Genomic DNA, 64,280 nt, shown 5'->3' on the forward strand with positions numbered 1-64,280 from the left:
CATTCCAGGGAAGTTGATATCATACAGTGAACTTTGGCTACTACAGTGGGACATGATGTCAGTTCTAGTTTATAATTGTGTTTCTTCAAATTGATGTTACAATTGATTTAAATCAGTTAAATATTTCCCATTCTTTACACAGTTGTTGGAGGTGAAAGATGGTGTGGAGGTGTTAGCTGTTTTGTAAGTTGACTTTGGGACCAGTTAGTACCAGTCATGCCCCAACATTTGACTGAAGATTTGTTTGTATTGAATGAATGAAATTCAAGAAGAGTTGAAAATGATTAATTTTACTACTTCATAGGGATTAAGGTTTTACAGACATGTCTGTAAATTAGTCGCTACTTTATGAACACATTTGCGCTTGTTACCATTAATATTGATATTTGGGTGCCAATCATTTGCCACATTTAAAAGTGTGTCCCCATGTAGAATGTTTGGGAAATAATGCATTAGGTAAGCTCTGAAACAAGCTTTGTCGGGGAGCCTGAGAGGGGGGGAGGATGAGAACCTCAATCTGATGGACAAACGGCAATGTCAAATGGGAATGGATCAAAGACTATGACCACAATATGCAGATGCGGGAAATTCTGCGAAAATACCCCAGGCCTCAAGATCCACCAGGCCAGGATGAAGTGTTTGGAGAGGGGTGACGCACCACAGCGCATGGGTACCACACCTGATGAGAAACAGGAGGAGCTGGGCCAGGAAGAACCCCATAGATCCCAGAGCCTCCGTGTGGTGCAATCAGCTCTCCTAAATCCCCCACTGGGGAAGGTTCGAATCAAGTGGCCACAGGCCTGCAAGACGACAGCATGGGAGCAGTTTGATGAGGACGTCGACAAGGTGCACACCTACAGCGACCCCAACAGGCAGAGACAGCTTGGCCAGTGTGACATCCTTGTAGATCCACCACCTCCCACTAAGGTCTTCAAACTATCTGACTTCCTCTCCAGCAACAACTACATAGACATGTTGGTGCAGAAGGGAGGAATCTCAGGAGTTCCGGGGTGTCTAGAGCACACTGGAGTGGTGACACAGCTCATCAGGGAAGCTCGCGAGAACAAGGGTGACCTTACAGTCCTGTGGTTAGACCTAGCCAATGCATATGGCTCCATCCCCCACAAACTGGTTGAGACCACCATGACCAAACACCATGTGCCACATCATGTTGCAGACTTGATCCTGGACTACTACGATCAGTTCAGGTTGAGAGTCTCAGCAGGAGCTGTGACATCAGAGTGGCATAAGCTTGGGATAATCACAGGCTGCACCATCTCGATAACCTTGTTTGCCCTGGCGATGAACATGATAGTGAAGCTTTATGGATCCACAGATTCTGTACCAGGATGCAGACTGATCCTGCAAGGGCTGGAAAAGCTCATCCAGTGGGCACGTATGAGTTTCAAACCAGCCAAGTCCAGAGAACTAATGGTGAAGAAGGGCAAGTTTACCAACAGGTTTCGATTCAACATCGAAGGGAAGCAAATTCCAACCATTTCCAAGAATCCAGTGAAGAGCTTGGGCAAGGTGTTTGACAGCAGCCTCAAGGACTCCTCATCGGTGCAGTCCACCAGCCAGGCACTAGACATTTGGCTAAGAGCAGTTGACAGATCTGGCCTCCCAGGCAAGTTTAAAGCGTGGATTTACCAGCATGGTATTCTGACAAGGATACTTTGGCCACTAATTGTCTATGAGGTCCCCATTTCCACGGTGGAGACCTTGGATAGGAGGGTGAGCAGCTGGAGTGGAGGTGAAGACGGGAAGGAAGTGGAGGGCTGTGGCTGCTGTGCTGGATGCAGAATCCCAGCTGCGGCAAAAACATTTGGTGGGCATGGTGACTCATGGCAGAGCAGGCTTGGCGAACCTTTTCACCTGGGGAAAGGTGGAGACACTGAATTGCCCTCTGTGCTCAGCGGGGGAACATTGGAGCACATCCTGAGCTCCTGCCCAAAAGCTCTCGGCAAGGTCCAGTACACCTGCTGCCATAACCAGGTGCTGAAACCGATTGCGGATGCCATCAGCAAGGGTATTAGCAGCTGTAGCCGAGTGCGGAACACCACCAGTGCAATAGCGTTTGTCAAGGCAGGAGTGCATAAGACTGTGGCAGCAGGAATCCTGTCAACAGCCCGGGACTGGCAGCTCTTAGTGGACCTGGTGAAACAGCTGAGATTCCCACAGCACATCGTCAGCACTACTTTGAGGCCAGATATACTTCTGGTCTCAGAGGCTACCGAAAACATCCTCATCATGAGGCTGACGGTGCCATGGGAAGACCGCTTGGGGATGCTCATCAAAGGAAGAGGACAAAATATGAACATCTGGTCATCGGCTGTCGAGAGCAGGGCTGGAAGGCAAAGTGAGTGCCCATCGAAGTAGGCTGTAGAAGATTTGTGGGGCAATCACTCCACATACCCTCAGTGTATCACAGGAGGAGCAAGGACCAGAGCCATCAAGAACACCACCGAGGCAGCCGAGAAAGAGCCGAGATGGCTCTGGATCCAGAGAGAAGATGTTGTGAGACCCGAAAGACACGAGGATACCAGGTTACATCACTGATGATGTGTTCAGGTGCATCAGAAGATGTATTAATGAACTGTAAAGTAGAAAGACTGGCACAGTAAAATACAATCTGAAACAAGAGGAGATGTGTGGCAACATGGATATTTATTAAAATCACATTAATTCTGTCACATTGTAAGTGATACAATTCTCTGATATGTAAACAGACATAGAACAGTTTGGATGGACTACATGCCCACTCTCCTGTAGAAGGAGGAACTGTTCCAAAATATATTAAAATCAGTAGTCAGTAAAAGTCAGTAAAACCAAGGTTTAACTATGCAGGTGGACTCTAACCAGGTGTTGAGAGACAGGAATTTTCATTGCGGGAGAGGAAAGAGTGGAAAGAGGACTGCTGATAAAAAACTGAATAAGTCATTGAAACCCTTTTCAGGAGGTCAGACAGTCGACTAGCAGTGCCGTTACAGACTACAAATACTAAACACGGTTTATGGAGGATGAGAGTGAGTAAACCAGCTCAAGGAGTTTATCCAAGATGACTGTGGTTCCAGGGCAGCAGTGAATGGCGTACTGAAGAAACAGATTCCTGAATCCCCCTCTATCAGAGTCGTTGGGGAGACTAAAGAACAAGGCCTTTACACTGTGTTCATGCACAAACACTTATGCAACTGTCTCACTGTCTTTTTATTGTACCGCGTTTGAAAGTGAAAGTGTATCTGCAGTGGAGCAGCAACGGAGAATTATCACATGGTCAGAGGATTTGTTTTTAGATTTGTACACACACTAGTGCATTTAACCATAAAAAACATGAAAAATAAAAAGTGTATAAGTGAGAGGAAGAGAGAGGTATCCAGGCTTACAGCAGCTATATGAGTTTGGTTTAGATTTATCTTAAAATGTAGTGGGATGTGTGTGTGTGGGCGCGCATATCAGTGTATATGTGCAGGGATTGTCATTAGATGCAGTTGGAATCTGAATGGGGGACTGAGCCAATGCCCGGCCAACCCCCAGCAGTGTGCTGATAACGATCCAGGCACCTAGGGTGCCCAGCAGCTGCACAGCCAGGGCATCCCCACGTCCAGCCGTCCCCACACAGACCGGCAGCCCCAACACGGCCGAGGAGCAAGCAGGAGTTGGGGAAGCAGCATGTGTGTGTGATGTGTGATATAGGGTATTAGTATCTTGTGTGCAGTTAAAATGGAGGGGGAATATGTGGCATGGATGCCCCACTGTTAGCAGACAGTGGAGCTGTCAATGTGCCCCCCACCCACCAGACCCTAATGTCTAACACGCGATAAAATTAGGGGGAGAGCGGCAGATTGTCAAGGGATACGGAGAGTGACCTCATCGTGTAATAATAATTATTCATGACATAATTTTGGAGCACATTGACATCCTCTGTTTGCGAGAGACTTGGCAGAAGAGCTTGACCTTTTTGCATTAAATCAAGCCACTCCTCCAGGCTATGTTTACCTACAGAAGCCTCGCACTGATGGTGGTGGTGGGGGACTGGCTTTTAACCACCATGCCAACATCCTGATTAAAGGGGTCTCCATGCCTATTACCACCACATTTGAGAGTATGGGGTTCACACTGGCTGGCAGTTCTCAGCTTCAGACAGTCTTCATATACTGCCCACCCAAAGCTCCTGGCACATTTTTGTCTGAACTATCTGAGCTCCTTACACCTGTCATTTAAACAGCCAGAAAACAGAGTTGATTGTGGTCGTGTCATGATCTGTCACTTTTAAGTATCTTGTTTTGTTTCTCCCTTCATGTTTCATGTCTTGTCTTCCTGTTTTATTTTGAATCACTCACCCTTCCTGTCTACCTGCACCTGATCCCTGATTGTGTCTTCCACACCTGCATCCTATCACTCCCTAATCAAGCACTGCTTATATTCCCTTCTGTGTCTTGTCTTGTCGCCAGTTTGTTGTAGTTCATAGCTCACGTTCCAGCACACTTGTTTCACAGCCATAGTTTAGTCTTCTCGTGTTTTTGAACCTTGCCTGCCTTTTTTGACCTTGCACTTTTGCCTGACGTTTTTGTACCTCTGCCTGATCTCTTTGACCTTCCGTGTACCGAACCTCTGCCTAGAATAAAACTCTGTTACTGACTGATTTGTGTCCAGAATCTTGCATTTGAGTCCCTTGTTCTGCTTTGTCATAGTTCATGACAGGGCGGTCCAAAGTCTCTCCTCAACAAGGTGGGAGATTTGGTCCTCTCTGTCAACGACATCACCACTTCACTTTCCACAGAGGTTCGCAACCTGGGTGCCATTATGGACTCAACTCTATCATCAAATCTGTCACAAAATCTGCATCTTTCCACCTCAAAAATACTGATTCTGTCACTGAGACCCTCATCCATGCCTTCATTACATCACGCCTGGACTACTGCAATGCCGTCCTGTTTTGGGTCCAGAAGAAACCCTGGATAGGCTCCAACACGTCCAGAACTCTGCTGCTAGAGTTCTCACTCGGACCAAACCATGGCAACGTATCACCCCCGCGGTGAAACAATTGCACTCCTTTGCTACAAGTCTCTCCATTCACTTGCTCCACATTTTCTGTCCGATCTCCTCTATCTGCACCGTCCCACCCGGAACCTGGAGTCTGCTGACATCAGTCTTCTCTCCATTTTCCGCACCTGCAGGCAAAGCTTTGGCAACAGGGCTTTCAGTATCAGGAACCCCTGTTCCTGCAAGTTTTTGCCACCTGATTGTTTGTTAGTGTTTGTCTTTTCTGTTTTCAATTGTACATTGACCTTGGGTTTCGTTATTATTATTATTGTTATTATTGTTGTTGTTATTACACCATTTTGGGAGAAATTGTTTGATCATTGACGGTAGGTCTAGGTCCAATTTACTAGTTTTAAACCTCGCCTGATTACAGATTTGATTTGTAGATATTCAAAAGACAATGGCTGTTAATGCTTTATTGTTCCACTAAGTTCAGAAATGGGATGAATTTGTTCCAGGTGCATTATACCTTTTTCTTGCCATGATTTTAGTTTTAACGTTGTTTTATTTCAAAGTATGTCTGGATTATTCCAGATTGGGGTAAAATTACACGGGATATGTGAGGACATGGTGAGTTTAATGAATTCCCACCAGGGACAGTATTTATATTTATGCTTTTAAAGCACTGATGCAGTCTGATTGTTTTGCCTGTAAATGGCAGATCAGGGATTTTAATGGATTTTGTTTCTTCAATGTCTAGCCACAGGCTGTTCAGTGGGTTGGGTTTAATCCTTTTTTGGACATACTGAAGCTTATTTGCAAGAAATGGACTGTGGAGGTTTGAGACAAGTTCCAGACCACCATAGAGTCTAATGATTTAAACCAAATTGGTGAAGGTTGAGTGGGGATCACTGAAAAAAGGTCATTTATTTTTGGTAAGGTGGCAACTCTTTTCCATTGTAATCCTCCTACAATTATATTGTAGGAGGTCATTCTCTATTGATTTAAGTAATGGAGTATAATTTAAATGTGCTAGATCTGACAGCCTGGAGGAGAAATGTATACCCAAATATCTGATGTTTCATGATTTCAAGACTGGATGATTTGGAGTCGTAGTTGATTGGCAGGATAATCGCTTTTGTCCAGTTTGTTGAGTAATCTGATATTTCTGAAAAATTAATAATAAGTGTAATAGTTTCAGAGAAAGAGTTTTGTGAGCTTTGGAGGAAAATACTTCATCAGCATAGAGGCTTATTTTGTGATGGAGTTTTGTTTGCGCGAACTGCAGCTGCAAGCGGTTCAGTAAAGATGGCAAAGAGTGACCGGGAGAGTGGACAACCTTGTCTGGTGCCTCTCTGGAGGGTGAAGCCTGGATAAATTTGTCCTGACAGAGGCACTGGGTAAAATGTATAAAATTTTGATCCAAGAAATGAAGTTGTTTTTGCATTGTAACAAGAAGAAGTTTAGTCTATCAAATGCTTTTTCTGCATCTAGTGAAACCACTGCTGCTTTAAGTTCATTGATTGTGCAGTAGTCTATTATATTTACTAATCTGCGTGTATTAGTTGAATGTCTATCCTTAATGAATACTGTCTGGTCTGGGTGGATTATAAATGGGGTTTTTTAAGTTTTTTTGACTCCTTGCTAAGGCTTTGGAGATGATTTTGAGATCTGTGTTTATGAGTGAGATTGGGTGATAGCTGGATGGGAGTGAGGGGTCTTTCTCTGGAGGTGGAGACAGATATGTGCTGTGTTTATGTGTGTGGGAAGAATGCTGCTTTCCTTAACTTCTATTACCATTTTATAGAATGATTCTATTGAATTTGTTCTATAACTTTTTCCATGCACATTCACTGAAGGTATTTTCCCAAAAATGTCAACAGGGGCTGTAGGGTATGTAAGAATGGAAGTGACCCATGTGAATACAGCAGGTACAGCTCCACTTCTTGTCTGTATGTTCTGGATATAGTTACTGCTACTGTGAACATGTCTGACTCAGTCTCCTGCTGCATTCTTCATAGGCGAACAGCAAACTGCAAATAATACGAAGATCCAATTTCCTAGTTCATGTCTAAATACACTTTTGATTTTCACATTTTGTTTTTATTGAACATGGTTCACAAACAAGTACACAGAAATGTAACAAAATATGACTAATCTTTTTCTTTGTGATTCTGGAAAGGTTTTCCGTCTTAATCCACACAAAACCCACCAAAATGACTCTAAAAGCTGTAGCACATAAACCAGGTGTGAACTTGTTACTGTAGTGCTGCTACAGTACACCAAGACTGGAGAAGAAGACACTGAGCATGCACTGTGAACAAACATTTTTGTGCAACAAGTTTTATTCGAATAAGTATACATTTCAATGTATACAATCACAGAAACAGCATGAACAGACCAAACAATTTCAAAAAACTTATTTTCATGTGGACAGTCCATTACAAAGTAGAACTAAAGCACAACAAACCAACATTCAGTTGACTCTGCTACTCTTAATATGTGTAACCCTGCCCCATCCCTCACCCCAGTAGGTGACAAGTTTATCATGAAAAGCAACTTTACTCAGTTACAATGTAATTAAAATGCAATTATTTGCTGCATAATGATGTGCTAATGCCTGTTTGAAGCTCCACTTCCATCAGTGCATTAGTTCATGCACTTGTGGCCCAACTGAGTGGGCTAATGGCATTACAGTAAATGTCTTTGACCCCCCACCAGTGTTTGCTTTCAACTCAAACAAACAAGATCAAACACTGTTATCAGAGTCCCTCTGATAGGGGTCACTTGACCACTACTCAAGAAGTGAGAGCCAACCTCCTGACAGCTCTAATGTCACCCTGTTATAGCCAGAAGCCACAGCTTTTCATTTCTGGTTGAGTGTTGCATTTCACCTTTTGATATTACCCTGCAACACAATATACATGTATCGTTCATTGGAGTACATTCCCTGCAGTAGTGATTATCTTTACATTCTATTACTATTTTCTATTCTATTTTTTATCCATACAGCAACTGCAGAGTGGTTTTCTTTGTGTTTTACATAATGTTGTGGTGCTTGCATGTCCACCATAACCATTACATGTTCCAATCCACATTCTATAGTAAGTTAGCTTCATGTTGGGTCTTAACATCCAGACCCAGCTGTGTCAGACATTACTAATGAGTATCATTTGTGTGTGTGTGTGTATCTTTGAGGACCGAAAAATCATTTTGGAAAAGTGAGGACAACTTTAAAGGGCTTTTTGAGGGGTCAACCCTGGTTTTAGGATTAGGGTAAAACTCAGACTTTGACATTTATTTGAGATAAGGATTTATGGTAAGTGTTTAAGCAACATGTCAGTGACTGTCCTCACAACAGAGACAGATGGACACGAATGTGTGAAAACTACTGCAAGGGATTGAAGTTAGCCATCTTGCTATTTCAGTCACCCAGAAAGGAAGTAGCGAGAGACTACACATGTCTACGCATGAGGGGGCTTGTTGTAACATTGGTAAAACACAACTGAGAATAATTGAGATTGAGTTTGCCTTGTCCAATATAATAGCCACTGTTGCCTGGTGGTGTCACTATACATCAGAAAAATCAGGCCTTACTTGACTCATCACCCAACACTTGGAACAAGCCTGATCTCCTGTATAAATACCACAATACAATTCTGGTAGGTCTTCCTTCATTTACAGTGAAACTGTTGTAAATGATCCAGAACACAGCTGCCCAGCTGGTCTTAAACCAACCTAAAAGGGCACTTGTCATTCCACTACTCATTCACCTTCACTGGCTTCCAGTGGCAGCCCAAATCAAATCGAAGTCACTCACCTTTGCTTACAGAGTGACTTGTGGGTCTGTACCCACATGTTTAAACTCTACAATTCAGACTTATGCTCTTTCTTGAGCACTGTGTTCCCTCACTCTATTGGAACATCAATAACGTTCATCATGTTATGTTCCAAAAGTCTTAAAGTCTATTGGGCTTGCAGAATAATATTTTTACACATACATATGTATACATATATAAATATGTATATATTTATCTATATCTATATATGTAGATATATATATATATATATATATATATATATATATATATATATATACATACATATGTAGTCTGCCATCTGTAGGCTACATTAACCAGAAACACAAACCCAGATTAATGGAGCCCCTTCTTTGCTGGCAGCCGCCGTATAAGATCCTGTAGTGACTTGCTTGGGGCTCGGTGCTCGGGCTTCACAGGTGAGCAGGAACGAGAGATGCACTTGTGGGTGTTTTAAGTGTTTAAGTGCTGTCTTTGAAAGTTTCCTGTTACCTGCCCCCAGCCCCATCCTCCTCCTCCTCCTGCACAGTAAATAGATTTATTTACTTTAATGTGGACAAAACTGCCACTTTGGCTTTGCAGCTTTTCATAAACAGTTAATCGAAAGGGTTGTTTTAGATGATTTTAACAGAATAATTATACTATTATGTTTAATAAGACACTATCTTGTCTTGATTCCCTTGTCACCAGCACCATCAAGTCAAGGCAGTTTTCCCTCCTCTTTGTTGAGGTATGACCAGGCATTGTTTGTGTATGTCAGTATGTGTGTGGAACATGAGAGTGATGATGTGAGTTGACTGCCTTCTTACCTGCCTATGACCCTTGTTAACTTTCTCATCTCAACTCGTTTATAGCCAGTGAATGCCCAAGCTCAGAGGCTCAGTGGCCCTGCTAACACTGCTGCTTTTGACAAAGACACATTCTCAACACTTGATGCAGCCACTAAGAGATGACTGTGTTGCCTTGCAAGAATGTTCTTCATGCCATACAATACATTTTAAAAAGTGTAGCGCAAGCTTTAGAACAAGAATAACAAATATACGATTATTATAGGTAACAACAATGATGTGACTATTTGTCTGTGGTTTGAGATGATGTTTGGAGAGACATTTGCACTGCATAATATAACACTGATGAGCTTCTTATATTTCAATAAAATCAAAATAATCGAATATTTTCATATGAAAAAATCTCTACTATTTTTTTGAAATGTATTGCTAACATCGCTTTAAAAACACACTAACATGCAGCAAAGTCAGGCGTTTTTGGTCTCAACAATCACAAAAACAGCCCACACAATCCTGAAAGGACTGACTGGAGTTCTAAGTGAGCTTGCAAGAATGCATTTGTTGGCTTTGATGGTATTGTCAAGTTGCAGTATTTTGACCTTCCAAAGAAACCTAACCATGAACTGAGCCAAAGCTAATGAGATAAACCCAATTCAAACCTGACAGTAACTTCTGTTCTGAGAGATCGGATCACAAATGGACAGCACTTTGTATGACGATTCATTGCTGGTATTAAAATGCATCCTGGATATCTCATGTTACCTGTATTTAAATCAAGTTCACACAAACAAAAATAATGTTTTTAATGAGTCTGACTGTACAGCAAGACTGTGTGTTAGTATCAGTGTGAGTGACAGGTAGAGAGAGAAAAAAGAGGTGTGAGGAGATAAGTGAATCATAGCCTGACTCACAATGTTATAACATTAAATAGGATTTGAAATCATGTGACGATCAGTGTGTTAAAACTGTAGTGGTGTCTACAAAAAAACCCAATATATGGGCAGTGATTAGTGTAAAGATATCTTACAGTTCACGATGAAACTGCAGTGGGCCAGTGGACATCAGCTAATTCATCTTGAAGGTGGATTGTGTTCATGCCTGCTCATGCCACAACACAAAAACATGCAGAGGTCAATTGGACACTAAATTGGTGTGGATGTTAGAGTGAATGATTGTTTGTCTGTATATGTTGGTCCTGCGATGGACTGGTGACCTGTCCGGGGTTTACCCTGCCTTTCACCCTTTGACAGCTGGGATTGGCTTCAGTGCCACCTGCATGTGGAAGATGATGCGTTACACAATGAATGAAAGACAATCCATTTTCATTGAAGACTGGTCTGCACATGCCCTGTGGAAGTGAATCTATGGTTTCAGATGAGAATCTGATGGTGTCCATGTAGATAGGAATTGTTTTCAATTAAATTAAATTAAATTTATGTCAATGGTGATGTCATGTGGTGCCTTTAATAGTGCTCTTCAGCTCTTATTTCTGGTCATATAATTTGCACTGTCATTCTTAACATGGGTGGACTAGAATATATCCATTCCCTCCACAGCAAGAGTTGTGGAGGCAGGCCTGACATACCAGGCATGCTGTAATTGTAGGGCAACACTTGTCTTGCCATGGGTCTGGGGCCTGTTGGGCAGTGGGGCCGGGCTGTGGATGGTGACAGAAAATAGAAAACGGAAAATTCCTGTGTGAAGTGCAGTCGTTGTTGATCAGGTGTGAATTGCAGAGCAGAGATCAGAGCAGAGCGGGGGAGGAGGGAGCAGACAGCTGCTGCAGATCCGCTAACAGCACAAAGCCTTATAGGAATGACCACCAGAGGCCATGGCTCTGACCAAGACAAACAACAGGGCCATATATACTGTAGGTGAAGAGGAATTCAAAACAGGAGAACAACAACAAGAACAGGCTCATTGACTTATCTGGTATAGAGGTGATCAATAAGAATTAGACATTTCAAAATGAGTTGGTCAATAAACAGGCAAGACTCAAAATACACAAGTAAAGATTATCTGTCACAGACCGAAAGGGAAACACAGCTTATACTGTACATTAATAAGGGGCAATGAGTCATTGGGACACGGAAAACAATCACCCAAGAGGGAAACTTGACAGGTAGAGGGGAATGACGTCAGACTACCAAAAGAAAATGTGAACTAACACAAAAATGGCCCCCTTTACACCTGGCATTAAAATGTGTTTTCTGTGATCTGATTGCAATCGGATTGCGCCTGACCACTTGTAAGTACAGGTGTAAATACACCCAAAGACAGACAGGCTGTGATCGGATAGCAATTTTTCTTTTGGTAGTCTGACGTCTTTCCCCTCTACCTGTCAAGTTTCCCTCTTGGGTGATTGTTTTCCGTGTCCAAATGACTCATTGCCCCTTATTAATGTATATAAGCTGTGTTTCCCTTCCGGTCTGTGACAGATAATCTTTACTTGTGTATGCAAGCAAGAAAAAAGTGATTGATTTACAATAATTCAAAATGACCACTTACAGACTTCAAAATACTGTCTATTTTAAATAAAATTATCAATCTTGAAATGTTGATATGTAGGAATTAAATTCTTTCTCAACACACTTAAATTACTATTAGTGGGCAAAATGTTAGATACTTTTTCAGTACTTCTGTGTGGCAGATGTTTCCCACCTGCGTGCAATGATATACTGTTACATCACAAGGGACAGAGAAGACATTTTTGACATTTCACACTACATAGTTTTATTTGTCATTTTCTCATAAATGAGATTAGATTAAATTACTTTTGTCACAGTCCCACCGGCTAGCTATGAAGACGTGTAAAAAAGAACAACAAATGGTACAGAACAATCATCCCGATGCACAGGCAGCCTGATGTGTGTTGTGTCCAGCATGACTTAGCCTGGCACGGCTCGAGTCTACTTTTCCATTAGGGTTAGTACCGGGTACCTGCTCTGGCAAGGTTTCAAGTGAGCTGAGCCAATACCAAACCGTGTTGTCGTTAGGTTGTTGGCCACTGATTGGCAGAGAGTGCCATGAGAATGAAAGAGTCATGATGAACATTGCCAAACTGTAGAAAGTACTGAACGTATCTTTATAATTAACTGATTCTTATAATTCAGTACACCAAAAATAACTGCTTTACTAGTCAGTAGTTTGTGTATTAATTAATTATTAATTAAATAATGTTTTGTGTATAAAACATCACAACAGTTTCCTGCAGCCATGCAATGATGACTCCGCCCACGTTGAGGAGGTACTATAGCAATGGAAAGAGCAGTGAGCCGTGCAGGAACTGTATAGTGGAAAAGTGCCAATAGCATGAACATTTGTTCTATATAAAAAATAAATAAAAAATAGTGTTCTGCACAGAATGAACCACTTGATTTCCCATTTTCTGTTTTGCTATTTGCTAATTTGTATTATCATTAATATATATTTGGTGACCTGCTGTCTCATGACTGTTGTGCTGTTGTCTTAAAGGAAACTTTTGTCCTGGCTTTTACTGAAAACACTTTTTTTCCCTCATTTTAAAAGGAATTCTCTGAGGAATTCCTTGGGGGTTTTGACCCACGGCCCAGTGACATCAGTGATATATTTCTATAGTCTTGCCGTCAACTGATGACAGAATAAATCTTGAAAATGGCTATCAATGAGTCCTTGAAATCCCAAACCAGTCAAATATAATGACCTGTGTCCTCTGAGAGCAGGAGGTCACATGTTTTTCCATCCGTAACACATTTTTAATAAATGGCCTGTTTCCCAATGCTAGTTTTCAGAGGTCAAATTGTTTGCATGCTTTTTTTCTCTGGCACAGATATATATCAACAAAATATAAATATTTCAACATTTCAATACATCAACATGACAATCTGACACGAGCCTCCTACACCTCTGCTTCCCCTCCATGGCTGTTTTATGTTTACCAACATTTCCTACCTTGCCCCATACTGAGATCAACATTGTAAACCTTTTCAAAATGCACGGTGTGGGCCGCTGCGACTGGTTGTTACCCAGGCGATACTCTCACTCCAGGTCCACTGGAATTTGGCACCATGTTTCTCACGTCACTTTTCCACTGCTGCCTTGACTTCGTTATACGTGACACACACAAACTAGTGAGTATTGACTTGTATGGCAGTTATTTTCGATGTACTGAATCATTAGAATCGGTTAATTAAAAATACTTGTTTGATACTTCCTGCATGACCAGAGCACAGACTCTGCGTAATAAAATGTCCTTTTCCACTATGGTCCCAGCTCAGTTTATGCAGGTTTTTCAGGATTTTTAAGTCATTTTAACTGATTTACAGCTCTGCACTGTACAGTTTGATTCTATCTTGCTCATGCCTCTTCCAGTGATGACACTCAGTCAGTGGAAAGCAGTCTGTCTACTTCAGCACACTGAAAACAAAGTCACTAGTCACTAGTTTGTGTATTTCATGCGGAAAAAGAAGTCACAGCAGTTTCATGCAGCCCTGTCAGCCATGTCTCTACATCATAGTTGAGGAGGTGCTGAAGGTAATGGAAAACCATACCAAACGGTGTGGAGTCAGGACTGTGTAGTGGAAAAGCACCAAAAGTCCGGAGATGGGAACTGTGGAACCTAGTGCCAGTTGGATTCAAATGAATGTATACATTCAGTTCAGTTTAGATTTCAGTCTGATCTTTACATGTATATTAGTATAAGTTTGGTTTTAGTTAGAGTAACACAATAATTCAGTTTTTATTGATGTCATGTAAACTAAATGAGTGACTTGAGTCTTTCAGTCTTAAGCTTTGCCAGAACTTCACAAAGACACTGTCCTCGCTGCTTGTGAGGTTGGAGACTGTTAAATGGTGAAATGTAAGGGATTTCTTTTGTTGGACTCTTGTTGAAAGTCAGTGTTAGCAACACTTTGCTTTCACCACTGCTTTTCAAGAATGAGAGTAAATCAGAAACTGATTGTAGGTAACTGCATTGTCGTTTTTGTCTGTTTAAAGTGATTTAAGTGGATGTAGCCTTTGCTAGAAGCTCTTAGAACACATAAATCCTGCATATTATAATGCTAAGACTGCATCATAGACAAACTGATGTTTAACAGTTCAAGTGGCCACAAGTGTATGTGAATGTGTGTAAAAGGACAGCTGAGTCAAAATAAGATGAAAAAATACGTAATACTCATCCTTTATGTATCTAAAATGTTTTACCTTAGACAGGCAATGAACCATATATCACTGATTTGATTGATTGATTTTCTATATGAACATTTTGTATTTTTTTAAAATGACACAAAACCCTCCAAATAAACACTATAGGGAAATAAAAAAGCAGTGTTTTTTGAAAACTTGAAAAATCTCAGGCTTGGGACCGACACTAGAAGTACACTGGATGTGGCCCCTTCAGTGGTTTGGATACTCATCCTTTAGTTATCACACAACTAAACTAAAGAGGACATTTTTTATGGCGATAGTGTTAGTTGAATTTAAATAAATGCATGATAATAGAAATGGCTTACTGTTTATAGTTTATTTTATTACACATATACACAATATAAAAACCACATAGATGATAACGCATAAAAGTACATGTGAGGGTGCAGCAGAAACCTGTAAAGGCTTATATGAAAACCACACCCAAAAGACTTTTGAAAATACAACACACAAAAAATACAAAACAATCAAATACATGTTTAAATCTATTACAAAACAATCTAGGTGTAGGGCATATAATTGTATTCAAACATATACATCTTCCCATGTACCACTTTAAAGCAGTAGCATTTGTGACACTACCATTTACAATGGTGTGTATCTTCAGAAAGTGATCATGTTCATTGCTCTGGGACATTTTCCTCCTTAAGAAATAACACAGATTTTGGGCCCCAGTCTGACTTGCTGTAGCTGGACAGCGTCCGGCTATTTTAATTACCACATCTCTCATAACCACCCCCCCAAAGACGCCCTGTCTATGAGAGGGACAGTTGTGTGAGTTACTTTATTAGTTTTGAAGTCTGAAAAGTTTCCAGCTTATCGAGCTGTGGATGAAGCAGTCAGAGCCTGTCTGCAACTGGCAAGCTGTAATCACAGATCAGCAGCTTGGGTTTCACCTGTCGGACATCGCAATGCTCAGAGACTCTGGTGGATTTGCACTGTCTGGTCACCCTGGCAATGTTGTCTGTCACCCATTACCGCTTACATTTCCTTCATAGTTATTCACACACATCATTCTGACCCACAGTGTTACATTTTTATTCCCAAATTATGCATTTTCACATTGAAAGTTTACAAGTTACAAATTGCTATTGCAATTGCTGTAATACAACTTTATCCCATGCTATGCCATGCTGCTGGGGTCTTGATGTGTGTGCACGAGTGTGTTTGTGTTCAAAGGCTTTGCAAAGGCAGCATTCCTTATAGATAAAGGGGGGATGGGGGAAACTAGTTCAAATTTATTGCCCGTGTCAGCTGTGTCAAATTTGGCAAGCTCAAATGGTCAGCATGCAAATGGCAGGGCATTACCTTAGGGTCAATAGCCTTTGCAATATGCAGAGAGTTATAGATTTGTCAGTGTATATCTTGAACATAAAAAAAAAACGTTCACAGGTTCTTCAGTAGTTGGCTCGGGGCGACTGGACTTGCTTGAGTTGAGTTGAAGACATTTTTCATCCAAGAGGCTTCTTCAATTCTCACAGATTATTGTCTAGTCCCATTTTGAGTGTAGCATTTGTGCTAAATTTGAAAATTGAGAGCTATCAAAATGGACCAGAACGACGCAGTGTGCTGCTCATCCAAGTCAATCCTACCCTCTCTTTTTCTTTGAAAGATTCCTCATCTTCTCCTCTTTTGATTAGTCATAAAAAGGGACCACCCACTTTCTAAACCCTTGCCTCTATTTTAGCAGGGTTGGAAAGAGTGGCCAGTTGCTCTTTATGGCATAGATTTTTACGATGTGGTTAGAGCTGTTTGGAGACCACCAGTTCTCCTTTCACTTGTCACAGGAGCTATAGTGGCCCTAAGGAAAGTCCCAGCTTCACTATAGCTTCACATGGGCAACTACTCAAAAACTCTGTAAAGCAGTTGTTTGTTTGTTTTTTACACAATTTAGGATCGTCATTTTAAGATAATCATTGCCCAAATTCACTACAATTTGTTTTACATCATTATATTAACTGTCAAGAAATAACTTAATCAAGCATTGCGTCCTCCTGAGAGGAGCTATTTAAGAAATGTTAATAATTAGCATACACCATATTCTGCAAATGAACTGGGTTTATAATATATTTATAATATTATATATTAATGCACAAAGAGGCCCTGGTATACAAATAAACAAGCTGTAACTAAGCAAAAACATGAATTAACCTAAAAATTACAGTGATAGAAAACTTGGATGTTAACAAATACTTTTGTGTTGTTTTCTGTATGATTTATTGGGAGTTTAACCATCCACTCTATCCCACAGCAAAATAAATGCACTTTATGCAGCTCATGCACAAGCTGATAAATTGTTTTGTCCCCAAATTAAACCCTTGGCATAATTGTTTCTTTTCTTTATCTCCTCTCGTTGTGTCTCCTCTTGTTGTGGGTTTTCACAAAATTGTCTCAGCTCTTTGGATCCCCCTCTCACACTGGGGTCCCAGGCAATCAGGCCTGCATTGTTCACTGTGTTGCTGTGGGTAATCATAGATATACAGTGTTGTTAGCACAGCACATCACCGTCCCCAGCGTCCATACACAAACCTACGCCCTTGCATGATGGCATCAGAGAGGTGACATCTAGTGGCTTTTGTATACATCCAATATGGCAGCCACCAAAGAGCAGCAGTCTTTCAATTTGGCTGTTGCTTCCATTTTAAATGACTTGGGGCAAATGTCAAAATTAGACACATCAAGGCAATCAAAGATGGCAGACTTCGCCCCATTCACGCAACAACCCTCTGTCGGCTTATATGTCTAACAGAATTGGTGGCGCAACAGTAGAGCGTCTGACTCCAGATTGTTCAAATCCCGTCAGGGTCAGAAATCTAAAAATGCTTTGGGACTCCAGCGAACCACGGTGAGGGCCATTATTCACAAATGGGGAAAACATATAACAGTGGGGCACATTCCCATGAGTGGCTGGCCTACAATTACCCCAAGAGTGCAGCGATGACTTATCCAAGAGGTCACGAAAGAACCCAGAACAACGTCTAAAGAACTGCTGGCCTCACTTAGCCCATAAGAAAGTGACTGGGCAAAAATGGCATGCATGGCACAGTTCCAAGGTGAAAACCATTGCTGACCAAAAAGAACATAAAGGCTCATCTCACTTTTGCCAAAAAACATCTGGATGATCCTTGAAGTCTTTTAGGACAATATTCTGTAGAAAGACGAAACACAATAGTTGAACTTTTTGGGAGGTGTGCATCCCATTACATGTGGCGTAAATGTAACACAGCATTTCATCAAAAGAACATCATGCCAACAGTCAAACATGGTGGTGGTAGTGTGATGGGGCTGCTTTGCTGCTTCAGGACCTGGGCGACTTGCTGTGATTGATGAAACTATGAATTCTGCTCTCTCTACCAAAAAGTCCTGAAGGAGTATGTGCGGCCATCAGTTTGTGACCTTTGTGACAATGATCCAAAATACTCCACAAGTCCACCTCTGACTGGCTTAAAAAACCAAACAAAATGAAGGGTTTGGAGAGGCCTAGTCAAAAAGGCAGTTCATGCTCAGAAACCCTCCAATATGGCTGAATTAAAAGAATTCTGCAAAGAGTGGGCTAAAATTCCTGCACATCGATGTGAAAGACTCAGTGTGGCTGATCTACCAATTCCACAGTGATGACAGCAGCGACATGATTTGATATAAAAACTATGTGGATTAGTTTGATGTATATTGGATTTGTTAGAAGGGATCCATCAGCTTATGTCAGGAGGTAAAATATATAATAATGTTGTCTTTTTGTTCTTAAAACATCCAATCCCTGTTTATTAGCTGAAAACCACAAGAAGGTTTCCATATAGCAGAGGCTGTAGATCAGGTAGAGAAGATTTCACTTTTTTATCATTTGAGGATCATGCTAAATTGATGTCAGATGGTAGTGGTGATTGTCTTTTTTTTTTAATTCTATTTGCTTTTTATTCTATTTTGTTGACACAATAATCCTATGTCATTGCATGTTTTACTCTGTATCTCTGTGTATCTGTGTCTCTGGATGTAATTCTAGAGCTCTAGTAATTCCTCCCATTCTGTCCCCCACTTCGCCTCTGTCCCCCATTTTTCCTTTCCCCCCAACCGGCTGAGGCAGATTGGCTGCACATCTTTGAGTCTGATTCTGTCAGTCATTTTTTATTCTTCCTGTTAAAAGGGAGTTGTTTCTCTCCACTGTTGCTTAGTGCTTGCTCATTGTGTGAACTGTTGGATTTCCATATAAACTATTAAAAAATGACATAAAAATAAAAAAGGTAATTGTAGGTAATTGTTGTCTGGTAATCTGTGGCACTTGGAGCATGTGTATCTTTTTTATGTGACTGGTAGAGGAGGCTGGGATCCCCATGCTCAACTGTAGCACTTTACCAGAACTGCTTGCTAATGTGTTTCATTTCACAGTAGAACCAAGTGGTATTTATATAGCACTTTTCAAGTCTTGATCACTCATCTATGTCCTCACTCATCTTTCACAACGTGGGGTTAAAGTGTCTTGCCCAAGGACACATCGGCATGTAGACTATTGGAGCTGAATCGAAACCCACAACCTTTGAGTTGGAAGACGACTCGCTCTACTACTGAGCCACTGTCGCACGCAATGTGAAGTGAAAGTGATTCATTCTTATTGGCCACAACGCAAGTATACTCAGCTGGCACGTGGTGTACATGTTGGTGTGTTAGTATGGACACAGATTACTTACTGATACAGAGCTGAAACACATGTCCGGATGAAAGTGTTTTTTTAAACATCGCCTTCAAAGGAAAACATAGTGGAATTCAGCCTTATATTCCTTGTCCTGTCACGACTCAAACACTATTGTGTCAGAGATGCTGCTCTGCTGCAGTTTACCACTCCAGTGACCGAGACAGGGGTGATGGGGGGGTCACAAGAATGTGAGAAGGGCAAGATGTGACGGCACTTGGAGCATCAAGTTACACTGTTGTCCATGGACACAAAGAATGCCTTGTCTGCACTAAATATAGTATTGGGGTTGAAACTAACTGTTATTTTCTTCATCAGTCTGTTGATAATTTTCTCAATGAATTCATTTCTAGTTTTGACTTATAAAATGTGAGAGGCTGCAAAATGTAGATTGAGTTTAATATCAGAGGAGCAAACAGACCTGTTTAATCACATTTAAGGAACTTGAATCTTTCAGAAGAATTGCTTTAGATGATGATGATTAATGCATTAATCAGTTATTAATTCAATTGTTGCAACCCATCTGTCATATACAATAATTCTCTTCTCTTCTCTTCTCTTCTCTTCTCTTCTCTTCTCTTCTCTTCTCTTCTCTTCTCTTCTTCCTCATCAAGAAGATGAGGAAGAGGAAGGTGATTTGCTGATTACCCAGAGTTGGAATCTTTTTGTCTAGATGACTTGTTGTGGCACATTTCCATGAGCTGGAAGTGTGGCTGGGCCTGTGCTCTCTCACCTCTCTGTCAACTCCATGAGGTGTGATTAGGCTACTTCATTTCATAAATACAATGCTACAGTAATGGTTGACATTAAAAGCACATAGGGGGAGGCATTAATGAAATATTTGTCAAGCTCCGCCTGTGTCTCCGCCTGCACTTCCTCTTTTCCCTCCTATGTTTCTGGCATGCAATCACCTCACCTGTGTCAGATCTGCTCTCCTCGTCACAGCAGCTTTCTTATTCACTGGGTCTGCAGTCACTCCTCACCAGATCACTGAGTTTAACTCTACTGTCTGCTCGTTGTTGGTGTTTTTGTGTCCTCTTGTGTTCAGACCCGACCTTCATTTGCATGCTGCCTCTGACACTTATCCTCACCACCGCTTGGAGCTGATTGTGGTCACCACCACCAACATCCTTTTGCACTGTTCTTTTGTTCATCGTTTTTTAATAAATCATCAAAAGTGCTACGCCTCCTCACCTGCCTGCTATCGGTTCCTAACCGACTCCTCACAACTTGATCTCTATTCTATTCCAATAGCAGGTTTGCAGTTTGTTTCTTTCCAGTGTTGTTGCTGATGCTGGAGTAGCAGTCATTACACCAGGGGTGTCAAACATAGGATAGATTTCTATTCTATCATCTCTATTTCCATGTGTCAATGGTAAACCTAAGCATAATATTGTTGAAATTGCACTTGTTCTTCTCAAGAAATTGCAGGTTGTTCATGATATGATATTCAATGTAAAACAAAGGGAATATTTTGGATGTTTATATATTATTATACTATTATTTTACTGGTCTGTCCCACTTGGGATCAAATTGCACTGTGTGTGTCACCTGGACTGAAATCAGTTTGACACCCCTGCATTACACCAAAGGGAATTGTGTGCAGAGTAATTGCAGTAGAGCAGCAGCATGAGTGAATGTTCTCTCTCTGAACTGCCCTGTGACTATAGTTCATGCTTCCTGTGATGGGACAGATGGTGGGAAACACCATTCTGCAGGTACCCATGACTCCTGCAGGATCAAGATCCAGAACTTACACAATTATTATCATTACTATTATTATTTTTATTATACTTTTTTATTATTGTTGTTATTATTATTATTGTTATCATGATTATGGTTGTCGTTGTTTATTATTCATGCTATGTTTACTATAAAATATTACAACCAATTCAGAACTATCCTGACTAAACTCAATGCAAATGTATAAACACATACATTTTTGACTCTAGTTCTGCCAGAGATGTCTGTTGAGTTTCTCTTCTCTATATATAATATTGTATGGTTAAGTTAATGTATGTTATGATTTGGCGCTATATAAATAAGAGAGACAGCAAATAAGGAATTAAAAGGGGATGTGTCTCTGGTTGGATTTGAGACCTAATGTTCTGAACTTTATTGACAAAAAAACTGAGGCCTTTTTTCAGGAAGCTCAGCATCAGTCTCAGGAAAGGAAGAGGAGAGGGACCACAAACCACAGAGTTAATCACTTTAAAAATGTATTTTTTGATATAATGTCTGAGACGTAAGTTCATCTGCACTGTAAAAAATGTCCATAGATTTTACAGTGAAAAACTGTCAATACGAAATATCATAAATGTATATAGTTGACAAAACAGTAATTTTTGTATATTTTTCTTGTAAAAATTACATTAATCTACTGTTAAATAATTGCACCATGTTAATTACGGAAATATCCCAAACCTGTATCTTTTGCGGGTTTTTTTTGTAAACAATACATTTTCTTACTGTTAAACTTATTAAACCATTGTGTTTATACGTAAAAATACCATAATATTTATAAGAGCCAAAACGTCTGGCAAACACAGCTGCCAGTTTTTACCATTAAAAACAAGGTTGTTAAATAAAGTAGTATTTTATGTTAATAAATGCTGTTTTATTTCATGGAGAAATCATTTACTTATACAGTATTTTCACGTTAAATATATGGCAAAACATTGTTATTTTCAATTAGAAACAATGTTATTTATATTACCATATTTATTAAGGTAGAATTCTGGCAACCACAGCTGCCACTTTTTTTACCATAAAAATAACAGGGTTTTTTTTTACAGTGTGGCATCATCGACTGCATTCTGTTATTAAGTGTGCATATGATTTTCATGGATTGCAGGTGTTATTTCAGATTTGCTAGCTTTCCACAGACATTTATATTTGCAACTCTCTGGTCATTCAGCCAGGGACCATCATTTGACTTTTGCTTTCTTTGGTTATAGTGTAGCAATCTGGTACATCTAGTTGGTAATCATTGAATTGGTGCATAAGTAATTTGGGAGACAAAATAGTGGAGGCATAAAATAAACATGCTGCTAAGTTCATAGACAATCCACCTACACTGCAATTGATCATACTGCTACACCTCATGTGGCACTACTGCACCTTATGTAAAAACTGCTACTTGTAACTGTTACTTTTTATTCTAAATTTGATTTAGACTCTTATTTATAACTTAACAGAACCTAGTAGACTGTTTTGTGTTTGAAATTGAAATTCTTCTATCAATAACACCAAAAGAACGCTGCTTACAAGACCTTTATAACATGTGAAATTGAAGATAAATCTTATTATTATTTATATTTGCTTAAAGAGTAATTCCTCTTGTTTTTCTTCACATCAGCATTTCTCTCACCCATGAAATCAATGTTATGGGTGAGAGAAATGGTGCTGTGCCCACCCACAGGAGGAGGGACTTTCTTTTACAACATTTAACCAGTGATCAGCCTGGTCCCGGTGAGACAGAGAGGGCTTTTTAAAAGGAGAAATTGACAAACCCAAGCAGACCTACTGTAACACAGAGCCGGGGATCTCTCCTCACGTCTGAACCCCAGTGATGCCCGGGGTCCTCCTTTTATACTGGATATATCCAGTGCTGCTGCGCTGCGCGGACCTTTCCAGGAGCTGTGCGTCCTGCAGTCAGCTGGATCGGCAGGTTTGAGAGGCTTCATGTGAGAAAAGTGAACTCCAGTAGACACCGTGTTACTGTGGATGGACAGCGCAGAAGTGCATTTATCTCTGGATTTATACTCACCGCGTTCATCAAGGATTATCTGCCTCACTAATCCGGCTCCTGGTCGGATGACATTTTAAAAAAAGGAGAATGTATGGAATAAACCAGCGCTGTATTTACATGTAAGGCCACAGAGAGGAGTGCGACTGCGACACTTCGATTGTATGATTGAAACAAATGTAACAGCTCTTCATTTATTTGTTATTTCTTGTTACTCCTGCAGATCGTTTCATTTTTTCGTGCTGTGGTGTCATGCTCAGGTAAGTGGAGAACTGGTCATTTGACACAAGAGATTTGTTTTGAAAAACAGGAACAATTTAAATAAATGATTTGTTTTAATTTTTAAAATTATTGAATTGGCTTTACACATTCCTTAATCCCAGTTTAGAAAGAAAAAAATTATGTATTTCATTTTTCCCTACATAAAAAAGGGGGAGAATCACCCGTCTCCTAATTTTAAGCAGTATGTGAGGACGCAGGGCGCAGTGACGGACCAGCTGAGCCGCAGACAGATCAGAGTCTATCAGCTCTACAGTCGCACCAGCGGGAAACACGTCCAGATTCAGGGCAAACGGGTCACCGCCACAGCTGAGGATGGAAACATGTACGGTAAGAGCTGAACTTTAACCCGGGCCTGTTCTGCTGCAGCACCCGAGCCTGTGCTGTGGAGCTGCGATTCTTATTATTAGCACACACAGTAGAGCATGTGAACATGTTATACTGTAATAATGTTAGTATTTGGTCACAACACAGGTCCATGTTGTCCAAGTGTAGCTGCCAGTGGCACGTGCTTCTGTTTAACGTAATCTAAATATAGCCATCACTTATTAAATTAAGTACTAATTATTTAGATACATGATTAAATGGTTAGTGTGTTGTTATGAAAAAACAAACAAAAAAAACAAACGAGTTTTCTTTGTTTCCAATATCACCAAATCAGATCATCTCAATAGTTTGGTTTGTGGACAAAACATGATAGTTGTAATTGTAATGTTAAAAAAAAACCAATTTAACAATTGTGTTATATGGACTGCCAAATTACTGTAAAATAATTGTCGGTAGCAACCCTACTGTATCTGCAATTTTAAGCATTATATTTGTTTGGGTTTGAAAATATGGTCAAAACAAAAAACAGAATTGAGATGTTTCTGTCTTCTGAAGAAATATGTTAAATGTGCAATTTCCAGAACTTGTTCTGTGACTTGTTATTTGAAAGACTCTAACTGAGGCTATGACTAATAATGTTTTGTTATTTATTTTCGTTTTTGGTGAACTGCAGAGCTCAAACTAAACATGTCTAATTTGGAAGTTTTGTCTGTTGTCTATTGAACATACATTGTCTCTTGGTAAAAAAAAAATGTGTGCAACAAATGGCAAAAATGTGAATGTTGAGATTTTCCTTGAATGTCATGGTTTGGTCTCTGACACAAAGTCTCTGCTGGAGATTGACGTCCTCAGGCACAAGCAGCAGTTTCACCTCTAGCCCGCTTGTCCCTCTGTGAGGTGTTTTCAGGTCTATATGCTAATTCAGCCTCCCTGCTGTACCCATGAATCCATCGTCTGGCAAATTAGCGGCTGATTAGAACAAGTCCTTTGTCTCTACAGCCCCAATACACAAGGCTGTTGTAATGCCCAGTGGCCATAATTAACTGCAAGACAAATTCAGCTGAGGATGTTTATTCTGCTGCCAATACAGCTCTTTAATGTCCAGCAATTCAGTGAAGGAATGGTGGTGATTTGTTAAATTATAAATTGTTACAGGCTCACCCACTCACTTATTGACTGATAATAGTGTAGTGATAATAGTAGATAAGTGTCTAGTTTCATCTTAGCAGATGAAAAAAATCTGTCAAACTATAACAGGAATCAAATTGATTTTGATTTATATAGTGTATAGTTACATTTAGGCAGAGAAATCATAGGTCACACACTAAACAAGCACTAGGTGTCAGTGGAGAGAAAAAACTCTGACAGACCCAGACTCAAAGGTTTTGACTCATTGTTTAGTCTGGTCTTAATCATTTGTGCTATATATCAGTGCTGTGGATATTGCAAGGAACTCTTTAATTTCAAATAGAGTATACATTTCGAGTTTCATTGATACACACTGATATCCCCTTTCCCCTCTTTTCCTTGCAGCTCGCCTGTTTGTTGAGACAGACACCTTTGGCAGTCGAGTGAGGATAAGAGGAGCAGAAAGCAGGCGTTACCTCTGCATGAACCGGAAGGGGAAACTCGTTGGAAAGGTACAATACACATGCATTCTTCTTCTTTTGTCTGCACATAATACACATTTACACTTATGCGTGTTAGCTTTGAACAATGTAGATTCTGTGCTTTGATAATTGTGTTTTCATTCATTCAGTATTACCTGAACTTAAGAAGTGTTGTGGTTTTGCCCTTTATATTACACAGATAGGGGGTCTGCCATGTTGTAATATGGTTGTACCCTGGGTTGGACCAAGGGAAAGGTTTTCAGGTTGTTATGGGGTAATTGAAGGCCACTGTAATTTCTCATATACCGTACATTTTATATTGGGTGGGTAAAAATAAATTCAGTTTGTTGCAATAAATAGCTTCATCCTTAGATGCAACTAAATCCTTCATACTGTTTATTGAAATATATATTTTCGAAATTCAACCAGGATTTGGGCCAGTTTCTATTAATGAAAAACTTTATAAAAAAAAGTGTACTTTTGTGGATTAACTAAATCTTTATTATTATTTATTATAATATATAATTTAGAAATAGAATAATGATCAATGATAAAAGATGATAAATGACACACAAACATCATCTAATTATATTGTCAATGGCTATAGTGATATTGGTTATTTATAGTTATCGCTGTAAGCTGGACTCATTTAAGTGACGTACCACAACAAAACCTACACTGGTGACAAGGTTTGGATAATATAGAAGTTTCTAGAAGGGGCAAAAAGAAAACTGTGCAACTAACAAGCCAAGGTCAGCCGAATGGAACAATGGTTCACGACGACCAAAACCCAGGGGACAGCATTTGTATTGTTAAAACAAAAACATTTATTGCACAGCAAATGATTGATATTTGTAAAGTATTCTTTGTTATCCAAATGTATTTATTGTTTACAAAAATTAAAGTTAGTTAGTTAGTTAGTTTTTATTAAAACTAACTAACTAACTAACTAACTTTAATTTTAATTTTACACTATTATAGTTATAATTGCACATTGCACAAATTGCTTTCTCACAAAGCAATATTGAGGTTATTTGTATTGCTAAAGCAAAAATGTTGCGGGGCCCCTGGGAAATTTCTTCCTCCAAAGGGGGGTCCAACAGAAAAAGTTTGGGAACCACTGTTCTAACCTGTGGTTTTAGAAGAGGAGACTTGGGACTTGGAGGAAATCGCTGCTTTTGTGGAGGGGAGGAATAGCTGAAACTGGTCGACTGCAGGGTTATTGGTGGATGCATCAGCGGGCCATTCAGAGGAGTTTTGTGGTTTCTCTAGTTTATCATAAAAATCCATATGCCATAAGGCTCTGCAGGTGTACTGCCAGTGTCGGAGAAGCTGTGCTCACTGGACCTCGACTCCTTCTGGATCCAAAATTAACCTGTCTCTTACGGGTTACCCTAACCCTAGCTTAACCCTAAACCTTAATTTTCAGTTGGATTGTTTCTTGGGAAAGCACAAAACCCCTCTGTGGGACCAGAACTGGTCCAGAACAGGTTACAATATTACGACTCTATTCTTGTAAATGTACGACTTTATTCTTGAAGTCTATGGATTTTTTTTCCCCCTAATTTGTCTTTTGAGAGCTAGATTATTCTCAGTAGACACATAACCTGTTCTCAACATCCCACGTCCACTAACATACACACTGCAGCTACTGGATGAATACTTCAAGCTACTGTCATTGTTTATTATACGTTGTCAGTCACCACAGGATATTATGTGCTGGGAACAAAAGGCAGATCCTCACAGTCATAGTTGACAGGGATGAAGGGAAAGTACCATCCCATCATGCATTGCTCGCCTCTGTGTTTGGTCAGAAGTCAACTCTCCACTTCCTTCATGGAAATGGAACAGATGGGCCCACACATCTGGCTGACTGCTCCAAATGCAGTATGTGGCTGCTCATGGTTCAGAGGTGTTGAAGGTGTGGCTGCTGTAATCTGTGATAGAGACATAGTGTTTTTTTCACACCAAGTTGTTTTTTCTCTGATGAGCATTTACGTATTTCAAAATATTGAGTAAGTAACTTTTTAAGATACCCGTTCACAACTTTCAGCAGAATAAATTAGACTGCAGTCATGTTTTACATCGTGTAATGTTGTTGGGGACTTTAAAGACCACACATGGAGAAAATCTGCATCACAGGGTCACAGGAGCAGCTGGTCTACATTTATGTCTGTGAGGTAAATCCGAAATCTGGAATCATTTCAAACACTGTAGTCGCAAAAAAGCACATTTGAACATTTGAACTCCTGATGTAAAATCACAGTTTTTCTCAATGGACTTTGGTGTGGGGAGTTAACAGTATACATAACAATGTAGATGAGGTGAGGCAGTGCACAGGATTGACCAATGGCTTGACATGGATCAGCTGATTTACATATGTTGATGTTTTTGTGTGATGTATGTATGATGTATAAACAACCTAAAATGCTTGCTTCTGTACTGTACTGTACTGTACTGTATATATTCATTGTGAGTCTGTCTTGCTCTAACACAATGTACCTTTTCTGTTTCCTCACCCAGCCCAATGGCCGGAGCAGGGATTGCATCTTCACAGAAATAGTGCTGGAGAACAATTACACAGCGTTCCAGAATGCCAAGTATGAGGGCTGGTATGTGGCTTTCACCAGGAAAGGGAGGCCTATCAAAGCCTCCAGGACGAGGGAGAACCAGAGAGAGGTCCATTTCATTAAGAGGCTCCACACAGGTCCACCTCCCTTCCCCAACACAGACCAAAGCAAACACTTTGAGTTTATCCGATTTCCATCCCCACGCCGAGCAAAAAGGAACAGGAAATCACATACTTCTTCCTAACATGCAGCCAAAGAAATGAACTGATGCCAGCTGTGGCACAGGAAGAAACAGATGCTATTTTATTTTTGTATATTTTGATAGATAAGCAAAGGTTAAAATGCCATAAATCTAAAGTAATATTGCTGTAAAATGGTCATGTGTAAATACTGAAAAAGAGTAAAGCAGATGGATTATTTAATTGTCCTGTGTGTATGTGTTGACTGGTTGGGAACTGAGAAGAGACACAGACACAACTTTACTTTTAAATGGAGTACACGTAGGTCTAATATGTTTTCAAGAAAAAAAAGTGTTTGATTTTAATTTAATAATCTGCTTGAACAACAAGCCATGCAATTTTCAGCTCACTACACAGGTTTCCAAATAATATAGCCCACATTTTTAATACTACTACTACTACAGATGTTTAAATTATCAACTTTATATTTTATATTGATGCACATCTGACTTTAAGTGTTGTTTCTTATAGTGGATTCTGTATTATTATATTATTATTATTATATATATTATTTTTGTGTGTTGTGTGAGGTACTGCACCAGAGTTGAATTTACTCAGCTATAATTATGTTATTCCTCCAGCATCTGGTGTGCATTACATGCACACTGTGAATTATGCAAATTAGATGATGCCATAATTTAGCGACTGGTTTCAGAGTGTTCCATTTGAGAAGTCAGAATCACAAACTTAGGTCTATATCGTGTATACAGTATAACCTTTACATGGTATTTTGTGCACACAAACAGTGAAGTAACATGTCTACTGTTAAAAAGGAAACACTACTGTCATGTGCTCGACTGATTTACTGTGAGACAAATGTGACAAAAGGGCTATTAATGGTAAAAGAAGCAGTATTTTCTGCAGGCTGATGTTTGTGGGCCCTTCTGAAAACTGCTCACTGTCTCATACGAACATCTATAGAGAAAAGAATCAACATTTTTACATAATGGCTCACAGAAGTTGTTCCACGGCTACCTCCATAAGTAAGTTCAAATGTGTTGAACTTTCTCTGGATATTTTCTCTGAACATGACTCCTGCAGACAGGGAGCATGCACAGTGCAGTCAGATGTATGCTGATGCTGTCAATGTGTCAGTAAATGATAAATGATAACATTGATTGATGTTGTCATGGGGACCAGTGGCAACATCATTTCCCCTAAATTGTTCTCCGTTCTTGGGCCACACGACTAGAGTTGTTGCCTCACAGCTAGAAGGTCACTGGTTCGGATTCCAGTTCGACTATTGTGGAGTTTGCATGTTCTGGGTGTGTGTGGGTTTTCTGAGTTTCAGCGACCCTAATATGGAGAACCAAATGGCAGACAATGAATGAATGTTCTCCTTCTTGGTGCAATAAAGAATCTGGAGGGAACATTATGGTGGAGCTAATAGTCAAGAGAAGATTCATCTTCTGACTCCAAACGGAGTATGTTGTGGAAATCCATTTAAAAGTTGTTGAGATTTTTGACTGAACCTCAAATACTTCAGAACCAAGGAATGTTGTTATGACATGTATGACACCCGTCAAATGTTTTTCTTATACCAGTGTAACTTTTCCCATGGTTTGCGAAAACGTCAAATAGCAATTTATTTTCCGGAAGAGCAGGCTGCTCTCAGAGCCAGGGGTGAGAAAAAACTAGAAAACAATAGATGATGATGTTTTGTTCAGGACCAGCTTGAGCATGAGACATGGGAACAGTCAATGGAAAAAAGACACGGGCAGGATGAGATGAGTCGGTGTCTTGCAGTACATCAACTGTGCAGCAGTTGTGGAGTTCATGCAAACAGCAGTGCTTGTGTCACACATGAGATTAGATTGCATTAGTTGTGTTTTTGGCCAGGACTGACAGTGTTGTCAGATTAAAATGCCACAGTTCGTTCAGCCAGCAAATGTCTCTTTTATTAAATTGGGCATGAGGACACAAGCCTCACATTTACTCATCATCTGACGGCACTTATGATGGCTATGAATATAAGGAGTTCTATTTTTACATGTTGATAAGATCAGTTGATGCTGTTCCATATTGCATACAAAGTGACACAAAAAAAGAGGGCAGCCAACTATCCACTATACATATCAGATATTACAGATGCAGATATCACATACAATACATTACTAAATGTTTATTACTAACATTTTCAGTGATTTTTGTTTATGTAGCTCATTATATAGCTTCCTTATATAAAATCCTTGTTTGAGGTCAAAGGTCAGGGTTTGGGAAGGGCAGCATTCCCTGACAATAGAGTCCTCAACGGGCCTCAAAATTACGACCTGACCCGACCTGGCCCACTGGGCTTTAAGCTGAACCGCCAGCATGAATTGTCCGCCCGAACACAAACCGGTGCACATGCCGTTGACGCACGGCTGCCAGCTATGCAATGTCATTGGCATTCTCCTGGCAGTGATGTCTGTGTCATTCTGCCCATAGCAGCACAAGATGAAGAGTGGGATATTAGCCCCCTCCAGTTCACGCTGGGTATCATAAAAGCGCTCCAAAAATTAAACTAACATGCCCGAAGTGTCGGGGGCTACACCTGCATGTGTCAAGTCTGCCTCTCTCAACCAAGCAGGCAGCCAGATTTACTCTTCACCACACGTGAACAGCGATGATTCACAACAAACAACATATTATTTACAAGAATTTTGCAATAATTTGCAAGAAATGTGTTTTATGAGCGGAAAAAAGGGGCCCCGAACCCACTGACCCTTTGACAACTCTACCTGACAGTAAACCCAGGGGCTGGCCAGAAGGAAATGGACACAGCTCCACACCGTCATCTGTGTCACGATGTCAGTCTCCGACAAATAAATAGCAAAAATCTGCTTTGTCCTAATATTTTAAAACATGTAATAACTTTTTATCTCATAATTTTGACGTTTTATCTCATAATTTTGACGTTTTATCTTATAATTATGGCTTTTTTGTCTCACAATTTCGACTTTTGTATCTCATTATTATGACTTTTTGTCTCATAATTATGACTTTTTATCTCATAATTATGGCTTTTTATCTCATTATTATGACATTTTGTCTCATAATTATGACTTTTTATCTTATTATTTCGACTTTTTTCTCACAATTATTACTTTTTATCTCATTATTTCGACTTTTTTCTCATAATTTCGACTTCCTTTGAGGATATTTTATTATCGTTTGGTTTTACCTCCTTTTTTGTTCCATTCATTATGTTTGGTGCCGTTTCGCCCTCTCGTGGTTATGATGGAAACTGACACAGGGTCATGTGGAAAGTCAGCTGATGTCACCACAACCAGGAACTAGCGTTCAACAGACACACCGAGAAACATCCCAGTCCTTGTTGCCTTTGTTTTATTGAAGAATAAATAGGCTTCGACCTGAAGAAGTATGTTCGGCGGCGACGACGAAGACAGAGATTTCTTGTCTCCATCGGGAGGGTGCGTACGTCTCATTTGCCCATCAAGCTATCTCTCTTAGCTTGTGAGCTAACTAGCTTGCACAATACAGCCTTGGTTAGGTGTGCTCGTTCATGAGCTACATTTCACAACATATATGATAAAACGTCTTTGACTGTAGGTTAGACATTTTTGTTTAAGTCCTGGGCGACATAGTCCATCCTATTTGCTTGTGTTGTGGTTTTTAAATGTCTGTTATTCTTGTAAACCACTGCAGAATGATGGGATCTCTCATGATATTGACCTGCTTGCTGGTCATTGTGTACTTATTGTCCCGCTGGATATGAATGATGGAGAGTTTAGAGACAAAGATTGTAAATAAAAGTTAGGACTGATAAAATAACTACTTTAGTCTCACAACAGGCCTTTGTCACTGATGTCATTTTGATAGTAGGTAAACACAGCAGTTTCAAATCACCTCTAAAGTTGTGCACATAACCTTCAATAATAAAGGTTCTGTTCACGGTGTATATCTATAGTTTAAATGGCTGCTGTGATGAAGGCCTGCTGTGAGACATGCTTTTTTATTACTTACTTACTTAACAAATGAAGCTGCCTGATCTGATCAGGTTCTTTGAGTTTCTTTGCCCACAAGGGCTGGGATTGGAGACTTTGGAGCCCCAGGAAAACTCAGTGTGAGGCAGATGCTCAACATCATGAACAACTCCATAGAAACCAGTTTGTGACAATGGAACAAGTTTAAGGGATTTCATGCTTAATGACATTGCAGGTCACACAATTAAAGGGGGTTCCCATAAAACTGTTACTTCTCACTGAGTGCATGTTCCTTTCATACTTGAGACAAGAGATTGTTCAGAGAGGCTGTTGGTGAAAATGCAAATGTTCCTCACCTGGATGACCTGACACAGACAAACATCCACTGCGTAAATGGGAACCTCCAGAGAAAGTGTGAACCCAGTTCTCTGGAGTTTATGTCTAAGAACAGCTTATATTGTCATTAGACCCATGTAATATGAATGAAGAGGGGTTTCAGTGTGCTTAAGAGGCTGTCCACATGACAATACTATCAGGGTTTTCATCTCACTGAAACTGTGTTTTTGGAGGATTGAAATGTTATTTTTTGAAAATGGGTCCCAGAGTGGGAAAATCTCAAAATGCCACCTTTGCATTTTTATGTAGACAACCAATATGCTACTTTCGGAAAATGATAATGTTATAACCTCTTACACCTCATTTGTTGTCACTTACCTTCGCAAATGTTGTATGTGCATGCTCAACCTTATTCTTCTATGTACTACAGTAAATGTTAAGAGTCATTTTGGGTTAACTGAAACAGTGCCGTGGTTGTATATAAAAAAAATCATAGCTCAGTTCTTCTCCTTGTTTTGGTTCTCTGTTCCGTTTGCACCTTAACTTCTCTTTAGGGAAAGGGCATACTGCATTGTGGACCTGAATGTCACAAGGTTGTTATGCATCCTGATGTAATTAACTAGCCTCAGTTTACTGCAGTCCTGAGATTTAACTGGACCAAAGTAGTAAAATGACACATGATGGTAAAACATGTGTGCTTTGTTATATTGCCTAAATGGAACACAGCCTTTGCCATTGACATTGTGTTTTTTTATGAAATGAAAATCAGGTACAGCTTTGTCGCATTCTCAGACTGACTATCGAGCGGTGCTTTGTGGCACTGCATGACTTAGCAGCCAGTGTAGGATCTGGCCGAGTGGGAGGAGTGATCTGGCAGCTAATTCCTCTCACATGCTCTTTGTTAAAGGAGTAAGGGTGAAGGCATCTGCTACAGTCCATCTCTGCCCAAGTCAGAGCACCTCACTTTTTTCTGCTGAATGTAGCACTGTGGTATGACTTCAGCCGATGGATCAGAGATCAGGGTGGCCCAGGGTAGGAGCACTGGAGATCAGAAGCATTGGCAAGACCAGAAGGATTTTAAATAACACATGCAAACTGGTGGCTCCTCCTCATCCCACTTCCTTACAACTGGAGATGAGGGCCTTAAGGCCTTCAACATGTCCATTCTGGGAGATACCAGTGTTTACCAGTGGAAGGAGTTTCAGGGGTCAGTACAAGGCAGCAGGGCAGATGCTTTTCAGAAATATTACTCTTGACTTAAATGTTACTATGATGCCAAAGTCTTATTTTTATGCCTCATGATTGTGGATGAAGTTAGTTTGTTTGTCACAGACGAAATCCACTGAGATAGAGCCTGAGATCCTGTAGACAAATTTAGCAGTATAAATATATGATGTTTGGTTCTAACCCTGGAAGCTGCGCTGCGTAACTTTTGGCGATTGTTTTTTGTACTCATGTATTTTATTTGATGTTATTATTCTGCCTGTGTTTGGTCTGAACAAAAACAATGTAAAACGATTTGTATGCCACATCCTTCATGTGAACATGTGTTCTGTCAAGCAATACTATCAGATCTGACTGAGGGAGCCTTTGTGTGTATACAGCAGCAGAGCAGGAGAGAGTGGGGTCAAGAAGCATTTATCGGCCATGTCTTGTGAGCAGTAGAATTCACTTCTGAAACTTTTGAGGACACCTCTTCTTTGTGTTAGTGTCATGCTGTGACCTAGTTGTGTACACGCACAGATACACACAAGTCGCTCATCCTATGAGTTATCATCAGCATTAATAACATTTCTGACTCGCCATTGATGGCAACCAGCTCTTCTTTATTAACTCCTGTTAAGAAAATTATACATATAACCTGTGCATTGTGTTCAATGTTCCATTCTAAATTGTAAACCCTGGTTCTAAAAAAAACCATTAGGCTCAATCACTCATGAGTTTCTACTTATATTTTATAATACATTTTTGTCCATTTAATGTCAAAATGTTGACCAGTGTTTACTCTTTGATCCCCAAATGTTATATGTCATTATAATAAAGTAGCAACGGAACCAGAAAGTGTTTGGATTTAAGAAGCTATAACATCATAGAACATGCTTTATTTTATCAGACCCACTCAAAAACGAATGATTGATCATTAAAATAGACAGGAATTCTACCAAGACAGTTCTATGCATGCTAACCCAGACATGCCCCTAAAGACATTTGTTCCTGTCATTCTTTTTGCAGGGCTAAGTTGGCATCTCTGTTTGGACTAGACCAGCAGTCCAATCAGGGGAATGAGTCATTTCAGTATACAGCTCCCAAACAGCCTAGAAAGAGCTCCAACACAGGTAAGAGTATTAAAAAGAGAGACAACAATTAAGATTTCATTTTGGTGTGGAAATGAAGTGCATAACTTTGTGTATTTACAGCACCAGCCTCACAGAAACTACCCCCTCCTCCATCCAGAGCTCCAGCAGTGTTATTGGCCACAGCAGTCCAAGCCTTCAGATAGTGAGCACAGAGTTTTATAATGTGAACTGAATCAAGTACTCTTTGACCTAATTTAAAAACTAGCATTAAGAAAACTTTTCTGTAAAGCAATAGTTCATGTATTTTGAAGTGTGCTTAAATGAGGTATGGTCACATTAACACTGGCTGTTTATAAATAATATCTTGATATTTTTAGGCTACATCCCATATAATTGAGATATAACAATATTTTTGAACTCTGAGCTCATGAGATGTTTGTGCTTGTCAAAAGTGTTAGACAATATATTGTAAATACACCAAAACATCTACTGTTTATAATTTATATTAGATGCTTAAATTACAGTTATTACCTTTGATTAAAGACAATACTTGGTTGATTTCCTTGGCTTTTTAATGTTAAAGGAAACAATGAAATTGCCTATAAATATGGTCCGATTCTTCTATAACACAAATAATGAGGCTTAAAAAGAAAGAAGTGACTTTTAATATGATTATGTAGATTCCATGTATTTCATTTATAATATGTAGTGTTTATGACACACAGCACTTTTTGATCCACTGCTACCATACCTAAGCTCAAATGTATTATTTTGTGATTTTAGTGCATACAACTATTGCTCTAAAGTATTGTGCTAAGTTACACTAACATTACATTACATTACATTACATGTCATTTAGCAGACGCTTTTATCCAAAGACATACCAAATAGGCAGCACTTGAACAGAAGTTCCTAGTTCCTTTTAGCTGTAAACAGTAATTTTATATATGGATTCAGGTTGGGGGAGAAAAAACCTTTAGTGTCTAGTCAGAAGAGTCTAACAGTGAAATAAAGCTGTAAAACACATTTTTAAGATAATGGAAACTTAAGAAGGCTTAGGTTTTATTGGTTGTGTCTTTTATTAAGTGACTAAAATCAAATTTTCTGAATAAAATCAATGAAACAATATCCCTGCCTAATATAAGCCTATTCAGTTTAAAAGAAAACCAAAATACATAAAGGAACAGCTCCCTCACCTTGTGCTTCTCAGAACACAAAAAAAAGTACCAAGCGTGGTGCATAAATGTTGAAATGTTAAATGGAAAAAAACCTGTTGACCCAGAAATACAAAATCAAGTGCCACACCAGTCATGGTCCTGTCCACACAAAGATTCTAACCATTGGCAGGCGAAGAGCCACTTAGACAACTTTGCATCTCTGAAAACATGCCCACAGGTTTAAGAGAAGGGCGCAGGCCTGCGGCTGTAAGACTCATGCAACCACACTTCAATAAACCTGAACTATATGCTAATCCACAGTCTACCAAATCATCTAATGGTCAAGTCCATAGATAAGCCTCTCTGCCATTTTTGTCTCGCAGTATTAATGGACAGTATGTGAAGCAGGGGAAGCTGGGAGCAGCCGCACTGGGGAACCACACAACTAAAGAGGTAAGAGCTGTGCTGATTGGTCACTGAGAATACCACTTGGACTTTTTATGCTTTGTATGAATAAAACTCCTCTTTTTTTGCAGTACAAGCTACTACTGTACTTGAGCCAACAGAAACAAGTGGCCACTGCCAAGATTCATCCAGGCTTTGTTCTCACAGTGAGTAGAGACACAAGGAGCGATGACAAACATCAAAGCATCACAGCAGTGCCTTTCATGTGGATGTGAAATCCACACATCACAGGGGCACTGGTGCCACTCCCAGCTGACATAGGGTAAAAGGATAGGGTAAAAGGCAGGGTACATCCTGGACAGTTGGCCAGATCATTACAGGTCCCCTACAGAGACAAACAGCCATACACTCACAGTCAACACACACAGGGAGAACATGCAAACTCCATGCACAAAGGCTCTTGTTCCCACCCGGGGTCTTCAGGGACCCACTGTTAACATGACTGTGGTTTTAAAATAAATGAATGAAAGCAAGCAACTAATGATTTGTACGATATAATATGATGAACAGACAGATATATTGAATAATAAAAGTTTATAGTAGTCTGTCAATGTTTTCCTCATTATACCAAAGTTCATCACAATATAGATTGTGTTTGGGAGTACAACCTGTAGACTTTAGGAAACGTTGCTGTGTTAATAACTATGAAACTATTGAAAATCTTCTCAATTAATTAATAAGTTGTTTGGTCCAAAGAGTTGCACTCAATTCAGTGTTTCTTAAGCCTCAAAATGGTTGACATCATCAATTTGTGTCCAGTTTACTATCAAACAGGAACAAAGAAGTAAATATTCACATTTAAGAAGTAAATAACATTTTTTTATTAATAACAAAGAAAACACTCAGTTGGCAATTAATTTAATAATCATTTATTAATCATTTAATCATCAAAGCCGTTGTGTAAACAAACATAACTTGTGACATTCAATGTACTGATTGTTCCTGATTTGGTCTGGACCACATTCTGTCGCTCCCGCAGGTACAACCAAACTATTACTGCACTTTTTATGATGACCAGAGGCAGAACTGGTCCCTGATGTTCGAATCAGAGAAAGCTTCATTGGACTTCTGCAAAGAGGTGAGTGACACTGATACTGACCTACAGAGTGGCTATGTAATCATTCACCAGTCTACATTGATCTACTAAACCTCTTTATCAGTCTGACCTTCACTGGATACACATGTGACACATTCTATTGCATCAGATGACTTCATTTCCTTTTCGTGTGCCCCAGGTGTGTTTGGCAAAAGTGAACAGTGCAGCGTGTTTAGATTCTGTGGTGGTTCAGGATCTGAGTCCTGGAGAAGGCCAGGGGGTGGAGCATGGAGACTCTCTGGAGGTGGTGTACACAGGCTGGCTCCTGCAGAACCATACCTTCGGACTGGTCAGACGCACCTTCACTGTTACTAATCAATATCATTGTTTTGTCTCAAGTTCTTTCTTGACGTGCAATGCGAAACTCATTAGATCTCACTTACCACTTCAGATGTTTGACACCAACCAGAACAAAGACAAGTTGCTGCGACTGAAAATTGGAGCTGGAAAAGTGATCAAGGTGAGATATCTCTCTCTCCATGTGAGTTTGAATTTTCTCTCTTGCCCTCCCTGACTTGTGTGTGTTTGTGTGCTCTCTTTCAGTGTCCCCCAGTGTTTCCTGTTTACTAACATGTTTAAAACATTATATGTGTATGTATCTATATATATATATATATATATATATATATATATATATATATATATATATATATATATATATATATATATATATATATATATATATAGATAGATAGATACATACATATAATTTGTATATGTATATACATATTTATATACACACACGTGCGCATTTATGCATTTATATGTGAACACTAAGCTAAATACACTAAACATATCATGACTGTATCTTGTTAACATCATATGTTATTTCCTAATTTTCCTCCCGTGTGTAAGCAGGGTTGGGAGGAAGGGATGCTGGGCATGAAGAAGGCAGGCCACCGTCTCATTGTCATCCCCCCACACTTAGCTTATGGATCTAAAGGAGTCCCTAACCGTATCCCGCCTGATAGCACTCTTATTTTTGAAGCAGAACTTCGGCGGGTACACTCACTTTATTTCATAATCAGATTTTTATCACATGAATACTTCAGTTATTTCTCTGTTTTTCCGTTGATGAAGTGGGAAGTGAAGCTTCTTCTGCTCATTTTGTGCTATAGGTGAAGTTTTCCAAGGACAGTGGTTCTGACCGGGCCAGTCTCAGCTCTGCTGCTCCCTCTCCTGCTCCGTCCCCAGCCCCCAGTGTGGAGAACCTGACCCCAGAACCTGCAGTACAGACTACTGCACAAGGTCAAGGCAGAGCGGGGTAAGTTATTATCCGCAGGAAGTGGTGAATAACATTGTCCTTCTTTTTTTTTTACTTAAATGTCTGGTGTTATCTCGGACATTTCTTTTTTTTTTTTTGCAGGGAGCCTCCACTCCGTGCAAAGTCAAACTCTCTTAGTGAACAGCTGGCAGTAAGATCCCTCACTGCATGTTTCTTCTACATAAAGAATTCAGTAGTTCATTTTGTTGTTTAAAGTTGTTTAGCATTATGTGTGGTGTGATTTTCTTTTCAACCTTCAGAATCCAGATGCCACTAAAGCCAAGCTGATTTCTCGCATGGCAAAGATGGGACAGCCCATGTTGCCCTTTCTGACGGGAGTGAGCAGCCAGCCTGAATCCAGTGACTCTGAGCTCGAGGTGGGATTTTCAACAAGGTTTTCTATGTTTAGATTTTTAGCCAAGACATTTATGCATAGACTGTCACTTACAACTGCATGTGGGACCTGCAACGAGGGGCTGCACATTATATCATCTTCTCATGAAAACAATTCTAGTCACAAAAACTGAGAAGTGACACAAGGTATGATGCATGAAGCCAGGCTTATTTTAGTTTGTTTTGATGTCTACTGTTCGACTGGGATAGAGGACTGATAACTAAACTGTGCAGTCCTTTGTGTCGCACATCCGAATCTGCGTTTTTGCATCGATCTCCAGGACACCACTGGTAGCAGAGTGAAGGATCAGCCTGTTGCATCATCTCCAGTGCAGATCTCCACTGCTCCTCCTGCTGCACCACAGGGTCAGCTTCTTCTACCTCTTTATATCATTTGTGAATTACAACAGACACAATGACCACTGACGATGTCCAGTATTTCTTGGTAAATGACTTGTATTGTGTCGTTTCTCCTGCAGTACATCCTCATTCTCACACTGCGCCACCTTCTACCTTACTTCCTGTCATGACCACTGTGGCTGCACTGCCTGGGTTGTCGGGAAACTGTCATGCTTTTCAGGTAAGTGTTCACCACGTTTTTTTACGAGCACATGGTCAGTATGCATGTTTAACAAGAAAAAGCAAAGCTGGTAATGTCAGTGCATTATGTTTTTTCATAGCCCTACTCCTACACACAGACCTCTGTGGCTCCATCTCAGCTGCAGCCTGTTGGCCAGGTCTTCCCTGCTCAAACTGTCCCATACATGGGTAAGAGCCTTCAAACCAGAAGACTATTAATAATATAGTCTTTTACTAATACCAGGGTTCCCATTTTGAATGGTTGGTTGAATGTTTGAATGTTTTTTGAATGAGAAAAAAAGTGTTTTGCAGACCTGGATTGATTTGGAAGTTTTTAAATAGGGATGACCTGAAGTAAGAGCCTCATTACCTGGCCCTATGGTCACTGTAGGGGCCAAACTTTGGTAAACCGTTTAAATTGAGTGATGGAATTTGGGTAAAATATAGTGTTTAAAAAATTGGTAAAACTATAGCTGCTCGAGAGACAGTGATTAGTATTACTTTACATATTGCAATGTGCTTTTCTACATCATACTATAAAAATGATTATTATGTAATAATAATAATAATGAAAAGGCAAATAATCCATACACACATAATGGCTGTGACTTTGCATGTGTGCTACCACCTTGTACTGAATTAATTCTATCTACTGTCAGAATCCTGAGACTGAATGTCAAATCTATTGTATTTCACACAGAATTCCACTGTTTCATTGTTTATGATTGTATGATCGTGCTGTTTGTTCACCAGGCTCCAGTGATGTGAATTCCTTCTTAATGACGGAAGCACGACAGCACAATACAGAAATCCGGTTAGCTGTCGGTAAAGTAACAGATAAAGTGGATCAACTGGCCTCAAAGGTATAAATCACATGGACAAGAATGTGTTTATCAAGCACCTTTAAAAGAAAGGACTTAGATAATGTTGTTTTTTTACTTCAATAGATAGATGATCTTCAAAGACAGGGAAGTCTTTCCGTGGGTGTGTCTAACATGTCGATGGAAACCACTATGATCATGCACAGCATCCAAAGAATCATGCAGGTATACATCGAAATAATTCTGAACATTAACCATTTACAAATTCTGAAAGTCTGGCACTGGTCAGATATTTTCAGATTTTTTTATTAAAACTGTAAATTAACTGCAGTACTATCCAGGCCCACCAGGGGGTACACACTGTTTTTTGTGTTTACATGCTGTCCTACTCAATTTTAGTTTAGTCATCCCTTTTAACTGAGTAAAAAATGATCATCTTGTTTAATTTTTCAGAGCACTCAGGATTTTTATTAGAAAATTGTTCTCTGTTTTTGTTTTTAGGAAAATGAATGTTTAAAAAAGGAAATCTTTGAGAAAAGCTCTCGCATTGAGGAGCAAAACCGCAAGATTGGGGATCTTATAAACCAGAACCAGAGGTGAGTCAGAAGATTTAAAAATAACGGAGAAAGTTTTCAGTTTGTCGGTGTTTGAGGTGGACATAGTGTGGAAGTGTTGTCCTTGTCCAGATATGTGGAGCAGAGTAACCTGCTGCAGGAGCAGAGGAATGACTCCTTAAAGTCCACCAGTGAACACAACCAGGCCAGATTACTGCAGGCTGAACAGGACAAGGTGGGTGACTGAAATGGAATCATTAATATTCCCACAGACACTCAATAGAAACTCTAACTATTGCCTTAGTCTGATATTGCCTTAGTGAATATGTTTTTTTTAGCAGCCATGAGACCTTGCTTCCCCCAGTGTGGAGTTTTAGAAAACTGACTGGACCAGTCTTGAGGAATAATCTGTATACAGTGCTCTGTAGTGGTGGGAGTTGAGGGAAAAGAGAAAGTGAGACAAAACAAAGATGAAAGTGTGGATGGAGAAAAGAACACAAGCAGACGAGTAAAAGACTTTGGATTTTATTTGTTGGTGTTTTCATGTTATTTTAGTTGGATGCGTGCCAGGTCTCTCTTGGCATTTAAGATGTCACTCACAGATGGGGATGGTACATTTATTAAACTGTTATGCCTGCTGACATTGAGTCGGTGCATGAATAGTTTCCAGATTGGTCATTAATGATATAGGCCTATATTTTGCAATAGTGAATACATTTCCTTTGTGTAATCTGAAGTGATTCAGAGTACTTCCTAATAAACAATTCATAGTCAAAATGATTCCAAGAGAAATACCTACCCTATTATTTAGGGTTTCCCCAAAATATTTCCTTTCTTGTAAAAATTGTGAACCTCTCATCATTTAACGGACCAGTGTGTGTCACCCAGGGCTGAAGTTGCATCCTGCAACTAACAAACATGGTGCTTTATGTCGAGGACCTGTGTTATATTAAAGGGTGATTCTGAGGTAATGGAAAATGTCTAGTGATAACAAATAATGAAGACATTTAAATATATATTTACGTCCCCAATCCTAAACAGTTTGACCTTTAAAAAAAAAAAAGAAAGAAATAATAATAATAAAATAAATAAAAAAAAAAAGAGAAAAAGAATACATTTAATTAATAATAAAACAGCTGTATGATTGGATACTGATATGCACTTCTGTTTTTTGTTACTAATACTAAATGCTCCACTCTCTGCCACTTGCTCTCTGCTCGGTTAATTGTCACTGAGGATTATCTAGCATTTACTGCTCTCTCTTCTCAGCCTGCTCTGTCTCAGGACCTGGGCTCTGGCCAGGTGAGCTTGTATTCTTTGTGCACGGCTACCAGTTCAGGGTCAAAAAGTATCTGCAGAATAAGGAAAATGACACATTAGCATTAGCATATTTGGTTTTGAGCAAGCAAATCCAACATTGCTCCTCAGTTTTTTAATGAAATGTGTCACAATGTAAACTTGGGAAGATAAAGTTGCTCTCTGTGCCTAAAATAATTTCACAATGAAAATGGCCTCTGCCGTTCTACATTTACCTTGGAGCGAAATCTGGAAGTAAAGATCTGATCATCTCCCTGTCATAGTTGCCTACTTCAAAACATGCTGCAGAAAATGATGTGTGCAACTACTATTTGACCCAACTCTAACTGGAATAATATCACGCTTCATTGACATTGTAACAAACAAACAAACAAATCCTTTTCCCATTTCTCTTTCTGTCTTCATCCGTTATTACTCATTATTCTTCCACAGGGCCATGCTGTTCACACTAATGTCACCAGTAGCCGTTCATCCAGGCCGTGTCTGTTCCACTCTCTGTCTGTGGCCTGGGCTTTGCTGTAACATTGACAGGCAGTGATGATTCCACTCCTCTCACCACTTACTTTTTTTTACTCCTTTGCTCCTTAAGGTTCGTCTGACAGAGGATCTGGCTTCGTCCACAGCACGACTGTCTCAGCTGCAGTTAGAAGCAACATCTCACCAACAGAAGGCTATGGAGCTGCAGAGTAAATTGAGTTCAGTGCTGCTGGACAATGAGAACCATTGTCAATGCATCACATCCTTGGAAACACAGCTGGAAGGTTTGTTTTAATGTTCTTTTATTTAACTATATAAAAAAGTTTTTTTTAAACAATAGTGAAATATAACAAATCTGCAAGTCATGTAATTTATTAAAAAATAATGTGACTTCTGTAGGCCTTTCTGAACCATTATTAAGTTAGAATTGCCAATTAAGAATACAGGGAAATTCAAAGGTTTTGGGGTAAATCAGGGTTAAAATTCAATTTTATTGAAACATTTGATTGTCTAATGTTTAGACTAATTCATTAATTTATATTTTATAACCCACAAAACCAGGGGTGAGAATACATACACTTGCAGAAAAACAAGACCTGTTCATTCATCATTCCTTCAGTGTTGGATCATATGATATTCTGCATGAATATCAGTGACCTCAGATGCAACTTTAATATCAACAAAAACAAATTATTGCTAGACTTTCATTGTCTTTAATTAAATAATATACACAACATTGATAACTGTTGATAAGGTTCTAGTGCAGAGCTTCCATACATGTGTGCCTTGGACATATTACAGCTGGGCCTCAGACCAAGATATAAACATTATTCCATGAGTGCTGCTGTGTAAAGCTATTAAGTAAGAATGCTCTCACAAATAAGTTGCTGTACTTAGTCTTGTCATGGTGTATGACCTGTGACCTTCCACAACATCACTTAGGTAACAGAGCCTGGCTGCTCCTGAACAATTGTGTTAATTTGTGACTGATCACAAATCATTTGTTGCTCATTTAGGGAAAACATAGTACCACCTATTTTTGCATGTGTGAACTGAATGTAAATCCATCCAAAGGACACAGCTTCACAGTCATTTTACACCTCTTAGGAAGGATGTTACCAGGTCTGAATGTAGTCTGTGTTTGTGTTCATTGTAACTATGGTTGAAGTCATTTTAAAACAAAATTGTGCCCTTATTTCTTAAGCCTTTTTGATAATATCTGTATTTTCAGGTAGTTCAGGTATGTGGCTCATAGACCCGCCATTTTTATTCAAAATGTAATATTATTTCCAACAGGGTTGTGACGTTTGTCTTCAAACTGTAATTACATGCTTGAAATGTATGCTTCCATCTCCTAAGCGCCTATTTATGTAGTACTCTTTAGAATCAAGCAGTGGGCACACGTAAGGTTTTTTATTAAAAAAAACAACAACAAAAAAAACAACAACTTTGTTTTCAGTTTCTAATGTGGGACACATTTTTGGTTTCTGTGGTTGCTCCGGTCATGGAGGAAGTACTGAACAAATACTTTTAATTAATTTGTGTGTGAGTGTGTTGCGTGGAAAACAAAGTCTCATGCAGCCATGCAGTGATGACTCCGCCCACGTTCAGTAGGTACTTTGTAGTGGTTTCCTCCCACAGTCATAAGTCATGCAGATTTGTGGATTAGGTAAATTGGACAAGGGTGCACCCCACCTATCGCCCTATGTCAGCTGAGATTGGCACAGCACCCTCATGTGGAGGATAACGTGGTAGTAGATGGATGGATGAATTACATATTGGGAGAATAATTGTCAGGTTAATCAATAATAAAAAATAATTGCAAGTTGCAGCCCTAGTTCCATATAATCAACCATCTAATCCAGTTGTTTGAGATCATGTTGGCATCATATAAACACAGGTCTAACGAAGCTGTGTTTCTATGATACAGAGCTGAAGGAGACGGCAGAGAGGGCTCAGGCTCAGTACCGCTCTGAGAAGCAGAGACGCAAAGAGATGGAGCTGAGGGTCAACGGTCTGGATGAAGAGCTGCAGGACCTGAAGACTGATAAAGAAGCTCTAGAACGAGTACGTACTTGTTTTTGTCCATCCGTCATTGAAAGGGCACTGCACACAGAAGCAAGGATAATTGTGTCTGCACTAAATATTTATACCTTACAGTGCTTCTCCATATTTTACCCATGTTATATATTGTGCATTAAATGTTATATTACTGTGAGTTGTCCCAGAATGAAAGACTAACAATGAATAACTTTTATTTATTGTCTTATCCAAATATCCAGACCACTGCATACTGGGATTCCACTGCTCCCCCATGTGGCCACACAGGACATTTCAGTTTTTAATAAATTGCAAAACAAAAAAGGTCCTTGAGCCTTTATATTCTGAGTGTGATATTCTCTCTCTTTAAGACACTTTTGGAAAGGAAGAAAAAGTGGCAGGTTGAGCGCCAGCATCGAGACGAAGAGGTGGAGGAGCTTCGCAGGAGCAACCAGCAGGAGCTGAACAGCCTGCGATCTCAACTCCGCAAGGCCAGGGCCAGCACTGACCAAGCTACATCTGAACAGGTTGAGTCATATGAAAAAAAATACTGTAGAACGACAATCAGCCTTTTGTCACTGATATATCTGTTGAATTAGAGGTGAAAGGGCATTTTCTGCAAGTGTTCAACACATTAGTATTGCAGAATTATATTATGATGTGTGTGTGGCAGTTGTCTCAGCTGCAGGCCGAGCTTGAGGAGGACTGGAAGAGGAAGTGTGAGCAGATGTTGATGACCTCCAAAGAGCAGCACAGGAGAGATTTGTCTGAGCTCACAGAGCAGAGAGACGCTTTGCAGGACAAGCTGAGCCATCTCCAGGAAAAGGTACACACACACACACACACACACACACTCGTCTCAAGTTCCCGCACTTTAATTTAAAGTGCGTCATTTGGTTGTTGACTCTCAGCTTTAATTTAAAGGATTGAACAAAAAATCACTTTGAGCAATTATAAGCATTTTTTATACATTATTGTCCATTTTCAGCTAAAAAGAGCAAGTAGATTAAGGTCTGCAGAATGATTCAAGTGTTGAATTTGTGTTTGGTGGCTTTTCACTTAAAATTTTTAATATGACGTTCCAAAGAGTTGTCAATGCAAGTGAAGAAGGCCATGATTCCACTGAGAAAACAACATAAACCATCAGAGAGCAATAACAGCAGGCAATCAACAATTTTTTACATTCTTAAAAAGAAGGAATCCACTGGTGTGTCTTGCAGAAGCAGCAGACACTACAGTTCACAGGCAGAAGAAATTTTGATGGATGATCAGTTCTCACAGTAAAAATTGTATAATAGTACAGTACAATATGTTCATTTTTATACAGGATAATTTCCCTTTACAGCTGTACATACTATTTTGCATCCACATATATTCACATATAATAAACAAAATAAAGGCAATCAAAAAGAAATAAAGAGAAAAGAAAAATAACTAAATACTAAAATAATTGGTCAAATGAGAAGGCATGTGATGTGTGCACACACAGAAACCGCAAACTTCATGACTTTAAGATCATAAACGTCATCGTATTAATAACTGCACGATAAAACTTCAATTTTACATGAATATGTCATTTCCTAAATCTGATACAGATTATTTTTGAATCCTTACGTTGGATATGACGTGGATTGTAAAACAAATCTTTTTTTTAATTAAGTCTATTTGGTCATAGAGTGAGAATGTAGTGTGGTTCTTCTTTTCCTCTCAACAGTTTACTCTTCTGAAGCAGTCGAGAGAATCGGAGGAGCAAAGTTTGTCACAGCAGCGTGAGCAGATGGAAGAACTGCAGGCACTTCAGGAAAAAGTAAGATAGGTGTCCAGTCATCACTGATGGAATGATGTCACCTTCCTGGAACCTTTTAAGGCCTTGTTTGAATTTACTTTAGTTATTCATTCCTTAGACTAACAAAGTGTTGTTCTATTTAAGTACACAGCACTGGAGAAACAAGGAGTAACGACAAGAGAGAAGCTTGAAAGAAAAGTGACTGAGCTGGAGAAGAAACTGACAGAGCAGGAGGGGTCAGGAGACACTGCAGCAGAGGTACACACACACACGCACACACGCACGCACACACAACTCAATGGTTTGTCCATTTTCCTACTGTAGAAACACAGGGAAACACTTTAGTTTGTCTCTCTATTAATAATCAACATTTATTCAGTAACATGTCAACAAATAATCAGTTGACACTCATTCAACTGATAACTGACATACAATTAACAATGTGTTAGTGACTAGTGTTTCAAGCTCATCTAAACATCTACAGTCCAAAACATACAGAGCAGAGGCCCCTGTGGACCAGTGCAGCTTTTACGAGCTTCAGGTAACGTCCGCACTTAACCATACACTTGGAGACATTGTAAGTGGGTTGTTATGTTGAATATTATTTGTACGTACAGTAATTGCCATATCTGACACTGCATCAGTGTTGCACAGAGATCCAACAGGACAGGAACTGAATCACAATCATCATTGACCAGCAGATCTTACTGGGCTCTAAAAATCATCCTCTGAAACTCCCATTTGTCTTTCTTCCTCCAGCAGAAATGGATCAACTATTTTGCATCATTGTGAATTGTGACTACATCTTTTTTATCCATATTTGATGACAGACAGGCTGCACAATAACGACAGTAATGTAGTTATTCCCTTGATTAGAAAAGCACGTTTTCTAATTACTGTTGCAACATTCTTCACAATAAAAAAACAATCACAAGAAGCACAATATAATCACCACAAAGTATTTAATAGTTACATCATTTATTTAAATGTTATCTTGCAATAACAGATATCGTGTATTCATTTTTTTTAGATTTGATTTATTTGTGTGCAAACAAAATCTTGTTATGAGCATCACTATTTGAATTTATTTTACACAGTTTTTGCATTTTTCTTTTTGCAGTTTCACCTTTCCCGTTTATGTGTGTATGCGTGGGACTGCACGTTTCACGTCAAGCTTGTGTTTATAAATCCCAAACTTTGCATCGAAACTTCTTTTGTGCATATGAAAGCTTCATACATGAGGCCTCAGGATTGGGAAACACAGTTTTAACAACATACAACTTAATTAACAAAGGAAAATACACCACTGTGTTAACTGCTCTGTGATCAATTGACTGGCCCTTGTTTTTTAGTTTTATACATGACTCATCGTTTCTAAGCTTGAAATTGAAAGCTGCTGCGTGTAATTGCAGGTGAAACGCGTCATGAATGGAGTGTTTCATTCGCTGCGTGGGGAGTTTGACCTCAGTGAGTCTTACTCTGGCCAGGCTGTTCTGGCAGTGATTGTCACCACCATTAAAGTAAGTGCTCCATACACACTGCTCGGGCTATGAAAATCTATAGTCTATTATCCAATTAACGTGCTATATAATAAATAGTGCTTTATTAAGTAGCTTTTGCCTAAACAGCAGTCAATGGTTTGTTTCTACAGCAGAATATGTGCAAATTTTGGGTGAATTTCTTAATCATATACATTTTTCCTTTCCCAAGAATGTCACTCTGGAGCTGCTCAGTGGCACAAGGGCGTCTTCGTCCCGGCCTAAGAGGGAAGAGGAGGAGGAAGAAAGTGACAATGTGACACACACAGAGGAGCAACCTGATGAAAATGTACATGTTAATGGAGAGGGACGAGTCAGAGAGGAAGGCAAAGAGGAGGAGGGAGAGCATGTGGCCGAGATGGATTCTCATCACAACACTGAGACCCAGACGAATCAGAAAGTATCACAGGAAAAGGAGGAAGAGATAATAACTGAGTTAAAAGATGAAGAGATAGTAACTGAGTCAAAAGATGAAGAGACAGTAACTGAGTCAAAAGATGAAGAGACAGTAACTGAGTCAAAAGATGAAGCGAAAGTAACTGAGTCAAAAGATGAAGAGACAGTAACTGAGTCAAAAGATGAAGAGATAGTAACTGAGTCAAAAGATGAAGAGACAGCTGGTGAGAGCGAAACACAAAGCCAGATCAGGGTGTTACTATCCACTGATCTCCACCCAGCTTCCTCGAGTGAGCTTCAGACACAGCAGGACACAGCAGCAGCAGCAGAATCTGACAGACAGCAGGAGCAGGAAAAGTGTTCCAAGACAACGTCCAGAGACGCTGATCCAGAGTCTGCACATCCACAACAGAGTTTACCTCCTGAGGATGGACAAGACACCGCTGCAGTGAGCAACGAGGTGGACGACAAGAGCATGGCACATGAAGAAAAGATGGATGATGCCTCTCAGAATATTTTTGGACCTCCGTCCAACCCACCTCCACCACCTGATCCACTGCAGAACAGCTCACAGTGAGTATTGGCACCGACAGATTCACGTTCTTTATAAAGTTAAGAAAATACACTCTCCACTGGTTCCAGAACGCAGAGTGAAGTGCTGCAGCATTATATAATATACATCACATGTCACTGGACTGGCACGATTAATTGATTATTAAAAGATAACTAAATTAATCGTCAACTAATTTCATAATTGATTCTTTGGTTTGAAAGATTTTTTTAATTGGAACACATTTTCTGGGTTTTTAAATGTGACTATTTTTGGTTTTCTTTGCTTCATAACAAATAAAATATTAAACACTGGTTAACGTTTCTGGACCAAATGATCACTTACATGCAAATAATCAACCGATGAATCGATTATGAAAATAAGTGTTAGCTGCAGCAACATCATACAGTATATGTTTACACACACACTTACACACACCTGTGTTTCTGTGAACTAACCGTGTGTTGCTTCAACCACCTTCCTTGTTTATGCCCCTCCCACCCCTGCCCTGTCTCTGCTATTCTCTCAGCTTGCCTGGGGGGATTAGCGAGGAAAATGGCACTGAGCCATTTTTCCAGATCACTACTCCCGTCAAATGTCCCACAGCAGCCAGCGAGGATGAGGAGGAGGAGCTGGTAAGGAAGGATCTGTAGAGTCCAATCAGCTCCCATCTTTTGTCTTTTGTCTCCATGTTTACTAAGTCAATAAAAAGGTTTGTGTATCCATCAGTCCAACACTGATTTTTCCATCTGTGTGGCTTGTGTGCAGAGTTTGAAGGGCTGCCCCCCTCCTGCCCCTTTGTTTGGTGATGATGAGGATGACGATGATCTGGACTGGCTAAACTGAGATGGAACCAGAATAATATAAATCTGATCTTGATGATCATTTTTGGAGATTTTTGGACAGTGTTGCATCTGTAACACCTGCTGCCACTGCGGCGTGGAGGAAAGAAACCAGTATGAGGCCCTGGTTTACTCTGAAATAACAAGCTTTTCATCCATAGAGATAAAACAAACACTTTTCATTGATGATGCAGTTTAACACAACATTTTACACAACACTGGATCAGATTCATGAGTTGGAACAGCAGTGATTTCAGAACCATGAGTTTTAATCGTTTATTTGCTAGGGTAGAACTTTTACACATTATTTGTTAGCCTGAAATTGCTTCCGGAAAATAAATAGCATTTATCTTTTCTCCTTCTGTTGTGGGTGTCCAATCAGTTCATAATTTCTGTCAAGATTTGCATTCATTTCAGAGAGTATTGAAGTGTGTTTGTCAGAGGTACCGACACATAGTTAGCACTGACTGCACTGTGAGAACACTGAAATCATGACTGTTAGTGGGGACACAAGTTTAAACAGATTTTTGCCACTTATTCAATTTGACACCTGCTTAATTCTTAGATGTTTCTGACTGGAAACTGAATTTTGTATGCAGCTCACTCTCCTGCACCAAAGTCCATCGAGAAAATCAGTGATTTTAGCTCATGTGGACGCAGGAGCTGCTGGTCTACCTTTGCCTCATGCGGTTAGTTTGTGTCACTGAGTTAAATCTCAATGCAGGATTTAGAAACCAAACTAACACAATAGCTCTTTTTATGACATGGCGGCATCATCATTTTCGTGCATAATGACTAATGGTGACATAAAGGTTTAAACATTCCTAAGAAATCATAGACCTATGGATACAGGATATATCTGTTGGTCTTGGACCTGGATTCAATTTGACTTTTGTTCCTTACACATCTGCCCCCCTCTTCCTCATGCAATACTGTCCTGTCTGTCAAAGGGAAAAAATTTTCCAAAAATATTAGCACCGAGTGGTCTAATGGTCTGACGGATCAGACCATCTCTCGTATTTTTAGGAAATACAGAATGTAATATAAAAGTGATTAGGTCAGTCAATAAGTCATTTTGAGTCAGAAACAAATGTTTTTAGGTATGGTATCACTTTTTGGCAAATACAGCTGAATTTTGTCAGTGTTTTATCAAAGTTGGAAGAGGAAAACCTGTATTTGAAAGGTACAGTGTGTAAAATGTAGCTACATTTAGTGGTGAAGTTGCATGTTGCACTTCACCCTTATATCCCAAGTGTGTTGGAGAATGTATGTAGACTTCATCTAACACCAAAACTCTAAATATGTTTAGTTTGTCCAATGTAGGCTGCTATAAAAACATGATGGTCCAAAACGGCTGATATTCAATCAAGTGATTATATATTTTTTTTAAAAATTACAAAAAACACAATTATTTTATCTTCAGTTTCTTTCTACCTTTAAGTGTATTTACTTTTTACAAAACATTCAAACATAAAAGTGAATGAAGTTGGGCGACAATCTGTCAAATATAACTATCAAGAATAACAATTAAGTTATTAAGGAAGGAGCAATCACTTTTGGCAGATGTGATCAAGTCAAGGCCTGTATTTTGGTGACTGGGAACATACAAGCATTTCAAGTGGTATTGTTGTACTGTGAATTGGTTTGTAAAATACTGTTTAAGTTTAAGACCAGCAGGGGGTGCTCAAGACAATAAAACATTTAACCTACTGAGAAACAAAGCCTAAAGGGAAACAACATTCCTGTCATTGTCATTAAATCATTTTTAACAAAATAAAAATACAAACCGAACAAACTCTTAAAAATGAATTATCAATAATTATAACTTATTCATTTGATGTGCAGATTTAACCCTCAGTTACTCAGGAAGAAACAGGTTAATGCATTGTTTTGAAAATGAAATAACAGGCTGGATGTAGACACCATAACGTAGGGTGTGTGTGTGTGTGTAAATAAAACAATTTCTCATGTTCTATACCAAGAAAAACACTAAAACAATCATTTGTTCTTCATCCTATAAGAATGCAGAATCAACAAAGAGGTACAAGCTTGTGTGACTAAGTTCATGCGCCACAATCTGTGCTCCCGTCTTCTGGGCTTTGTTGTGAGTTTGTGGATGTTAAAGATGTTTTTTTTTGGGGGGGGGTTACTGACTTTCTTTATTGGAAGCAATTTCAAGTCATCACATGCCGTGCTAAATTTTTTGAAGATTTCACACCAGAGACGGAACCAAAACATGTCAGAATGGTCGGCTGGAGATTGTTTGCACCTATGACACGAGTCACTCACATGGGTGTAAATCCCAGGTAGCCTCAAATTTGTGTAGTGCGCTTTGTGCACAACTTTACCCTAGGCCGTGTCTTGCACAAATTGAAGGAGTGAATCAACTGTAAACATTGTTGCCAATAATCATCAGGCAGTGTGATTTCCAGCTCTTGCTTCCCTGAGACCAGACAACGGGCTGTAAATGCTAGAAGTTAGCCGCCTTTTTTCAGGATCAAGAGTCGACTAGTGTTTCCGGGGAATGACCAAGAAATGTGGGGTTCTGATTCCAAAAAATGTCTTATCTGAAAGAAATGAAATAGGTGGGAATTCGGTAAGTCGGTAAGTTCTTTGAGAGCTCAGAAAAGGACACAGAAGTTTCTTGGTTATAAAGGTCCTTAAGTACCAAGTCCAAAAGGTTAAATCCGTCCATGAGGGCAAAAATAGGTGATTGTTTACAATGGGGGAAAAGTCTGAGGCCCTATGAAGGCCCAGACCCTTTCTAATAGGAATCCAAATTCTAACAGAGTTCATTACCAATGGGTTTGAGGGAAAGTTAGAGGCACTCAAAGGGAGTTGAGCACAAACCAGGGAGTGGAGAGAGAGTTTAGAGGATGAAAGTTCCCATACAGGGCACATCATATCATCTGCTGTGTTGTTAATCCAGTATAAACGTTCATGAATGTTATAGGACCAGTAATAGTGTAATAGTTGGGCCACCAAGGAGTTGCAGCACTAATCTTCTGATGTGGGTATCTTCTGTTTTTTGCCACCACCTTATTCATTGATCGAGTGATTTAAAAAACAATTTATGGGAGAGCAGACCATGTGTCTAGTTTACACTTCTAAAAGAGAGGAGAGCCGATTTATTGAATTGGTAGAAAACACCCCCAAATATTTAAATCCATCTGTAGGGGAAAAAAAGGTCGGGTATATTTTGAGTTGAGGGGAAGAAGTTCACTCTTGTGGAAATTAAGTTTATAACCTGAATAGGATCTGAATTTATCAAAAATACTGAGAACCATGGGGAGAGAGGCAGCTGTATTGGACATATACAAAAGGAGATCGCCAGCATACAGTGATAATTTATGTACCTTCCCAGCTCAGGTGATGCCCTCAAACCCACCCTCCTGACGCAGGATTTTCCTTTATAAAGGAAATTTCAGTTAAATATATCATATGGGAGACAAACACAGTGATATTTAAGAAGTCAAATAAAGTTAATATGATTTACAGAAAGTGTGCAAGAATTATTTAAACAAAATTAATCATGTGCATAAATGTAGGCACCCTTGTCATTTTATTGATTTCAATACCTTTAGCACTAATTATTGGAACTCAAAATTGGTTTGGTAACCTCAGCGATCCTTGACCTCCATACACGGGTGAATCCAATCATGAGAAAGGGTATTTAAGGAGGCCAATTGTAAGTGTTTCTCCTCTCTGAAGAGTGGCAACATGGGAGCCTCAAAACAACTCTCAAATGACCTGAAAACAATGATTGTTCAACATCATGGTTTAGGGTTAGGCTACAGAAAGCTATCTCAGAGATTTAAGCTCTCAGTTTCAACTGTAAGGAACATTGTGAGGAATTGGAAGACCACAGGCACAGTTCTAGTTAAGGCCCTAAGTGGCAGACCAAGAAAAATCTCAGATCAGCAGAGGCAAAGGATGGTGAGAACAGTCACAGTCAACCCACAGACCAGCTTCAAAGACCTACAACATCATCTTGCTGCAGATGGTGTCACTGTGCATCGTTCCACTATTCAGCCCACTTTACACAAGGAGATGCTGTATGGAAGAGTAATGCAGAAAAAAGCCTTTTCTCTTCACCCGCCACAAACAGAGTCGCTTGAGGAATGCTAAAGCACATTTGGACAAGCCAGCTTCATTTTTGAATAAGGTGCTATGGACTGGTGAAACTAAAATATAGTTATTTGGGCAAAACATGGGGCGTTATGCATGGTGGAAAAACAACACAGCCTTCCAAGAAAAACACAAAAAATTGGTGGTGGTTCCATCATGCTGTGGGGCTGTGTGGCCAGTGCAGGGACTGGGAATCTTGTTAAAGTTGAGGGTCGCATGGATTCCCATCAATATCACCAGATTCTGGAGAACAATGTCCAGGAATCAGTGACAAAGTTGAAGTTGTGTCGAGGCTGGATCTTTCAATAAGACAACGACCCTAAACACTGCTCAAAATCTACTAAGGCAGAGGAACAAATACAACGTTCTGGAATGGTCATATCAGTCCCCAGACCTGAATATTATTGAAAATTTGTCGTGTGATTTAAAGCGGGCTGTCCATCAAACCTGACTGAACTGGAGATGTTTTGTAAAGAAGAATGGTCCAAAATACCTTTCGCCAGAATCCAGACTCTAATTGGAAGCTATAGGAAGCATTTAGAGGCTGTTATTTCTGCAAAAGGAGGATGCACAAAATATTTAGTTAATTTTTCTTTTGTGGTGCCTAAATTTATGCACATGCCTAATTTTGTTTAAATAATTCTTGCATACTTTCTGTAAATCATATAAACTTTATTTCACTTCTCAAATATCACTGTGTTTGTCTCTTATATGATATAACAACCAATGATTTATAAAGGAAAATCATGAAAATTTACAGGGGTGCCCAAACGTTTGCATACCACTGTAAGTGGTGGGAAAGAGGGCAGCCCTGTCTGGTTCCTCCATAAAAAGAGGAAATGGGGCAGGATTTTAAGGTCAACATTCACGAGGGAAAGGAGCTTATAGCTGCCACAAAGAAGCGGGTCTTTATCACTCTTAAGCAGGAGACAAATTGAGGCCTCCGACAGAGTGGAGGGCAGGCTTCCCTCAGTGAAGGACTCGTCATACATTTTCTCAAGGGCTGGTGCAATAGGGGCAGAAAATAGCTTAAGAAAACTCAACAATGAACCAATCAGGGCCTGGAGTTTCACTGTTCTGAAGCGTCATAATTGCCTCCTGTACCTCCTTGATAGAGATTGGATTGCTCCTTGCTCCTTACACAAATCCTCGTCTATATTAGGGAAAACAATCTTATCCAGAGGGTTATCTCCGCCCCAAACGTCTGAGGGACACTGAGGAAAGGTCAGAGGAGAAAGAACAAAATATCTTATTAATCTCTGTGGGATCAGTCTGGATAGTGTAGCTGCTCGTGCCTGATGTGCTAATAGCCTTCCCGCTTTATCCACAGTCTCAAAAAAGTGTTGTTTAGCCAGGAATAACTGCTTTTGTGTTTTACTTGTTGATAAGAAGTCAAATTTGGACTGAAGCTGAATGCGTTCTTTATAAAGAGCAGAGGTATTGTCATCCCATGTTGGTGCATAAACACAGGCATGCCACGTAGCTTAGCAGACATTATTACAAATGGACCATTAGGGTCTTCAATGGAGTTTGATAATTATAGGAGTGTGGGTTTACCTCCCGACCCTGTTTTCAAGATCATCAAAGTGGTCCTGAAGAGACTTATTCTGCAGCAACTTCACAGTTTTTTCAGTGGTTGTCAGGCACTCAAAGTTATCCCCAGCCAGGGATTCTGCAGCAGCGAGTGAGTCACAGTCTCGTGAAGTGCGTCGACCGAGGTCTGTAGCGGTTTAATCGACTCCTGGAATAATGCATACATGTCGCGCCGAAGCGAGACTTGTTGCTTCTCCAGATCCAAAACCAGCTGGCTCGTTATTAAAGTGTCACCATTTTAGCAAGTTTGCTAGCTAAAGTAGGCGCACCACCACGTCTAACTGGGCAACTAGATGTGTTGCTGGTTTTAGATTTAGAACCACTCATTCCGCGGTCGGGTAAAAGCTATAGCTGCTATATCGTCGTCCAAAGCAATTTTCCAAATCAGGTGTGGTTTTTTACAGGGATAGAGAGCGCTTTGTGTATATATACACATACATGCAAATGAAACACAAGCGAATGCGTGTAGCTTAGCCTGTAGCCGACTATCGCTAATGCTAAACGACAGAACAGGCACACAAAGACAGTTTTACGGTTTGTAAATATTGTAATATACGTATTGTTGGCACTGGTCCTTGCTTTAGGTGAAGTTTGGTGCTGTGCTGGGAGAGAAATAATTGGGTCGGCCAAGTGTCATTATCGGAAATTAATGAATGCTTTGCTGTCTGTGCCTTTTGTGTAGGACCACCCCTCCAGCCGATGCTAATAGATATGTTTGGGCCGGCCCAGTGTCAGTGTAAATAAAGTAATGGGCCACTGTACGAACCATTAGGGTTTGAATAAACACTGATAATGACAATGTCAAAGTCTGATGTTAGGGGCTAATCACTTAATTTGGGTCATCAGGTGGGCACCCTCCTTCCTTGGTGACAGCCGGCGCCTCAGAGGATATTATGTCTCCAAAAACACCATCACATCACAAACAATGGAAAAAACACTTACCTTACACACTGAAAACCATTAATTTCCTCTGATGGATATGTTTCTAGGGATGATAGCAATGAGGACTATTAATCTATTACCTTTTGGAATAAATTTTGCATGGAATTTATTTTGTGTGGACCAAAATAAATGATGTTAAAAAGTACAACAGCAAGAAACTGAGAATGTTCTTCATATTTTTGAATGGGCCCTCTTTCATGTGCTATTACACATGTTCTCCCCTGATGCAGTAAACAATATTCAACACACTGACTTTGTGATACTGTATATATCCACACATTCACTGTATAATAATATGTCACCTATGGGTATTAAGGCCATTGGTTCTCAGTAAACAAATGAGCTTAGCTGTTGCTACATTTGGGCAGCTTCAGATACAGCAGCGAGAATGTTCACACCCAAGCCTTAAGGTTTCAAAGAGCCCTTTGAATATATGACCTCAGTTCAGCTGAGTATCAACACAAACACTGCTGCCTAATTTTAGATCTTAGTAACACTCAATGTTTGTCATGGTGTGTTGGTGGATGCAGCCAGCTGCTGAGAAAACACATGATATTGCACATTTTGCCCAAAGGAAAGGAGAAAGGCTGAGTGTTAGCACACCTGTGTCTCCCTCACTGATACAATAGCTTCAGTACTGTCAATCAATGATCAAAGGTGACTTCATTTCCATGTTAGTGGACATTGGCTTAAATGCAGCCGTAGGTACAGTGAGCTTTATGTGTTTGTGTCCCACTTCCCTGCAGAGAAGCCGTGGAACGTTTCTGTTTACGTCTTCACTGTGATAACATTTTCCCCTCTGAATCACAGGCAGCTCTGTGTAGTGGTGCTACCTCGCTCCTGCCCACTAACAGGACACGCTCTGTCAGTTGGCTGCATGTCCAGCTCCCACACTAAAGGCCCTTTGAAATACCAGTTTGCTTATTCTTGTGTACAAAAATGTGCATTGAGACACCTCAGATTCACCAGAGGGAATGGCAGCATCTCTGACCTCTGTCACCTTCATGCAAACCCTGTTTCTTCTACTGTGCAACCCATGTCAAAACACTGTGCTTTCCTGTCTTTATTGGGATGTTGGACTCAGACTTGTTGACTTCCATTCATTATGACATCCTTTATTCCAGAAACGGTTCTAAAGAGGTACAAGTTAAGGTTATTATGGTTAATGAAAACTAACGAAATAACGAAAAAACTAAAATTGAAAAAAAAACATTTAGAAAGAGAGAATGGGCAACTCCTGCTGGCTGTTTTATTAAGCAGGTGCTTAATATGCCATCAGTGTCACATGAAGGAAGACAAAAAAGAGGTTCAGAGGTTTATTTCTATGCCTGAAACTAGCAAGGTGTTCCATGACTCTCCACCTGGGCACACTGAACAAAGCGCAGGATGACGCACTTCACCAGGACGCATGGCCCCTGTCCGTGGTGCTCAAAGGCTAGTTTGCAGGATGAGTGTGTGGTCAGTCACCTGCCTATGTGGTGACAATAGCAGTTATCTCGAGTGGCTGTGCGTGTGTGTCCAAGCATGCATGTAGTGCGCATGAGCATGCGCTTGAGTTTAGGGGCATTTTGAGTTATTTACAGATTCTTTAATGTGTGATTTCCAAGCTTTCCATCAGTGTCTAATACATGGAAATCTGGAAATGATGAGGATGAAAGAAGATGTGGCCATTTGAATGTAGGCACTCCTCAAACTGGTTTAGGGAGAATTTTTGCCTCAAAGTTTTACACCTTCTTGGGAGCCAAGAGACTGTATCATCACATTTACATAGTCCAACCCCCTCCTGGTCTAAGCTGTCAGTGACATCTGATATCTGTTAGCCCACAGGACAGGAACTATTGTAGTAGTTTGAACAATGGTTATCAATAACAGGTCTAGGGACCCCAAGGGCTGACATCATTGACAACATTAATGGAATCTGTAAATAACTCAAAATGCCCCTTTAACCTGTTTGTTCTGGGCACATATTGCTTGGAGACAGCGGCACTATCTAAAAGTGCAGAGGAGGGATAATGATTATATTGCATGTTGAAGATGGAGCTGCCAGGCAGGAGGAAGACCATAGAGAAAGTTCATGGATGCTGTGAAGGAGGACATGAGGACAGTTGGTGTAACAGAAGAGGACACAAGGGATAGGACAAGATGGGGTCAGATACCGTGGAGACCCCTAAAGGGAGGAGCTGAAAGATGAAGAATTCCCTTCAGTGGAAAGGGTGTCAATAGGAGAGCTTGTCTTGGGTTATCTTTATGGACTAAGTCTGTAATTCTGCTTTTCCATCTTCCAGTTCTGACACTACTCAGCTCTACTTAGCCTCCCTCTACTCGGGTTGGTGAATGAAACTGACATGATGTTGTTTTGTGCGTGACGTCCAGCTCTCTCTGGATCCTCTCATCAGCCACCAAACACAGGAACGTCTGCACCTCGTGCACCAGCTTCCATCTATGCTTACAGTCATGCTCTTGCCAGCCTTGCCAACCCTGTGTTTTCACCTCAACTTGATGTGTGCACAGTCCCTCAAGTCAGGGGCCACAAGGTCGATGTAATAGTTAGCACACATACCTTTGCAGCAAGAAGGCCTAGGTTCGCAATCTGGTCAGAACAAGGGCCTTCCTGCATGGAGTTTGCATGTTCTCCCTGTTGCCCTATATGAGCTGGGGTTGGCACCAGTACAGTGGTAGAAGATGGATGGATGGATGGTTGGATGGATGGAGTCCCTCAGATTATATTAAAACTGTGCAGATTGAGAAGTCAGAGCCACAGTAAGCTGTATAGGTTACCTCACCCCCTTGACTTGGTGTCAGTCGGCACCTGCTGCACACCTGCTCATGCCAGACCCACAGAGGTCAGGTTATTGCTAGTGTGGTAGCACTGTGGTCAGTTATTGTAGCTCCGTGCTGCCTGCTGTCATCACTCCTATTAGATGCAGTGGAGGAATGTGCATGCCACAGCTTCCCTGTGCCCTGTGACCTGGGCGGCTGCCAGCCCTTTTGTATGTGGCTGCAGAACAGCCACACCTGCTGCCTCAACATACACATGTGACTGGACACATTTTCATTAACTGCTATTGGAAACATTTTGTGGCGTTGCCTCATCCTGCTAATGTAAACCTGTCCAACCAAAGCCTTGTAACTGGAACTGGAGAATAATACTATGGAATAAATGAAAATTTAAATGTGTGTTTTTGACAGTACTGATTCAATATGTGTTTTTTGGTGTGTTTAAATGATCACTGATACTATTGCACAACAAACATTTTGTTTTTATTTGTACCTGCCAAGTTTGATGCTTGTTAATTGACCTGTTGGACAGTTGCGTGACACGGTGGAGTAGGGGTTAGTGCTGTTGTCTTGCAGCAAAAAGTTCTCCAGTTTCCTCCCACAGTCCAAAAACCATGTAAATCACCTGCAGGTCTTAGTGTGAGAGTGAATGGTTGTTTGTCTTATGATGGACATGCTGACTTGTTCAGGGTGCCTTTATGTCGGCTGGTAATGACTCCAGCACCCCTGTGACCCTCATGCGGAGGATGAAGCAGTAGACTATGGATGGATGGATAGTCTGCACAGCAATTATTTACATTGCACTGCCTGTTCATGTTATGCTAATGTGACTCTAACCCTTCCAATGACAACAACACTCTCTTTAGTGATATGTCAGTCAATCTCTGTGGATTAGTGCTCCCATTCATTTTTGCTGCAGTTTAGTCTCATTTTCACCTTAATACCAGCAAAGTACATTTCTTCAGGTTTTAGAAAATATTGTAACATTGTCAGTGTAAATTATAACAAATCAGTTTTCGGAAGACGGAGTGAGTGAACAAAAACAGTGCAGGCCTGATGTGCACATTCCTGCTGCTGGTCACGGGTAACCAAATGCACAGCGGCTCATGACATAATCTGCTCACACTTATCTATGAAATGTAATACTCAGCTGGCTGCTCAGCACCAGTGTGCACAGTATATGAAAAATGGAGCCCCTTCAGCGAAACAATGGGACGAGTGATGACCGCAGTGGAACAGGAGCCTTTTAAGGACACTAGCATGAGGAATGCAGCAGAAACGTCACCTGTGGAGACGGTGTCATGACACACACACACACAGTCACAATATTTCTGTGCAACTCAACATTAGATTGAGTTGCCACTACTCAGTAGCTAAATAGACGCTTAAATAAGGCTAAATCATTTCTGGAATCCTTTAGATTTGATTTGATTGATCCCACACTGTGGAAATTCACTGTATGTATACACATGTGTTTCTATGTTGTTGTTTTTTTTCCTCCAACAACACATGCTCCACTCATGAGCCAGGACTCCACAAATCTATCTCTTCCTCATTTACTTCTTCGTTGTATTTTTACATTATAGGTCATTAAAGGCCTCTGTTTGTTTTCCTATATTTTTATACAGAATATAAACTCAGTCTGATACACTCATTGCTGTGGTTCTTGTCTGACTTCCTGTTGTGTCTACCCATTTCTCTGTGTTGGACTCAGGCGTTACAGCACCTCTTCCTGCACGCTGCACACACACTTCCTGTTTAACGTGAGAATTGCTGTGATGAGTGTGACGCTGAGCGGTTCTGCATATTAAAAGCATGTGTCTGTGCCACCATGGTATGAGCTGGTGTGAGTGTCCTTATATGTGTTCAGTGAGGACCCAGAGAAAAGAAATAAATGTGTGAGTGAAATTCATAACCAGAGGTTTCCCTCTCAGGCAACAGTTTGATGAATCCCACAGCTGACTCTTGACCTCCATGTATTTGGAAACGTTTGCCTGGCTGACAAACAATGGCTGGCACATGGCCACGCAGGACACTGCAAAACGGGCATCACACACACACACACACACACACACACTCCTCCATCAGTGTGTGACGCAGCATGGCCAATACACACATCCTGCCTTTGTAGGCCAGGAATGCTACGAATCCAGACTGTGGCCCTCCTCCCCACCGCTGCCCAACAAGGTGTTCTTACCCTCATGTTCCATCTCACACACGGACACATTCTCTCAGTTACAGGACATATGAGGACATATGACAAACTGGTATATGCCTTTCCCAATGTCTTAGATATATTTTGGTCAAAGCTGAAATAAAAAACTCTGATTTGATACTGTCCATTTGGAAACACATATCATTCTGAACAAGAGGGCAGGTATACGCCGATCATCATCCAAAGACAGATTATAAGACAAATGGTGGACAACAAGGGGACGAGCAGCGTTTGTTTACTACTAAAGTGAAAGTGAAGATTCTTCTTCTGCTTCTATTTCTGGAAAATTAGGCAACATTGCACAAACTGAACGCTTGAAACATGTGTAAACACACCACAATCGGATCATTTAAGTTTGAATTGTAGATTCTAATCAGAACAAACCTTTTCAGAATGAAGACATTTTGCATTTTGGTCAATATAAACATAGCTAGTATCAGGTTTTATTTCATATTTAGGTGAACAGTGAAACCCATAGATACACACAACATGTTCAACTTTATGTGACTTATAAAGACCAAATAAGGATGAAGTCAGTATTTGCACCTTTGTTACATATGCTTGAAATAGCTACACAAATCTACATAATAATGATTATACTGTAGATTTATAATAGTCATGCTCACCAATCAGGGCACCTATAAATATCAGATATTCCCATATCAAAACAACACAGCAAAAGTGAGCTGTATTGGTGACTTAAAGTGTTGCGTTTATGAATTCAGCAGTGTACACTCAAATGAAATAAACAACAACCTGGGAACACGTTCTGCCGTTCTTGGTTTTTTAAAATAGAAATGTAAACAACACCCAGATTGGACTATGTGCAACTCTTTTCCTCTACTGCACTAATCCAGACTCTTGCCCTCCTCCCCACTGCTGCCCAACAAGGTGCTGTTACCCTCGTGCTCCAGCTCACAAACCCTCTCTCTCTCTCGATGTCTTATGGATCTTAATGAGACCAAGTGTCTCATTAAGATGATTAGATGCCAGAAAAGGTGCCATAAAGGTAAAAATGACGCGCAAACAAACACAGTTGGCTGGCTGTTTCAGTGGCTGTAGCACGTCCTTGCTTCTTCGAGTCCAGCTACATATTCAAATGTGATGAAGTTTACAGGGTGGGCCAGGCTGCGGCATGGCACTAAGGTTACCCTGTTGTGAAGGGAAACCTTCACCAGCCGTGTCAAATGCAACATTTCCCGTGTTCCACGACGGTGTGGGCCAACACCTAATGTGAGGACTTTCCTGCCACATGCCCCTGGAATGACAATGGGATGCAGAGTTTTTCATACACCAATCATGGGAACCTGAAGATTGGTCTGTATTTCCTGGAATGTGGCCCATTAGGAAAGAGATGGAGGGAACACAGAATGTCCTGAGCACACAGAACAGAGCTGTTTAGGCATAGCTGTGGAAGAGTTGTTGATTTTCTCCACATTACTACTTCCCCTTTTAATGACTCTGCCAATATGGAGTGGGATTCCCTGGTCAGGTTTTCCATTACACTTGTCCTCCACAGCTTTTTTCTTGCAGATGTCTGTTATATACACTCTGACCAGACTAGTGTTAAACCCCTAGGTATGTGCAACAGGGTTACTGTTACCATTAAAGGGATAGTACATTTTTTTTTTATGTGATTACATGATCTGCCAATGAGGAAAAGCAGGAAACTATTTTAGCCACTTAAAAAGCAATATGTCAACATTATGTCTCCTTGAGTCTGTGATATCTGAAGAATATGTTTGCATTTTTATTGCTGGTTTGGTTTTTTGAAGAAGACGTTTGTATTGGTTTTTAAACACCTCACTAAACTCCATAAAGAAAATCTTTATTTATTTTTTTGCTACACACAATAACCCATTGGAACTTAGTAAAGGAGGCAGCAGTGGATCACAAACTGCCTGATTTTGGGGAGTTGGTTTTAGTAGTATTAAGTATCTGTCTTAAGTAATCTGATTACATGTAGGCATCCCTAATTTCAGGTCTGAATGCTCCCAAGTCATCTTGAATGCATCCCTCAGATCCAGTTGAAAAAATATATTTGGAGGTTTACTGTAAAAAGGTTCGCTCATATTGAATTTAAATCAGAATTCTGACTTTAATCCCAAAATGTTAGAGAAAAAACAGAATTCTGATAATAAAGTCAGAATCCTAACAGAATCACATAATTTACTAAAACTTAAACTTAAACTTAAACTCACATGTGGCTCTAATCCTCTTCTAAAGTATTTGAATAATGGGTGTGGAACCAGATCTGATCCCGTGATGCATCCAAGACAGATTTTAATACCAGGTGTCCACATGCAATCAGATCAATGAGCACTTTTAATGCTACGCCTCTGATGTGTGAGAACACACAACACAGTCAGCGTTGACTGTCAGTGTCAGTAACTCATGGAACCACACTTAAAAACCTAAACTACCCCGTGAAGATCAAAGTGGAATATGATGTGAATCACTGGTATGTTGCCTGGATATATTAAAGAATGACAAATATTTTGATTCCTTGAAGTCACAAAAGTCCACAATCCCACAGTGTGTGAGTGTTTCATAGCAGTAT

The 64,280-nt window shown here is 40.0% G+C and overlaps 2 protein-coding genes and 1 pseudogene across 4 annotated transcripts; all 3 read left to right on the plus strand.

Moving 5' to 3' along the window:
* The first annotated feature begins 534 nt into the window (after positions 1-534).
* Positions 535-2,559, plus strand: LOC122769466 (annotated as a pseudogene).
* Positions 2,560-22,970: 20,411 nt separating this feature from the next.
* Positions 22,971-28,413, plus strand: fgf17 (fibroblast growth factor 17). The gene is made up of 5 exons (XM_044026760.1): positions 22,971-23,327; positions 23,429-23,465; positions 23,637-23,814; positions 25,345-25,451; positions 27,945-28,413. The coding sequence occupies exons 1-5, from the start codon at positions 23,296-23,298 to the stop codon at positions 28,233-28,235; spliced, it is 645 nt and encodes a 214-aa protein (XP_043882695.1). The 5' UTR covers positions 22,971-23,295; the 3' UTR covers positions 28,236-28,413.
* A 3,064-nt stretch (positions 28,414-31,477) lies between these two features.
* On the plus strand, positions 31,478-50,422 carry fkbp15b (FKBP prolyl isomerase family member 15b). 3 transcript variants are annotated; one of them, XM_044026368.1, is made up of 30 exons: positions 31,478-31,643; positions 34,725-34,828; positions 34,910-34,991; positions 36,330-36,399; positions 36,483-36,557; positions 37,391-37,489; positions 37,647-37,796; positions 37,899-37,967; positions 38,366-38,509; positions 38,626-38,771; positions 38,874-38,922; positions 39,032-39,148; positions 39,446-39,530; positions 39,644-39,744; positions 39,845-39,932; positions 40,497-40,606; positions 40,691-40,789; positions 41,066-41,160; positions 41,251-41,353; positions 42,388-42,420; positions 43,025-43,196; positions 44,843-44,979; positions 45,324-45,479; positions 45,626-45,778; positions 46,667-46,759; positions 46,883-46,996; positions 48,151-48,258; positions 48,449-49,245; positions 49,752-49,857; positions 49,991-50,422. In XM_044026368.1, exons 1-30 carry the CDS (start codon positions 31,594-31,596, stop codon positions 50,066-50,068), a joined length of 3,783 nt encoding a protein of 1,260 aa, XP_043882303.1. In that variant the 5' UTR covers positions 31,478-31,593; the 3' UTR covers positions 50,069-50,422. The 3 variants fall into 3 exon arrangements, with proteins under 3 accessions (XP_043882303.1, XP_043882304.1, XP_043882305.1); XM_044026369.1 differs by lacking the exon at positions 42,388-42,420; XM_044026370.1 differs by lacking the exon at positions 49,752-49,857 and having other exon boundaries at positions 49,991-50,059.
* The last annotated feature ends 13,858 nt before the right edge of the window (positions 50,423-64,280 follow it).

The sequence above is a fragment of the Solea senegalensis genome, linkage group LG5, assembly GCF_019176455.1.
Source record: "Solea senegalensis isolate Sse05_10M linkage group LG5, IFAPA_SoseM_1, whole genome shotgun sequence".
Taxonomy (NCBI): Eukaryota; Metazoa; Chordata; class Actinopteri; order Pleuronectiformes; family Soleidae; genus Solea; species Solea senegalensis.

Excerpts from the sequence above, each read along its gene's own strand:
- fgf17 (XM_044026760.1), top strand. The coding sequence starts at position 23,296 with ATGTATGGAATAAACCAGCGCTGTATTTACAT. Across the intron at positions 23,466-23,636 it reads TGCTGTGGTGTCATGCTCAG|GGGGAGAATCACCCGTCTCC; the intron begins GTAAGTGGAGAA and ends TACATAAAAAAG. Across the intron at positions 25,452-27,944 it reads AGGGGAAACTCGTTGGAAAG|CCCAATGGCCGGAGCAGGGA; the intron begins GTACAATACACA and ends TTCCTCACCCAG.
- fkbp15b (XM_044026368.1), top strand. The coding sequence starts at position 31,594 with ATGTTCGGCGGCGACGACGAAGACAGAGATTTCTTGTCTCCATCGGGA. Across the intron at positions 40,607-40,690 it reads TGGATCAACTGGCCTCAAAG|ATAGATGATCTTCAAAGACA; the intron begins GTATAAATCACA and ends TTACTTCAATAG. Across the intron at positions 49,858-49,990 it reads AGGATGAGGAGGAGGAGCTG|AGTTTGAAGGGCTGCCCCCC; the intron begins GTAAGGAAGGAT and ends GCTTGTGTGCAG.